The 72,089-nt window shown below is 41.8% G+C and overlaps 1 long non-coding RNA gene across 1 annotated transcript; it reads left to right on the top strand.

Moving 5' to 3' along the window:
* The first annotated feature begins 15,616 nt into the window (after nt 1-15,616).
* LOC306664432 lies at nt 15,617-49,760 on the top strand. Its single transcript, XR_013764708.1, has 3 exons — nt 15,617-15,884; nt 19,429-19,555; nt 48,606-49,760. It is a non-coding gene; the product is annotated as an uncharacterized lncRNA (long non-coding RNA).
* The last annotated feature ends 22,329 nt before the right edge of the window (nt 49,761-72,089 follow it).

Below are 72,089 nucleotides of genomic sequence, written 5' to 3'. Positions count from 1 at the left end.
CATAACATAATGAGAAATACATACATAAATTCGAAAATTTGTATTCCAACAAAATAGAAACTACCAAAGACATTGACCAATTTCTAGAAACATACGCTCCTCCCAAACTGAACCAGGAGGACATATACAATTTAAACAGATCAATATCAAGCAATGAAATAGAAGAAACCATGAAAAACCTACCATCCAAGAAAAGCCCAGGACCAGACAGATTCTCAGCCGAGCTCTACAAGACCTTCAAAGAAAAACTCATTCCAATACTTCTCAAAGTATCTCAGGAAATAGAAAAGGAGGGTACCCTATTAAACTCATTCTATGAAGCTAATATCACCCTCATACCCAAACCAGGAAAAGACACACCAAGGAAAGAAAATTTTAGACCAATATCCTTGATGAATATAGATGCAAAGATCCTGAACAAAATATTGGCAAACTGTATCCAAAAGCATATTAAGAAAATCGTGCACCACGATCAAGTGGGGTTCATCTCTGGAATGCAAGGATGGTTTAACATCCATAAATCAATAAACATAATCCATTATGTCAATAGACTTAAGGATAAGAATCATATGGTTATTTCAATTGATGCAGAGAAAGCATTTGACAAAATACAACACCCCTTCATGCTCAAAACACTAGAAAAAATAGGGATAGCAGGAACATACCTGAACATTGTAAAGGCTATTTATGGTAAGCCCATGGCCAACATCATTCTTAATGGAGAAAAACTGAAACCATTCCCTTTAAAAATGGGAACAAGACAGGAATGTCCTCTTTCACCACTTCTATTCAACATTGTCCTCGAAACTCTAGCCAGAACAATTAGAAAGACTAAAGAAATTAAAGGGATACGAATAGGAAAAGAGGAACTTAAGCTGTCACTATTTGCGGATGACATGATTCTCTATTTAGAGGATCCAAAAACCTCCTCCAGAAAACTTCTAGACCTCATCAATGAATTCAGCAAAATAGCAGGCTATAAAATCAACATGCATAAATCTAAAGCATATTTTTTGGGTGCTGGGGATTGAACTCAGGGCCTTGTGCATGCAAGGCAAGCACTCTACCGACTGAGCTATGTCCCCAGCCCCTCTAAAGCATTTTTATATGCAAGCAATGAAACATCTGAAAGGGAAGTGAGGAAAACAACTCCATTTGTAATAGCCTCAAAAAAAGTAAAATACTTGGGAATCAATCTAACCAAAGAGGTAAAAGATCTCTACAATGAAAACTACAAAACATTGAAGAAAGAAATTGAGGAAGACCTTAGAAGATGGAAAGATCTCCCATGCTCTTGGATAGGATAGGCAGAATTAATATTGTCAAAATGGCCATACTACCTAAAGTGCTATACAGATTCAATGCAAGTCCAATTAAAATCCCAATGATGTACCTTACAGAAATAGAGCAAGCAATCATGAAATTCATCTGGAAGATTAAGAAACCCAGAATAGCTAAAGCAATCATTAGTAGGAAGAATGAAACAGGGGATATCGCAATACCAGATCTTCAACTATACTACAAAGCAATAGTAACAAAAACGGCATGGTATTGGCACCAAAATAGACAGGTAGATCAATGGTACAGAATAGAGGACACAGACACAAACCCAAATAAATACAATTTTCTCAGACTAGACAAAGGTGCCGAAAATATGCAATGGAGAAAAGATAGCCTCTTCAACAAATAGTGCTGGGAAAACTGGAAATCCATATGCAACAGAATGAAACTAAACCCCTATCTCTCACCCTGCACAAAAATCAACTCAAAATGGATCAAGGACCTCAGAATCAGACCAGAGACCCTGCATCTTATAAAAGAAAAAGTAGGTCCAAATCTTCAACTTGTTGTCTTAGGATCAGACTTCCTCAACAGGACTCCCACAGCACAAGAAATAAAAGCAAGAATCCATAACTGGGATAGATTCAAACTAAAAACCTTTCTCTCAGCAAAGGAAACTATCAGCAACGTGAAGAGAGAGCCTACAGAGTGGGAGAAAATCTTTGCCACTAATACTTCAGATAGAGCACTAATTTCCAGAATATATAAAGAACTCAAAAAACTCTACACAAAGAATACAAATAACCCAATCAACAAATGGGCTAAGGATATGAACAGATGCTTCACAGAAGAAGATCTATAAGCAATCAACAAACATGAAAAAATGTTCAACATCTCTAGTAATAAGAGAAATGCAAATAAAAACTACCCTAAGATTCCATCTCACCCCAATTAGAATGGCAATTATCAAGAATACAAGCAACAGTAGGTGTTGGAGAGGATGTGGGGAAAAAGGTACACTCATACATTGCTGGTGGGGCTGCAAATTAGTGCAGCCACTCTGGAAAGCAGTGTGGAGATTCCTTAGAAAACTTGAAATGGATCCACCATTTGACCCAGCTATCCCACTCCTTGGCCTATACCCAAAGGACTTAAAATCAGCATACTACAGTGATGCAGCCACATCAATGTTCATAGCTGCTCAATTCACAATAGCCAGATTGTGGAACCAACCTAGATGTCCTTCAATTGATGAATGGATAAAGAAACTGTGGTATATATATACCATGGAATATTACTCAGCTATAAAGAATAATAGGCAAATGGATGAAATTGGAGAACATCATGCTAAGTGAGATAAGCCAATCTCAAAAAACCAAAGGGCAAATGATCTCGCTGATAAGCGGATGATGACACATATGGGGGGTGGGAGGGGGGCAAGCCTGGAGGATGGAGGGACTCTATAGAGGGAAAAGAGGGGTGGGAGGGGTGGGGGGGAAAGGAAAAAATAACAGAATGAATCAAACATCATTACCCTATGTAAATGTATGATTACGCAAATGGTATGCTGTTACTCCATGTACAAACAAACAAGATGTATCCCATTTGTTTACAATAAAAATAAATTAAAATAAAAAAATAAAATCTCTAAAAATCTCACGCATGGGTATGAATGGACATTGAATCCCAACAACACAGTCAAATAGGTAGAACAACCTTTCTTCTCAATTGATAATATTCCATGGGTAACATTTATCTCTTTATCTTGGATCTTGGATGAGTGAAAGCTTGACTGGTCCTTGCTTGTGTAAATTTGAGAAAAGAGGTTTAGACAAGTTTTATTTTGTTTCCCCCCTAAAATAGTTCTGCACCACACACGTTTGCTAAGCAGGTTTGAGGATGCTCAATGTAGAGAAAGACTGGATTATTTAAATAAAACTACTTATAGTAATTTATTTTTGATATGCCATGTACTACAATAAGAGTTCTACATATATATTTTTTCTAATTCTAACATTCATTCATTCATTCAAAATACATTCAAGTGCCAGGAATTTCATTTTACAGATAACCAGACTGGGTTTTAGAGAGGTTGAACAACATGTCAGGTGATATAGCTGCTGAAGTGGCCAAGTTGTGATTTATGATTAGGTTTCTTTGGCTCTGCTGCAGGCAAATCCTTTGTACCTTCCTTCTCTGAAAGCTTCGACAGTATTCGATTTCACCAGGTGTTTCCTATTAAAGATGAGGGTGGCCTGGAGGAGTTGCAAGGTGTGAGCACACACTCCAATCGCGGAAGGTGAGAACAGTCTGTTAAGGTCCATTCTGGTCATTGCACTTCCCAGGAACTTGAGGTGTGTTCTGTTTGTCTCCAGCAGGTGGCAGGCTTGTATCAGCAGCGCTTGCCTCCTACTTGAAAGAAACGCAAGTGGGGAAGAATGAATTATTGGCAGACCTTAGAAATTGGTCCCAATCTATAGCACCTGCAGCTGGTCCTTCTCAGGAATTTCCAATAATGAAATAATTGCATTTAAATGGACTTTTTACTTTTGAAAAGTGCTTGTAGATCTTTTATACACATTCATCCCAATTACAAATGTTGAGACATTTAGAAAGGATATTGTTGACATCTATAGTTATTGCCTCTATTTATCTATATAATTGCCATGAGGCCCCTAAAGTGGTGGCTATGAGTTATCTATCTTTGTGAACCTAGTGCTTGGTGTTTGTAACTGCTTACTTGGTGTTTGTAGAATGCATTAGTGAAAAACTAGTAAGATGATCTGGGTTTTAGCTTTGACTTGGTCATTTTCTATTTGGAAAGTTTTTGGTAAGTCATTTGTAGCTCAGTGGTAAGCAAGTGTTTGGCAGGTGACCCTGAGTTCAGTCCCCAGTCATTTGTTCTCTGAACCTCAGTTGTTTCCTCTCTAAGGTGATGAGTCCTGAGCTCACTTGTGAAAATGAAAGACATGAAAAAGACTACATATAATATTTGTTAGAAATAGTAATAATTTTCAAGCGACTGGGCCAAAGTTGAAAATGTGTTAGGGTTTCATGTTTCTTATGAGGGTTTATAATATAAAATTCTGGGGTCTTAGAATTTAGCCAGATTACACTGGTGACATCTCATCTCTGGTTTGTATTTCCTGTCTGCAGCTCAAGTATGTACTTTGGTACCCTCCATGGAGAATCACTGAGGTGGCAAAGTCATCTGCTTTTCACCAATCCCTACAGAGGTTTTCAGGAAGGCCCTTCCATAACCTGACTTTGGGCTGCTTTCTCACCTGGCCACCTCTGTCCACCCACCCATGTCTGTGCACGGAGTCAGCAGCAGCAGCAGGTTCGTCCTGGGAACCCAGTGCCCTGTGCATTTTCACTTCTCAGCTTGGGTGTGCTCTCTCTTTCCCCTGAAGTTCTTCTCCTTTGTCTCTTTACCCCTGTGTTAGTCAGCTTTTCATCGCTGTCGCAAATACTGGACAAAAACAACTGGAAGGAGGAAAGATTTACTTTGGGTCATAGTTTCAGAGATTTCTGCCTGTGGTTGGCTGGCTCCATTGCTTTGGGCCTGAGATGAGGCAGAACACCATGGCGAAGGGCTGGCAGAGGAAAGCTGATAAGCCAATGCCAGCTGGAAGGAGAGCATGTGGGGCCGGGGGAGCTGTGGCTAAGAAATGCCATTCCAGGGCATGCTCCTGGTGACCTTCCTCAGTCCTATGGTGCCTACATGCCCCGGTACCCACAGTTTCCACCTGCTCCCGCAGTCCATTCCACTATGAATGGATTAATTCACTGACCAGGCCAGATCCTCATGATCCAATCACGCCCCCAAAGCCTGCTCTCAATATCGTTGCACAGGGGACCAAGCTTCCAGCAATTGAAACCTTGGGGGACACTTCATATCTGAAGAATAACAACTCCTGAACTACATCCTTCATCTTTCATGAAGGCCTCCTCCAGCCCACGTTGAGCGCCCCCTTGACCTCCTTTACTCTTATAGGTCACTGACTATTTAAGGGCTTGGTCTTTGGTGTCAGCCAGTCTGAAATAAAATCCTGGCAAGTTATTTAGACTGTGTGTAAGTTTTCTTATCCCTAAAGTGAAAAATAATTATAGTCCCATAATGTTGTTTTTGGATTTAATGGAATTTTATATATATATATATACACACACACACACACACACACACACACACACACACACACACAAATATGTATATAGCATTTAGCACAGTTACTGGAAATCAAGACTCAATACATGATTGATTACTTGATACTTTTTTATTGCTTGTTGTGGATTGCAACTCATCTTTCTAGGTACACAACTTAATATATTCAGGGACTGAATATATGTAAAATTGGAGATTGAACTCAAGGCCTCATGCTTGCTAGGTAAGGGCTGTACCACTCATGTACTTCCCTGGTTCTCAGGGACCATGTTTTATGTTTCTTGTTATTCTTTCTTCTGCCCTGTATACTCCCTGAATATGATAGGTATATTGTCAATACTTTTATTGCTTGATCATTTTTACCATTTATCATTTTTATCATTTAAGAAATAAAACTGATCCTTGAGATAATCTTTAGCAAAGTCTCCTAGACACTAACTGAGGATGATATTGGCTTGTGCTGAGACACTATGAAGTTTTCTATCCTATAGACTGTGCTACATTCAAAATTCAAAGTGATATATATATCTTATTAAGACAAAGTATTTATTTTCTATAATTTGGGCATTATCTAAAGGATCAGGAAGAAACAAAAAGAAAAACATGACAAGTGATAGAATAATATTGATAAAGAATAGGACCTTTGCAAATTTCACCAACCAAGAGAATAAAAATAGCTGGAGTTGGACCTCCCAGACATCTCTCCCTCCACCCAGCGGTGGCGTTTTTGCGTTGTCGATGATGTAGAATGGTCGAGGGTCAGGACTCTGCTGCTTTTCTCCTTTGGTCTTCCTGATTCTCCAAAAGAGCTCCATTGCTTTCTTTCTCTCTGCCAGGGTTGACCGAGGTGTTGCCAAGCTCTTCCCAGCCCAAAATAAAGATGATTGTACCTGTGGTCCCAGGAGACAGAGCTCCGTATCTTAAGCCTTTGTGTGTGGGCTGGGAACCTGAGGGTTAAATATCACTTCTTTAGAGAGCTATCCTGGGGTCCCCCTGCTGGTCATGAGAATCAAGAGCAGAGAGCAGTTCTTGAGACCAAGGGACCCTGCATTTTGTATTTGAAAGTGATTCATGAAGAGGCAAGAAGATTCCTGTGAAGGGATTCTCATAAAGGGAAGTCATACTTAGGTTACGATATAAAATGGTGAGAGCAGATTCAGCCAGCAGTGGTGAAACACATCTCCCTCCAGAAAAAGGATTGACAATCGGATTCAGATCTCAATCCAAAATCTGAATTAATTTAATATAGGGCACTGAAAAAAAATTCTCCTTTGGGGAATCTCTAAAACATATAACTTTTGTTTTCAGAGCAAGGTCGGCAATTAGGTCTGCATAGGCTAGTTAACCCACCGGAAAGCATGTCTCTCACCCCAAATGCTGCCTTCTCCCAGCTTGCTTTAGTCTGGATTAATTCATGACTCAGACCACCCAGGTACCATAGCGAGAGATGCCATAGAAATGCCAAAATAAACAGGCATAGTGGTGCACGCCTGCAATCCCAGTTACTCAAGAGGTTGAGATGGGAGGATTTCAAGTTCAAAGTCAGCCTGGGTAACTCAGTGAGGGGTCTGTCTCAAAATAAAATAAAAAGGGTTCGGGATGTAGCATTTTATTAGTGGCATGAGCATTTTATTAGGGGCAGAGCATTTTATTAGTGTGCATGAGGTCCTGGGTTTGAGTTCCAGCACTGTGAAAGTGTGTGGGGAGAGAAATACCAAAATAAATGAATGGAATCAGATGCTCAAGCATGTTTAATAGAGAATTCTGATTATAGACGGTGTTTTGTGGCCCCAGGTTGCATGAAGTACCCTGGCTCCCTGTGGAGAGACTGAGGACCTGGCCCATGCCTGTTTTGCTGCTGTGGTTGATGCAACTAAAAGTGAACTCCATACACTACATAATGACAGTAGGAATACCTACTATCCTAAAGAAGAACTAAAGAATGAAACAAATACAAAAGAGATGAATGAAAAATAGATGGCACTGGGTAGAACATTCTGACAGCACAGAAAAAGAGGAAGTGGTCAGGGTGGTAAGGAAAGGGCAGCCTGCTGAAGGGGCTTGGCCATGCAGAGATGCAGTGCATGCCACAGCCAGTAGGGGGCAGAGGTGATCCACGTCCAGGAGAAGCCTACCGCTTAGTCCCAAACCTACAATCCTGCTAACAGGAAACCACCTGGAACACCTCTCTCTCTCCCTCCCTCTCTTTTGTGCTTCTCTCCAGGCAGAGCAGAATGGTAAAAACAAAGGAGGTAGCTGATCTCATGAGCTCTACCACAAAGGCGGGTTGTGACTTCAAAGCAGTGTGCTTATTTCATGTTTTCTTTTGCTTATTTTCTTCCCATCCCACTTGTTTCCAGCAAGAACCCTGGTGTAGAAGGGGAGTACAAGGCACTCATCTCTCTGGGTAAAGCGTGTGTGTACCCAAAATCAACGACTCTAGCTTACTTCTAGGATCCTTCTAGCGTTTAGAACTTTTTTTTTTTTGAAGGTAGTGTGTAAGAGGGTAGGTAGGTGCTCCTAATTGGTCTATGGGTATACACAAGCATCCGGCTGGAGGTGACTCATGAGAGCCAATTATATACATCTCTTCCTACCACCTAGTTAAGTGATGTCATGTTGGTAGCTTGACAAGGGCCATGGTGGGAGTATTAATGTCACAAAAATAGGCAAAGGTTGCAAATCAGGGCTTTCCCCCTCTATTAGTCAGCTTTCCATTTCTGTAATGAAATACTTGAGATAATCAAATTAAAAAGAGACAAGGTTTATTTTGGCTCCTGGTATTGGAGGTTTTAGTCCAGGGTTAATTTGTCCCATTAATTTGGAGCCTGTGATAAGGCAGCACATCATGGTGGTAACATATGATGAGGCAAACTGTCACTTCATAGTCAGTATGTGAAAGAAGAGGAACCTGCCTAGGGTCCCACTATCCCCTTTGAGGGTATGACCTCAAGACTGGGTCCCACCTCCTACACTACTTCCTAGTAGCAGAAATCTGGGGACTAAGATTTTAATACATGGGCCTTTGGGGGACTGTCCAGATCCAAACTAGAACGCTCCATAGAAAGCTGTCTATTAAACACCTATGAGCCCAGTCGTGATCCCATGCACTAGCTCCATCCATGCTCAGGCCAGAGTGAGTCTCACAAAGAGACGGGAACAGTATCTGATAACCAAATGACTTGCCAGTATGAACCTTTCCAGAAACTACAGTCAACAATCCCACAGGGATGTCTTTCCTATCAAAGATAAGCAAGAAATTAATAAAAATTTCCTACATGATTTTAACTATTGAATTGCAATGCTAAGTAGTCCATGAAGCCACCACCCTCTTTTCCATTCTGATTTTAGGCCTTGGGAAAAGTGTGGGCCTCCTTAGAAAGATCAGTTTTATGGTATCTAGAAAGCAAAAATTCAGAAAAAAAACAGTGGCCATTTTTCTCTTTGGTGGCATCTGAGGAACTGCTGTCCATGTCATATAACTGTTGCACTGCTCATAACTTTAAACTTGTAAGTTAGCTCTTAGAAAAAGTACTCTTTTGTAGTCATGGACTAACTTGCACCCTAGTTAGTCCCTCAGAATTGCTGGAAGACCCTCATTCAGCATCTGTGGATTGTGTTAGTAGCATTTTCTGCAAAGGAAATGTATTTAGACTCTTAGGTTACAATCTACATTTTAGATGTTTTGAAGTAGAAAATTGACCTGGAGGAGTCCTGCCTACACAATGGCCCGATGGGGGTGGGAGCAACAATTGGGCATCAGAGACAGATTAGAAGCAGGGGACAGGAGGACTGAGGACACAATTTGGTGTCATGAGGTGATATGAGCCAAGTTCCTCACTGTACAAGAAAAGAATAAATAATACAGAAAAGGAGATATCTAGAATGAACTCTTGATGTGGGATTAGATCTAGTTTTTGGTGTAAACTTAAGATTGTTTTCAATATGTAGAATTAGATTTAGAAATAAAATATTGACTTGTATGTGCATACATTGTATCTTCATATGTGTGCATACATATACAAACGCACACACAGACAAATACATATAGTTCCTAGCTCTGTCCCCAAGAGAGCTGGGGAGTAGTGAAATAGCAGTGGACCTACCTGGAGTGCATATTTTTGTTTTTAAATACAATTCCCTGCTGAAAAGAATCAGGAATTCTTGGAGAAAGGCTGATTTCACAGCTGCAACAGGAAAAACATAAGACAAGTTTTGAACATCTTGTGGTTTCAGAGGGAAAGCAAGCAATCAAAAAATCATGGCGATTGTGAAGGGGAACAGAAAGTAGCTCAAAGGGGGACTGAATAACAGGTAATTCATCACAGTATCAGATTATATACCATTGCTTAAAACAGATATCCATTTGTCTATCTTGCCATAATAAGTAAATTAACACATAAGTGGGAAGAGAAGACTTTTTCCTGTAGTAGAATTCCAGCTAATTAATATTGAAGGGATTGTGGATTTAGAAAAGAACTGTTCAAGACCCATAGTAATTATCTTAGGCAAAAATGTATCAACAGATTGTAAACCTAGTAGGGGAAAGTAAGACAAATTATGGGATTCTTACATGGTCCTAGAGTATCCCCTTAGAAAACACTTATTAATTTAGAAAAAAATCAGGGGTAATTGGGGAGGTATGGAGTTTCTTGTTGGTGTGATGGAAATGCACTGGAATTAAATTGTGGGAATGGATGAATAGCATTATTGATATATGCATGACCACTGTATTGTATGTTTTAAAATGGTCAGTCTTATGATATGTGAGCTTATCTTTGAAAAAAAATTAACAAAAAGAAGATATTGCCAACTCCAGGCCTGATGAAGTAAAAGCCAACAGGTGGAGTCAGCTGAACAAGGTCTCTTGGAGGAGCCCCTAGCACTGAGCACCTCTTTGAGGATGGCGCCGCCTGGCGGTTGCTGGTACCTCTGCGGGCTGGGATGAGGCTGGATCTGGGACTGGTGAAAGCGGGAGTCAACTACTGCTGCTGGGGCAATGCTGCTCCGGGAGACACCGGAAGTGGAGAGAACCGGAAGGAGGGCGGTCTTCCCTCCTCCCACCCTCCATCCCCACTCTACCTCTTGCTCCTATTGGCTGTATTCATGGGAAGCCCAGGAATGCCCTGGGGAGGCTTGGCATATCAAAGGCTGGGGAGAAAAAAGGTGAATTTGGAGCTGAGAGAGTAGATAAATAACCAACGCACAGGGAAAGCAGGGATAATAAACAGCCATACTTGGGGAGGGGTTGATTGTTCTCTCATATAATTTTGTTTTTCTCCAAAGAGTGATTTGTTTTATCTTAAACTAAATGTTGCTTAATTTTGGAAGAACTTTGTAAATGAATACTTTTCAAATCAGAATCAAAAATTTTACCATCCCTTTTTGTGTGCTAATTCTACTTTTGAAAAATATCTTTATCCCTTCTGCTCCCAGCCTTTAATAGAATGGAGGGGATTCTGCAGCCTAACACATCTGCATCCTACCTTGGTGCCTTTGCTCTGACCACTACATCCCAACTGAAGGCTGTTCCTTCCTCCTCTCTAGCTGAGTTCAATTCTCCTTCCATTATGAAGTCATCTCTGCCACATCAATCCATGGGAACCTTTTCTCTCCTGCTTCTGAATGTCTCTAGGACAAATTCCTCTGAGCTGTACTTGAGCACTCCTTCCCTTAAGTTATTGGTTCAATTTTCATATATGTATATCTTACCTCCACATATTATACGTGTTTCTTCACATGCCTGAGACTGTGTGAGGGCTCTGCCATTCACCTCAATTTCTGAGATCAACTTTTCTAGATTCTGTGTATGTGTGAGATCATGTGGTGCTCATCTTTCTGTGTCTGGCTTATTCCATTTAACATCATGATTTCCAGAGCTGTCACATTATTACAGAAGACAGTATCTCATCTTTTTTATGGCTGAATAGTATTCCTTAATGCATATGAGCAACATTTTCTTTATCTAGTCATGTGTCGATGAACTCTTAGGTTGTTTCCAACCTACGTGGTTATTGTGAATAGTCCTGCAATGAACATGGAGGTGAAAATGTCTCTTTGACATGCTGATTTCATTTCCTTTGGATATATACTCTGTGGTGGGATTGCCAGATCAGATGGAAGCACTGTTTTTAATTTTTAAAGGGTGGTCTACATATTTTTTCCATAAAGTCTATGCAACTTATATTCCCACCAACAGGGTGCAAGGATTCTCTTTTCTCCACATCATTTTCAAAACTTGTGATCTTTGTCAATTAGAGAATTGCTGTTTTCACTGAATGACATGATATCTCATTGTGGATTTGGATTTGCATTTCCCTGGTGATTAGCGATGTTGAACAGTTTTTTCAGACACTTGTTAGTCCTTGTATGTTTCCTTTTGATAAATGCCTATGGAGGTCTAGTGCCCATTTTTAAAAAATTGGGTTGTTTGTGCTATTAAGTTTTTCAGTTCCTCTATATTCTAGATACTAACCCCTTGTCAGAAGTGTAGTTTATCAATATTTTCTCCCTGTCCTTTATTTAAATCTCTGATGCCATTGACCATGGCATGTTAGGGTGCACCTTGGTGTCACCTCGCTGGGACCTCTATCTTCATTACCATCCATTATCATTTCCATCTCTTATTTTGATTTGTATAATTATTTTCTCTCTGGGACCCTCAAACTGTAAGGTTATCAATCTGTATGTTTTTAAGAAAGCAAGCAGCTGCTACGTACATGAAGTGGACTCCATTTAAGGCCCTGGGAGTAATGGAGACTGAGGCAGACTGAAATGGCTGGGCCCTACCAAAAAAAAAAAAAAATCAAATTTTGTAAAAGAACACTATGTGGGCCAAACCAAAGCCCTCACAGACCAAATGTGACCACAGGTGGCCAGTTTAAAACCTTAGAAGTCCTTATTTAAAGACCAGAAAATGTGGTCATTTCTATACTGACTGCAGAAGTTATCTTGATTTCTCTTTCCAAGGCTCTGACCTTGGATGGCAATGAAAACAATTCTAGAATCAAGTAGGTTTGGGAAAATAAACACTGACATTTTCAGCCCTCTGTGTAAAGGAACAGCTTTTAGTTTTCCCCCTCATTTCCTTCGTTTTTCCTAAGAACATATGTTATCATCTTGTGAAAATAGTAACCCACAGAACATTTGTAGGGAGATACTATTCTAGATGCCATGGAAAATGTAGCAGAATTCATCAACAAAGATGATGACTGGTGTAAATACACACACACACACACACACACACACACACACACACACACACACACACACACGCAGCCACCATCCAGAATCTTAAACTGTCGAGGACCAAATGTTGAGACGACTTCTGTCACTAAGATTGCCTGCCTTTACCGCCATATGCTTCCCCTACCACCATCGTGAATTGCTCCGCTGTTTAATCTCACCATTCTCTGTCTCCAGTCTAAATTTCAGACATTATCATCAAGTTCTGCATCTCATGATTGGGTGTAAAAAAACAACCCACATGCTTCCTTTACCCCATGGTTCCTTGGTAATGAACTTTTGGCATTTGTATTGATTTTTTCCTTTTCTGAATTCCTTTCTGAGTTTGAAAAATTCCTCATTTTATGAGTGTTGGAAAGATTTCTTCTTTACATAAGTGTGTATAGTTCATTCATTACTTATGCAACAAATTATTACTGAGTGCCTCACATGAGCTGGGTACATTCGATGCACTGGAGATACAACGAGGAGCAGAAGAGATGAGAATTCCTGGTCCCGTGGGAGGAACAGCCTAGTGATGAGGAGGGAAGGCAATAGAGCAGATAAGTAATAAAACATGCAGCTGTCAGCTCTTGATGCCTGTCAAGGAGAAGAGTGAACAGGGAAAGGTGACAGACTTGTGTGGGGGACAGAACAGCTGTGATGGTTGGTGTCCTGTGACAACTTGTTCAGGCTGTACTAGTGATTCAATCACACACTAACCTGGGTGTTGTAGTAAAGGTATTTTGTAGATGTGATGAACATCTACAATTAGTAGGCTTTAAGTAAAGCAGGCTATTCTTTATGATGAGGGTGAACCTCATCCAGTCAGATGAAGACCTTAAGAACAAAGACTGAAGTTTGACAGAGGAGGCATTCTGCCCTAAAACCGAAGAAATTCTTGTCTGTTTTGGTGTTCCAGCCTGCCCTACAGATTTCAGACTTGCCAGCTTCCACAATCACGTGAACAGATTCCTCCCCAAACAATCATATTATATATAGGTGTACACACACACACACACACACACACACACACACACACACACACACACACTGCTTGTTCTGTTTCTCTGGAGAGTCCTGAGTGATTCAGTGACAGTTTTGGATTCAGAGACTTTTGGACATCCAGCTTGTTAATTTCAAGCCTGCTCAAATGTCACATTCTCATAGAGGCCTATTCTGATCCTACTCTATCAAAAACGACAATTCGTCATCTCCCATTCCATATCCCTGATCCCCTGACCCCATTCTATGTTTTCCCATAGCAATGTCACTTTGCACATACTGCGTTACTATTTATTGGATTTTAGTTTTTATCTCCTTCCCCTACTATATAAATTTCATGATGGCAGGTGTCACAGGACAAGTTCCTGGGAACAAAACTCTGAGCTGAGATTTGTGTGCAGAAGGCTGATTGTGTGTGTGTGGTGTTGGGGGGACTCTCAGGGACAGCAGCCACGAGGGAGTGAGGACAGTATGAGGGGCAAGAAAGGAGCGGAGCCGTGATACGGTTGCAGTGGGGGTCTCGGCTTATCCCCAGGGAGCCTGGAAGCTGGCACAGTGCTTCGAGGTTGTCCTGAGGTTAGGGACACAAAGGGAGCTGGGCCTTGTATCCTGATCCTTGAATGCAGCCTGTCTGCAGGAAGGGCATTTCCTTGGGGACACAGCTTCTTTTGGGGTCAGCAAGTCCCAGGGAGGACTCAGCTGAGAGCCATCAGTCCGAGACACGCCTGGCAGTGGGGGAAGGGCAGCCTGGTCCTGAGCAGGGATGAAGGCCGTGCACTGGGCAGTGGTCACCTTTGTTTGATGACTGTGGTGAGTGACCAGTTCCCAGAGCAAGGCCAGGGTGGTCGGATGGACGGGTGCAAAAATGAATAAATGAATATATGAATGAATGAATTCTCTTTAGACAGGTTGGCATGCAGAGACTGAAAGTGGCCACTGTTCTCAGTGAATGTCAGGGCCACAGGAGTGTAGAGCTAGAAAACGGACCAATGTGATTGCAGAAGCAAGCCTTTAAGGTTTAAAGACAAATGGTGACGCACGGGATTGGATTCGGCACTGACTAATGGATATTTCAGCGAGTTTCTGAATCTTACACATAGATCCTGAGCCAGTGCAGGACCATAGAGCGCTAGTACAGGCCTGAGCGGGGCCCAGGGATAAAGAAGGCATCCTGCGAACACAAGGAACAACTGGCTTTCGTGACAGAACTTTTAACAAGCCTTTTCTCATATTTGTTGACTCAATGCAGGCCAGAGAATTCTTTGAAAGACAACATGGCTATAAATCAGCAAGTCCTGTGAACATGCATTCCAGGGTCTTGGAGGAAAAGCCTGCACACAAAAGCACCTCTCTGAGTCTTCAGGAATGCTGTGGTGAGTGGCCTTGGAGGTCTCGGGGTTAGACTCTGGGTCTGGGAATGGAAAGCATCCAGAAGAAAGGCGTAGGGGAGCTGAAGCAAGAGCGGTGCAGTCTGTTTCTAGTAACAACGTTGGGCATTCAGTCCCCCAGGACAGTGCCTAGCAGATACTAAGCACTCAGTGAATATCTGGTGAATGACAACTGAATCTTTGTCAGTTCCTAGTTTTGTGACTCACTGGCTGTGTGACCTCGAGACAGTCTCCGTGCTTCTCTGAGCCTTGACCACTGTCTGTAAAAATGTTGACTTGGAACACAAAAATGGAATCTTTGGGAATGAATGACCCGCGAGACCCTGAATTAAAAAAGAAAACATTCAAAGCCATGTCTGAAGCAGTGAGAGAAATGCAAAAAGCCTGCATGGCAGGCTTCCTGCACCAGTGTGAGCTCTGGCGATGGGCCAGGCCTGCTAAGGGAGGTGAGCAATTCCTGCACGGCTGCCATGCCCCCGTGGGATTTGCAGGGGAGTTTCAGGACGCTGTGCTGCAGGGGAAATGCCTCTCCCACAGCTGCCCTAAAACCAACAGCTTTCCCTCTGGGGCAGCCTGACACCTGACTGAGAAGGAAGAGAAATGGAAGCCGCAGCTTGTGTTCCACCTGGGGCAGACAGAATGACAGTCGGCTTCAGTCAATTGTCTGCTCACTTCCAGGGCTTGCCGTGGTGCGAGGACTGATGGGCTCCCACTCAGCGTAGGACCGTCAGGTTGTAGCTTGTCTTAGCATCTGCAAGGTTGGCGAGGGACTGAGCTTCTCTGGCTCTGTGCAATGGGAGTGACCACCATGGACAGCACAGGTAGGATCAAATAGGAGATTGTTTCCCTCCCTCCCGCTCTGCTTCCCTCCTTCACCCCTTCCCTCCTGTCCAGTCAGCCTAGCTAGCTGGAACAGGTCACCAGCAAGGCCTGCAGTCACAGGAGCTTGACCAGTGGGACCAGGGTCCTGGGCAGACTTGCATGCTGGGTGCTCAGGCCTTCTTGTCACAGAGCAACGGCGGTTTGCCACTGACCAGTATTGCTGTGGACAGATGCTATTTATTCAGCAAGGATGCCAAGCATTTTTAATCCCTGACTCATCCAGAAGAAGAATTTGGTAAAATGGGGAAGGGAGGGTGGGGAATTAATAGAAATAAAATAGAGTGAGAGGCAGGAATGTAATTCTGAGGGTCAGATTCTGCTGTCCTGGAGTGTGGAGGAAGGGGAGAGGAGGCGGGTTTTCCCTTGGAAGATCTGACATGAGGACCCCGTTTCTCCCTTCATAAACCTAAAGAAGAGGGGAGCTAGGTGGAGGACTGTCGGGCCCTCTCTGTCATGGAGTGTCACCTTATGCGGAACGAGGGGTCCCCGCTTCCCAGGCTGGGAGTCCTGCAGAGGGCCGACCTCAGGGACAGGGGTCTGCTGCAGGAGGCAGTTCTGTTTTTACCTAAATTCAAGTGCTGATATTCAAATGAGTTGAAATTTAGACACACACGATGGCCGGGCCCCAGTGCGCCTCCCCACGTCCCCAGGCGTTCTCTTGCCCACCTCTCCATTAGCAGCTGGACAGCAGCTCCTTCTTCTCGGCCTCAGACCTGGGCTACCTGGGCTTCCCCTGCAGCCTCAGCCCCTGTGAGCTGTGTCTGGCTGAGGGCACACTTGACTCCTTCGGGAGCAGGGGATGGCGTCCTCTCTGGTCCATTTGCTCGCTCTGCTTGGACTGCCAGCCTCCTAGCTCTTCTGCCTTCTTTTCCTCCTGCCCTTCCTTCCCCATCACAGCGTCCTGCCATTGTTTCCTCTCCCCTCTCCACAGAGCTGATGCCCGTCACTCACCTCCCTTCCTTCTTCCCTTCCCAAGATCCTTGCCTCTCCTCCAAGTCTCTCACTGTCTGTCTTGGGAATCCCCCCCTCCTGGAGTGCCGTAAGATGCTGTTAATGCCAGTTCATACTCCAGTAGGCCCAGCAAGTGGCCCTGGGCAAGTGGACGAGGCCATCGTCCTGAAAACTGAGTAAGTCTAGAGGGGCAAAAATTACACTAACTCTGCCCTGTCTGTGTGTCAAGGAATTTACATGCAATAGGTATTTAATTCTCTTCTGAGATGCTGCTTCCATTTTATGGATGAACAAATCAAAGCTCAGAGAAGCCGAGTGCCCAAGCTGAGGTGTCACTGGCAAGTGGCAGCACACGGTACCCTGGGTCTGCCTGCCTGCAGCCCACGCTCATCTCTACACTTTGCTCCTTGCTGACTCTGCAGTCATCGTTGCATCCACCCTGGCTAACACAATTCCATCTTCGTTCTCAGGAAAATCTGATGTGTCAGGTTGAAATGTAATCGTAGCTTTCCATACATTATAGTTGAAGAAGCAAAAATAAATGGGTCAAGATGGTTTGTAGGATGATCATGAGACACAAATTCTGATAATGTGACCTGAGTTGAAAGATGCTAAGTGTACGTGTGTGTGTTTGGGGAGGATTGGAGAGAGAGAGAGAGAGAGAGAGAGAGAGAGAGAGAGAGAGAGAGAGACCTGGATACTGGGGCAAGATGAGAAAGCAACTCAGGAAATTATTTCACTGAACAGGGAGACTCTGATCTGGGAGGAATCCTGTCACCCAGGATCAGGAAAATATTGAACTATTCTCAGCTTTTTTTTTTTTTTTTTAAATAAAGAAAAACTGCATATAATCAATCACTTTTAAGACACGTATAAATGAGTTGTCTTTAAACAGAAACATATAGAACAATGTTATGTGTTGATTGGCCGATGACAATGTTGTGATCCGAGACCCCCTGGAACCTGTCCCTGTCTTCCCCTAGAGACAGTGGTCTCCTATTCGTTAAGTCAACATTTGCAGTGACTCTAGAGGACAAGGCTGCCTGAAAATTAAGAATCAGTCACGTGTTCATATTCTTACCTGTTCACTGTTGCTGCTCCAGTTGGGCAGTACACTCTGGAGGGAAAGGAATCGAGTCTGCTAGCCTCGCCTCCACATACCTGAAATTCCTGGTACATATCGGGCGTCAATAAATGTGTGTCAGTTTTAAATAGATAAATAAATTGAAGTTAGGAAAAGAATCATGAAGCATCGACCACAGGACTCAGAGGAGTTTTGAGGAGGAACCAGTTATCATCAATGTGGATAAAGCAGAGGGGTTGGTAAAATAAGAAGGGCGAAGCGTGTGTCAGGTTGGCAGGTGGAGATAATTCATGATCCAAAAAGGATGGCTGAATCCATATTGGTGTCAGTGGAGGGAAGGGCCCTGAGAAGAAGTGATGAATGTAGGCTATGGCTTTGGGTGGTTTGGGTAAAAAGGAGAGGAAAGGGAATTGACAGAAGCTGAGAAGCATATGGTCAAGGGGTGGGTGTTTCTGGCCTAAAAGCTCTCTGATAATCACCAGCCAGGGGAAGCAGCCCAGAGGGAGGGAGAGGCTCAGAGTGTAGCAGAGAGACGTGGAAAGAAGTGCACTTTAGCACAAAGGTTCATTCTAAACAAGAACAGGGAGATTTCAACCTTACAAACGAGGGAAAAGGAAAAGAAAGATAAGTGAGGATTGAATATATTTATATTGAAGGAGGCAGGAAGTCGAAGCAGATCCTTCCTGACTAACTTGATTTTTCTTGGTGCATTGGGAGGCCAGAAGCCCTGAGGGCCTGTGAAGACTGAGCTGGTGCTGGGAAAGAGTAAAGTTCATACTGGACAAATCAAAAGACTGGTGGGCAGACTACACTGGACACCATGGTGATGTGGGGGTCTTAGTGGCCAGAGTTAAGAGCAGAGAAGGCAGGTTACAGTGGTGCTGGGCAGGTATAACGGAAGGACTGTGAGGTAAGGAAACAAGAATTTGAGAGAAGGGAACTTGTGTTCAACTGTGAAGGTCAGAACAGGAGCAGGGCAATGATTAGGAAAGGACTGGGGATCAGGGATTCGTGGTCTCCATGAGGTGGAAGGGTGGACATGGTGGGATAAGGCTGTAGGATGGGGGAGGTCAAAGTTACATGGGAGGAAGCTCCAGGTGACGAGGAAACCCAGAGGGTCGCCGTGCATGTGGGTGGGTGACCAAAGGTTATTAGACTCCCTGGAGTTAAGGAAATCCAGGGATTGCAGGGCTAATTATCCAGTTGGTCTTGCATTGAATTAGCTTGTCTGGCATTGATTTAATATAATTATTTTTGCACTGATTGTATTTTGCATTGAAAAAACTTCTTACCCGCCTTAGGCAGGAATAGTGAAGCAAAACACAAGCTCGTTTCAGTGAGGTTGTTAAGCAATATTAATCACACATATGCATGACAACCAGCTTTTCTTCTATATACCTCACAAAGGTATTATTATTAATTATTAATAACTACTAATTATTCCTTAGTTATTTGAGAAGAGAGTTTTTGCACATATGGAAGTACTGTGATATGAAGGAAAAATTTCTGGTCTCTGAGTTAATGTATTCAGACTTGTAAAAGTGGCTCTCTCATTGACTAGTCTTGTGACTCCAGGTAAGTTTAGCACTCTGGGCCCCACTTTTAACTGCAAAATTGGGAATTTTGATATTTAAAGTTACTTCCAATTCTGAAAACCAGTGCATGTTATTGTTCTTGATGGAGACCAGAAACAAAGTCTTGTGGGTCATGGGCCTCAGGAGGCCAACTTGAGGAGGGATGATTCAAGATGATTGAAGGCTGATGTTTATGGGGGGTTGCACTTCAAGACTAACCCTCCATTTGCACCCTGAACGTTGGCCTCCTCAATGAACTACAGGACTTTATCCTCTCAATTATTCCCTCCTCCTTGTGGCCCCTTCCTTGCAGCCTAAAAACATGCCCAATCTATCCCATCCAAAAAATAGCCTTTTCTTGACTTCTTTTCCCTTCAGACCCTCTATTTTTCATGTCCAATGACACCAGATTCCTTGACACACACACTGCCTTCAGATTACATTTCCCAATCCCGCTTCTCACTGTGCTAAGGTTCTGCTTCCTAGCGTACTGCACCTGCCCACTGAGGCTTGCCAGTGACTCCCAATGGTCCATTCCTGTGGCCTCTTGTCTCTTCTTGATCTCTTCTTCAGAAAGGAGATGCTGGCATTGAGGGCCACTCCCTCTTCAGATCTCTTCATCACTTTGCTTCAGAAGTACCTCCCTCTAGGCCTGGGGTTGTGGCTTAGTAGAGTGCTTGCCTGGCATGTGTGAGGCCCTGGATTCAATCCTTAGTACCACATATAAATAAATAAATAAATAAAATAAAGGCCCATTGAAAATTAAAAAATATGATAAAACAAAAAGAAAAGAAGTACCTTCTTGACATTCTCCTGCTCACCCCCTATTATGGTTTGGATGTGAGATGTCCCCTAAAAGCTCATGTGTGAGACAATGCAAGACGTTTCAGAGATGAAATGATTGGGTTATGAGAACCTTAACACAATCAGTGAATTTATCACCTGATGGGATTAACTGAGTGCTAACTGAAGGCAGTTCGGGTATGGCCAGAGGAGGTGGGGCTTGGGTGTGGCTTTGGGGTATATATTTGTATCTGGCCAGTGGAACTCTCCTTCTCTCTGCTTTCTGATCACCATGTGAGCTGCTTCCCTCTGTCACACTCTTCCACCAGGATAGTCTGCTTCGCCTTGAGCCTGGAGGAATGGAACCAGCCTTCTATGGACTAAGACCTCTGAAATCGTGAGCCCTCAAATAAACTTCTCTTCCCTAAAATTGTTCTGTCCAGATCTTGTAGTCACAGCAGTCAAAAAGCTGACTAAAGCACCCCGACATGTCCTCTGACTCCTGCACCGATGTGCAGTTGACCGGAAGGATCTGCCCTCAACTCTCTCACTTATCTCCTTCCACACCTTCTCCTGTGGCGTGCTCTTTCAGATGCATAGTTTTAACCATTACTTTCTTGCCAGGGATTTAGTTCTTTATCTTCAGCTTTGACTTGTGTGCCTTGTTCTAGTCTAAATTTCCAAGTGCCCATCAGATAGTTCTGCCAGCGTGTCAAATTCATTATGTACAAAACCAGAATGCAGTTTTCTTCCCGCTACTCTTTGTTCTGTATTTCTGTCCATTGGCTGATCAGACAGCTTCTCACTAATGGTATTTCTTCATCCTGGCAAATATCAGTTACTCCAAAACAATCATGGGAGCTTGGAAAACTTGATCTAGAAGGGACCTCAGAGGAGGCATCTCTTAGTGGGAAGCAGCGTGATTAAGACCAGGTTGTGATGTTTGGACTTGACCGGATCTGGGTTTGAATGTTGGCTTAGTGCTTGCTTATGGAGTGACCTTTGGAAAGTTATTTAATTCTCTGTTCCTAAACTTGACATCTATAAAACAAAGATAATGCTTTCCCAGGTCACTGTCAGCATCGGTTAGATGATGTGTATAACGTCTCTGTAGAGAGCCTAGCACTTATTAAATGCTCAATAAATGATATATATCAACAAAGATTCCACGCCTTATCTTTCCATATGGGAAACTAAGGACTAGAGAGATGAAATGATTAGGTAATAGTAATAAGCGTGGGGACTAGAAACCAGTCTGACTTCAAGTTCTGTGTGTCTTCCTAAATCTTTAAGGCATTTTATACATAAGCTAAGGGGGGATGATTGGGAATGGTAGTAAAACTGTCTTTGAAGTGGTTTATTTTTAGGTTGCAAGTTACAGGGGGGAAGGACCACATCTCTAACTTGCTGCCAACTCTTAGTTACTTATGCTAATTGAGACTGAGAAAACTTGGTTAAATGAAAGGTAAACATACTATTCAGATGTTACTTAAATGAGTTCCACTTTCCCCTCGATTATCATTTAACAGTTTGTTATAAGTACTACCTTTAACCTGGAAACAGCATGAAGTGTACCACCATGCTGGAATCACAGACTTCTAAGCAGTTTCCAACACAGAGCAGAAATAGTTCACCTTAAATGCAGTCTTCGAAGGGAATTTAGAAAAATGGACATGGAATGAGGATGTCGTGATACTTAAAAATAGACAAATGAAATTCCACGTTCTTTATCAATATGTGAGAAAGCTCCATGTTTGGGAGGAATTTGGTCCCTTCTTCCTAATGCTGTTTTTCATATTTACTTATCTTTTTAACTTCATTAAATCCAACAGGAAATAATTTCAGCATCACAGCTAATTTGTTTTGACATGTCTCGAGAGTGCTATTTTTTTTTTTTTTTAAATTGTGTCTGCTGCTTTCTATCAAACCATGCACCAATTGAAGGGGCATCTGTTATTGGAATGTCTTTTCAAAAATAACAGTGGAGTTTGAACGGCTGGAAGGTTTACAGTAAAGTTTTCTGTTTGGAGCCAACAGTTGCGATGGGATGCTTGGGTTTATTTTACTTTATTTTTTAAGTTGTTCCAGACTTTTCAGAAAGTCCTTATGTGTGTTCGTCTTTCTTCAGCTACGCGTCATTGATTAAATCTGGCTCCTGGAGGGTTCGAAGGGGACTCCCCACAAGAATTGCGAAGCAAACAACATGTTTTGGCTGTGTCTGAAACCCACAGGGCAAGGGCGCAAGCTGAGTTCCATGCATTTTAAAGGAAACACTTTGATCTATCACCAGTGGATTTCCAGTGGCCTCTGTTTTAAAAGGACATAAGTTAACTTGATCATCTGGCCAATGGTTAATTTTCTTTTGACATTCATGAATAGTTCAGGAGCCTCCAGCTGTGGAGATAAGGCTCCATGTACCATTTTTAACGACCTCACTACTACAGAGCATGTTGAAATGAAAGTGAAGGTTAGATCAAATTTTGGCAGACCTATGATTAATATTTGTTCATAAGCAACAAATGCAAAGATATTTTGAGGACAGAATGTGCCAACTTTCTGCCCCACTTTGAGGATCCAGGAACCAAGGGACTGAGACCTGAGGATGGTGATGAGATGGTCAGTGGGCTTGTCAGATTCTTTAGGCAAGGGCTGTGGGGCTTGCCATACTACTAAGTCACTACCCCTCCCTAGCGCCAACTCACAAATCCTCCAGGACAGATTTAGACAAACTATTTGAAGTGCTAAGTAACCACTTCTAGAGGTTATTAATTTCTCATTGGAGTTACCAGTTGCTAATTAACTATCCCTGAAGAGTAGATTTATAATTAAGATACTTTGAATGTTTAGCTGCTGTTAGATTCTAGATTGAAGGTAATTTGAACATCCCATGTTGTATTGTTCATGGCCACAGACAGCATCATTATTCTCCCAGTCTCTCAAGCTACCTCTCAGAGTCATGCTTGTCATGGTCAAATACCTTGCCCACCGACAGTTCTGACGGGTCTAACTGAGCAAACCTCTCTCCTATTTTGTTTCTCCTCTTATCTCCAGAGCCACTGGTTTAGTTTCAGTCTTTATCAGGAACTTCTTCTGAGTTACTGTAACAGCTTTCTAACAGCTCATCTTAGGCTTCTCTTCCAATAATTCATTCCCTTCTTGAGAAACAAGAATTCTCTTCCAATAATTCATTCCCTTCCTCAAAACAAGTCTGAGCCTGTCAACTCCCTGTGTAAAATCTTCTGAGGGCTCCCCATGGCCCAGGAGTGACATCCAACCACCTTGGCTGATCTTAAGCCACTTAGCCATGTGGCACCCTATGCTCCAATATTTATAAGCTCTTTACAAATTCCCAGACATTCTGACCTGGCTTCTTCTTCAGGTCACTGGAAGGTTCGTTCATTGCTGCTTTCGTTACCTGGCACCCTTAGCTCCTACGCGGAGGTCTCCTTTGTCTTGCCTGCTCTCTGTTCTGTCCTTTGTGTTCCTGCAGCGCTTTCCGTGCATACTCACGGATGTGGCTATCACGTTGTGAGAGGTGGGGGGCTCAGATACAATACAGGATGCCCAATGACCTTTGGATTTCAGATGAAAATGAACAGTTTTTCTTATACACAGCTCTCATGCAATATTTGGAATTTACTCATACTAAACAATCACTTGTCTCAATTTCAAATAGAGCTGAGCATCCTAATTTTGATTAGCTAACTCTGGTAAGGCTTGCGGTGCTGTCCTTCAGCTGATTACATGTTCCTTGCACTTCCCTATGAAAGGCTTGAAGACACTGAAACCCTGGTGAGTAACTAGACTCCAGGTCTAGCCCCGAGTTCCTATTAAGTAAATGTTTCTTGAATAGAAGAAAGAAGAAAAAAGGTAGCTAAAGTAAATGAATGTCACTGCTTGTCTTTTCCCATCTACTTGGGAAAATTAAAAAAATAACAGGACTACTTGGCAGGTGCAGTGATAGCTCCCCCCATGCCTAGCCATATTTTGGAAGTCAAAAATTTCCAAACTAAGGGTTGAAGAAGAAGAGGATATTTTCTTGAGAGGAACCGAAAAGTTATGTCTAACACGTAGAAGTAGTGATAGTAATGACAGTGAAATGATTTTCATGTTTGTGTTCTCTGTCAATATACCTTAAGTGCATCCTTATGGGGTCCTCGTGTGACCTTGGGAGGAAGGTACACATTGAAAAGGGGCTGGACGATTTCACTTCCCAGTGCTGTACCTCGGTAGCTCTGGTTCCAAACGCTATTCCACTTCCTAAAGACCCACAGGGAAGTTGATTACAAGAGAATTGTTCAAAGCCCCACCTTATAACCAGAAAATAATGCATGAAGTTGCCAGGTTTCTGCGTGAGATTTGGACCCAGTCCCATTTCCTCTTGGGAAGTTCTCTTTGACCATCGGGATTCTTAGACTTCCACTTTTGTCTCAGTCTTGTGGTCATAAAACTGCCTTCACCAAAAGTTTGTTTTAAGGGCTTATGACTCTGGGACATAAAGAAATGTTTGAAGAGGGAAAGAGAAATAAAAGCATGCGAGATTCTGTATGGGATGGAGTGTTTGGTACAGCTACCCTCCCCCCTTTCCTTTAGCTGAGCACATGGTGGGAGACCATTCAAAAAGCCAACAATTTGGGTAACAGCCCTTAAATTGACATTGTTTGGGTATGAATGGACCCAATTGGCTTTAAATGTTTTGTTCCCCACCTAATTCCTATTTTAGGCAGATTGGTTACTATAGAGACTAGAGCTGCCTACATTCTGGATGGTCAAGAGAGGACATGTTCACGCACGGCTAGAGCAGAGGTCTAAGGTCCAAGGTCCCGGTCTCAGCCCAACCCAGACTCACTGTGAACGTGTCCATAATTCATCGCCATGCTGCAATTCTTTGGTAACAAGATAGGAGTAAAAATATCTGTGCGGAACCCTTTGGGAGTGATATTTGTTTATTATTGGTGGTGAGTGAGAAGAAAGGACTGGGGAAGAGGGAGAGAGTGGTACTAAATTTTAAAAATATGTTGAACTCGGAAGGCTGTTGATGACCTGATAAGTAATCAGCTGGCAAATGGGAAGTGACTGCTTGTCACGGGGTCACCTCTGGGGTTGGAACCTGGGCAATCATGGCTTGGAGTATTGTTTTTAAAATGTGTGTGTGTGTGTGTGTGTGTGCGTGCATGTGCACTAAATCTTAAACTCCTAAAATTAAAACAAAGGCTGCGATTTATAAATGATGAAGAATGATTAATTTTAAAATTATTTGTTCCCACTCTTCAGAAAGAATCATTTTTTCCCTAGCACCCTTCTGCATATATTTTTCATTGTTAAGCAACATTTTGTGATGTAGATTTTCAGACAAAACGTTAAGATGCTCATAGTGTAAGAAGCCCCATATATACACTAAGTGGGTTCAACCATTATCAACACTCCATCATTTTTGCTCCATATCATTCATTTTTATTTTAATTTTTCTTTTCCTTTCTGGCTTATGTAATAGCAAATCCCAAAAGATATATTGTTTTACTTGTACATATTTCAGTATGTCTCTAACTGACAAAAAGCTTTTTCTATAACCACAATATATCATTATTCCAACAACAGAATCAACAGTTCCTTATTATGATTTAATACCTAATCCGTGCTAAATTTTCAGATTGTCTTAAAAACATCCTTTTTATAGTTGTTTACTTCCAACCAGGATTCCAATATGGCCCAAGCAATTACATTTGTTTGATATATCTGTTTAATATGTTTTAATCTATAACACTTACCCTTTCCTCTCCCTCCCATTTTATTTGGAAACATTTTAAACATTTTAAGAAAAGTTAGAAGACAAATGCAATGAACGTCCACCTATCTTTGTGTTTGACACATTTGCTTAACTCTATGTAAATATGGGAGAGGTGCTTATCACCATCATCATCATTATCATCATCATTATCATTTTTCAGAATCATCTGAGAGTTTGCAAGTTTGTTGTTGTCCTCATGACATCATATCTTTAAATATTTCAATGTGTTTCCCCTAAGAACCAGGTCGTTCAACTAGAAAGTCACATTATAAATACCACACAAGAAAATTCAACATTGTTTAAATAAGAATATGATCTATTATTCATTCTATATTCATATACTGCCAGTGCCTCAATAATATGGTTTATAGTTTTTTGAAAAAAATCAAGTACAAATATAGAATTAAATATTAATTTAATTTGGTTCTCATATTTATTTAGTTTTTATAGTATTTCCTTAAAGATGGTTCTTTTTTCTTTTATGATATTTGAGAGTTTTTTGAAGCATTGAGGCCAGTTCTTAGGCAGAATGATCCTCAGTTGTATTTACCTGGTTGTTTTTATTTTTCATTCTTAAAAGAACTAATGAAACAAATATAAGACTAGCATGTTTTATTATAATTAAGAGCAATGTTGCCGCATGTTAAGGCTCAGTTTTGTTCCTTCTCTTACAATCTTGCATTCCCTACTGGATTTTTTGTTTGTCTGTTTGTTTGCTTTGGAGGTGTTTGTTCTCAGCCTTTTTCTGTATTTTTTATATCTCCATGTAGAATAAGCCTAAAGTTTATTTATGGCCTTGAGGATGCTTCTGAAGGACTTATTTTATTTGTGGGTATGGTTATTCTTGAGATTCTCTGTTATTGCAATTCAGAGAACAGCAGAACTTGGGTTACAACCCACCGTTGTGGAAAAGGAAGGAATGGGGCTTCTGATGTTACTCTCTCTCTTTTGACACATAGCCTTGCTCTCCCGCCTGGAACCCTGGAGCTTCCCATATTGTGGGAACAGAAGGCACACGGGGTCCTTGCAGCCAGCATAACTGTTGTCTTTGCACATGCTCCCTGGCGCCTAATGTACACCCACCCGGCCAAGAGAACTGGCTTGCGTTGGTCCCTGGTAGCTACATATGGTTGTGTAGATGAACCACGGAGAAGCTTATTTTGAATTTTCCAGTCAGATGTCACACAGCCACTCAGGAGACATTGAATTAGGAAGCCTTGAAAGAGCATGCATGGAGGTTGGCAGCAGGGCACACCCTGGCAAGGCCTCCCTCTCCATGAGGGTCTTTGTGCCCCTGCCAGGAGTCTCTTTCAATGCCATGGGCATAGATGCTGTGGGACCCTCTCTACCCACATCAAGGAGACTATTTGGGCCTAGAAAAAGGAGTGCAGATGGCGCCTCAATCCCCTTGCCTGCTGAAAATCTGTTTGGTTCTGCCCCACAGAGCTGCACCTCACCTAACAGACCATTTAGTGGAAGAATACGGAAAGAGAGACAGTGGGGATAGGAAAACAGTGTTCCCTGGTAACAAACACAGTGTGAATGGGGTTGAAACACCAGGAGATTCCCACCTTCCCATCTCCTCTCTCTCAAGTATCATCACATTCTAGACTCTGACAAATAATTTTGCAGGAAGGGTAAGTTTGGCTCCCTAAAGGAAAGCTGGGAATTTGCCATGGGATCTAGAAGAACTATGTTATACTCCTCAGGGTGCTATGGGAGAAGTGGAAGAGAATCATAGGTGCAGGGTAGTAGTGACCTCCTGACGTGGTATGAAATAAGCATGGTATAATGATAATCGTAGCTGTCCTACAATGGTTACTGTATTTAATCATCCCAACCCAGTCTACAACAGAGACTGCAGTTCCCATTTAAAAGCTGAGAATTCTGAAGCTCAGAGGGGTTAAGGTTCTGGTCAACAATCATTCCAATGACCGGTGTTGGGCTAGGATTTGAACCTGGCTCTCTTCAACTTGAAAGCACATGCTTTTAACCCTCACTCCCCACTGCTTCTTGGGGAGCTTTGCTCTGCTTACCTGATGAGCATCACAGCATGAATTCTCTTTCATTTCTGTTCCTAATCCTTCCATCACCTCCAACAACACTATATCTGAGGATGCTTCATAGCCACAGGGCTTCCTCACAGTGCTGAGCACTCACTTGGCCTAGGAACGTAGGTAAAGGTAAAATGCAAGGAAATATATATCTCCATATAAAACTGGATAGTGTGTGTATGTGTGTTTGAATTCAGAATAGTGCCTAACACATGGTAAGGGTTAAGTAAATGGTAAAAACCTGTGAATATAAAATATGTTCATAGGTATGTAATATAGGTACATATCTAGCAGTAATGAGTCTAGATAACAGGATGGAGGAGGAGAAATGTGGAAGACAGCACTAAGGAGTTTTAGGATCCATGCTCACGTTTTAGCACAAATACCTTATTTCTAGAGCTGGATTTGCCAAGAGCTTCAATTGTGGGTAACTTGAAGGTAATATCCACATGGCATTAGTAAATGGAATTGAAAAGAAGGTCACATAAACAGACAGAAGGATGCTTCCAAGCATGTGGGGGCAGCCAGAAAGGCCAGGGCTGCCTCGGTTCCCAGCTTGGCCCCATGACTCACAGGCCAGCCGAGCCCCAGTTCTTGGCTTTTATGTGGGAGGAGGGAGCCAGAAGCTGGTCAGAGGTCTGGCCTGGTCAGAGACTAAACTGCTCAATGCTGAGGGAAAGGGATTCCTAGAGCTTGGAGCCTGGGAAGTTTGCTTAGATTTGCTTTATTATCAGTTAGGGACGGGATCTCCAGCCACTCTTCATTCTTCTTGGGCCTGTGTCATCCATCTCTGTTCCCATCTCTGCAGCCAAAGGATGAAAGCCATCGTGTCTTGGCTTCCCTTAGCAAGTTGGGGCAGTGATTTCCCACCATGAGCATCATCTGCATGTTACTGCTGGAGACACTGAGGTAATTTTAAATCTGTAGCAAAAGTAGCAGGGTAGAGTCTCTCCACTTTCTATGTCTTTTCCAAATACAGCATCACCGGTGCCAAAACATGAACTTGCAGTGGAAAGAGTCTCTGGACTCAGAGACTATTAGAAATGAGATTTTACATTTATAATCTGTGTGATCTTGGTCAGCATCTTTGAGCCTCAAGAGCCTCATTCACAGAATATAAAAATAATGTAACCTTCCAGACTCATGAGGATGAAATGACGTCACGAAGGCCAAAGTGCCTAGTCCCATTCTAGTCTGTTCTCTGTACCTATTCCTTCCTTTTTTCCCTTTTTCAATAGCTCATACTAACATGTTAGAAAAAGTTTTATCTGCTTTTTATTTCTTGTGAAAATTTTAGCATCTCTAGAATCTAAATAATTACTCAGAGTCTTGATAATGGTGTTTATGAGACCAGTGCCAAAGAATGGAACATTCCCATCCTATCCAGATACTTACAGCAGCTCAGAAAAGGGGCCAGCCCAGCCAGGTAGATCCAGGCAAGAAAGACCAACCGAAGCCAAGAGAAGCTAACAGAAGCCACGAAATCTCCCCACCAGGCAGATCCAAGGAGTCTGAAGTTAAAAGAGCAGGATTGGTTTCCCAGACACCTGTTTCTTTTAGGGGCCCATGATGCTGACTTTTGTCTCGAGGATCTGAATGCCCATTTGCTAGAGGGAACTCAGAAGAAATTTAATCACCTGTAATTCTAGCGTCTCAGGAGGCTGAGGCAGGAGGATTATGAGTTCAAAGCCAGTCTCAGCAAAAGTGAGACACTAAGCAACTCTGAGACCTTTGTCCTTAAATAAAATACAAAAAAGGGCTGGGGATGTGGCTCAGTGGTAGAGTGCCTCTGAGTTTAATCCCCAGCACCCACTCCCACCCCCGCCAAAAAAATAAATAAATAAAAAGGGATTTTAATCAATGGAGGCAGAAGCAAGTTAGTAGACAAACTAGCCCAAATGGATGCTCTCTACCAGAGTTCTACAATTGCCTGAATTGAATTCCCAACAGACAAGATTCCCAATGAGATGGTGGGAAGCCTTTTATATTTCGAGGGAATAGGAACCCAATGTAGGAAAATTATTAGAAAATGAAGGAAGGGAATACAATGCTGTGATTGTTAGTGTAGCCCCTGAGTTAATTTTTGCTTCTGTTCTAATCTTCTATATTTCCCTCAATGAACCTGTGTGTTTTTTTTTTTTTTTGCAAGAGGAGGATGACAATGGGTGGTAGAGCAAAGATGGGTAGAGAGGAGAAGTTAAGATGTGTTCCATATTGGAGATGGATGCTTGATGATGCAGATTGGGAGCGTCATGTTTTGAGAAAGTGACTGCTGTAAGATTACACAACTGTTTTCTGTCCCCTGCCCCTTGTGTGTGTCCAGTAAGCAGGCTTGGAGGAAATTCCACAGGTGGGGTATAAGGACTTTTTCAGCAAAGTACGGCCTTGAATAAGTATAAACACTCACGAGGGGCTGAGCAGAGACCCTCATCTGATTGCACAGTGTTGGTGTGAAGGCACAAAACTTTGGAATCAGTGAGCCCACTGGAATCCCAAAGCTTCCAACTACAAACCATGGCTTAGCCAAGATCCTTAGTTTCTCTGGGTTCTGATCTGTAAAATGTGAAAAATAATCCCTATTTCATAGGGTTGTTTGGAAGTTGAAATTACAGTGTTTCTATGAGATACTTTGTTTTATTCAAAGAACTAAACCCATTACTTCTGAACATCTTTCTTCACATTTCCGTCTCCCTCTTGACACCTCCAGTCACTCTTAACAAACACCCACTGAATATTTTGCGTCTCACAGCCTCCAGAACTCAAAGAAAGATTAGTCACATGGAGATATCTTGGTTTTGTGGGTGTTAGGGCTAGACCTTGCTCCAGTGTGGCATGGGTGAAGTTTGGCTTTGGCACACAGTAGCCTGCCTTACAAGTATGAACCGGTTTCTTCCTGGGGCAGTCACTGATCAAGGTTTTACTCAGTGCTGCTTTCCCCACTTGCTACTTCCTGGTTTTGTAATAGAAAATTTATTTTGTTCTTGGGAAGGGTAGCTCCTTCCCCTGATCTTAGGAGAATGAGTCAGAATTACTCTTAAGTCTGGCACAGGCACATCCTCTTGGTCAGTGATTGGTTTAAGGGAAATCAGCTGATCCAGTTCCAACCAATCAGATGCAAGGAGAAGCCTGTCGGAAACTATTGTTAATGATTTTCCTTTTCTGGCAAAAAGTGCAGATATGGCTTACTTGTTCTTTTTCCTCCCATTTTCCAAACAGAAGTGATTCCAGAAGTTTCAGCAGCCATAAGCAATAAGTACCAAGATAAAAAGCCAATAACAAAAGATGGAGTAGAGTGGTCAGATAGAAACTGGATTTTTGATGATACCATAGAGTACTGAACTGCTAGACTTCTTATTAGGTAAGATGAGTAAATGTCTCTATTGATTAAATCATTCTTTTATTTATTTATTTAACTTTTGGTACAGGGGATTGAACTCAGGGGTGTTTAACCACTGAGTCATATCCCCTTTTTAATATTTTATTTAGAGACAGGGCTTCATTGAATTGCTGAGGCTGGCTTTGAACTCACAATCCTCCTGCCTCAGCCTCCTGAGCCACTGGACTAAATCATTCTTAATTTGGGTTTTCTGTTACTTGCAACCCAAAGCATTCCTATTTGATATTCCTTCCTTTGGGATAATATTCCTTTCTGAAGTGTCATATTGTAACCTTCCTTAGAGCAAAACTGTTACCTTTGTATCCAGTTGACTGCCAAGAAGCCTCTGCTAAGATATTGCAGGAGATCGTTGTATTACCTGGATTTAAGGAAAAATTTCATGAAAGAGTATTTGCTTTTAAACAAAGGATTTCTGGGAGACATTTCCTAGAGATGAAGACACAAGACCATGATGGTGGGATGATGCACACTGGAATTAATACTTTGCAGAGGACCAGGAGTCTTAATTTCTGCCCCTTCAGTCCTAGCATGTAAATGACCACGTGGTCTACCTGTGTTCCCCTAAGCCTTCCTACTCAAAGTGTGGCCCACCATCAGTTTTGGTAGCTTGTATTCTACTTTAAAAAATGCAAAATCTTATGCAATAGTCCTGGCCTACTGAAACAGAACCTGCATGTTAGCAAAAATGTCCAAGTGACTCATATGAGCATTAAAGATTGAGAAGCACTGCTCCAGGGGATACAGCATTGCTAGAGTTAGAAAAAACTTGGTTTTCTAGTACCAGGTGAATAAGGTAAGTCACAATGTCACAAGGAAAAGTTCTCTTGTCATTTTATTTGGCTGTGGAGTTCTGGAGTAAACCAGATCTGTTCAGTAAATAAATGAATTTCATTCAGAGTCATCTGAACATAGAGATCAGAACCATGCAGCTCATTACTTGTTTCAAGATTGTATCTTGTTCCTGAAGGAGACATAAGACCAATGGAAGTTGAGAGACAGAGCAGAGGTGGAAAGAGTGTCAGCGTGATGTAAGGCAGATGAACCAGGCGCCTCACTGAGGTCCCTTAAAATCTCTCTCTCCTGCTGGTTCCTTCATGTGAGGAACTGCCTGCTTCCTTAGAGACTCAGAACCTCATTATTGGCAATACCAAGTGATCACGCATTGATCACCAATAAAAATAGGCATCAGTTTGCATGAGATTCAGGAATGTCAAAAAATGTTAATTTATATGAAGCATATAGTCATCACACAGACAAGAAAGCTTCCCTTTGCCTGTTCCAGAAGATGTTCTCCCTATAAAAAGCTGCATCAGAACTCGGTATAATCAGAGGTCATCTCACTGATTTATCAGGAGACATCTCTATCTGGGACCAGAGATCTTGATGATTCCTATCAGCAGTTCATTCCCTCGCTGTCCTCCCCAAGACAGACTTACGTGGGTGGCAAAATTAAAATAAGAATGCTTTTCGTGTATGGAATCGAGAGATTTAGATGAATGTGTATTAACAGCATGGGGGTGAGATAGCAAGGCTTGTCCATCTCACCACCAAGGTGGTCCTGATATGGGGAGAACTTAAGCCCAACAACAAAGACTCCCCATCCTTCCACCATCTAACCAATGTTCACCCTTTAGTTCTCTAGATTTCTATGGTGATGATTCATGCCTCTTACATTTTGTATGCTTTCATTTAAGTTACAAGGAATGTGTCTGGGCAACAAACTGTCTTTTTTCAAGTGATTTGTGTATTCTTCTTACAGCCTATTATGTACTGATCTTCCATTTAATTTAAAAGGCAATATAATTTTGCTCATTTCCAAGTACTTAGTAGGCCTCTCATGCTTATCCTCAAGTAGTGTATTATAGACAGCAAGGTTGAGTCTCAGTTCTGCTTACTGCTGTTAATGGATGCATGAGACATAGCGTCGCTGTTCCCAACCGTGGGCCTCCCTGGGAGTGTGCTCCAGGTGTGTCCAAGTGCTCAGTCCCCTCAAGCCCTGGGGCACGTGGGCTGGTCCTGAGTGGCAGGAGCCTTCAGGTCATTCCCTCTCCACAGCAGTGTGTGGTACAGTATTATCAATTTCATGTGTTTCCAAACATGAGAAAAGCTGGGACGCCCTAGGCTAGCCCTGGGAATCAGGTAGCACTGGCTGTATAAAGACAACCTCCGGCAGATCATCGTACTCTCTGAAGCTCAGTAACTGCGTCAGGTGGACCCAAACATACTGGAGCCATCAACTTTTATCCACTTGGTCTCTGAAAGCTTTGCCTTTGAACTTCAGGCAGTGCCGAGCCTTCAGGTGGGAGCTGAATGTTCCCAGGTGGGGGATTGCTGGACTGCAGATGTGGTCATAGCATGGACAGAAGCCAGACTCATCTTCCTTCCCAGTGCTTATTTGCCAGGGTTGGGAGGTCCCGAGAGGACAGTGACTGGTAGCAGTGTTTAAAAAGAACAAAAACAATGAGCCAGTCATCCACTCACGTGACAAAAAACCCAGGGAGAGATTCAACACATCTGGCAGCCGTGACCAGAGTAACTGACTGCTGCATCTCAAATTAGAACCAATAAAACGATTACTAACATTTTCTAATAAAATGTGCAGATTCTGTGAACTCCAGATTTTTAAACTCTGCCATTATTTCTGCCATCCTGATACTTTCTAAACTTCAGGAAAGCTAATAAGTTTTTCTGTTACCAAATAGAAATATGATCCAATATTCATCTCAGACATTTTTCTCTGGTAGAACATTTTGACTTCTCCTTGAGAACTCTTAACTACTTTCCTGGTCAAAGTCTACAGGGCTTGCTGGTGGAATTCTTAAGTCCTTTCTTAAGTCTTTTACTGTCAGAAAACTTTCTGGAAAGTTTCATTTTGGTGTCACTGCATTAGTTTGCTAGTGCTGCTTCAACAAAATACCTGCTGTGTGCTGGGTGCGTAAGCTGGGTGGTTTAAGCAACAGAAATTCATTTTCTCTTGATTCTGAAGACTTGAAGTCCAGGATCAAAGTGTTGGAAGGTTTCGTTTCCCCTAAAGCCTCACTCCCTGGCCTGTCACGGCTGCCTTCTCCCTGGGTCTCCACATGGTTTCTCCCCAGCATCCCAGGTCTGTGTCCTCATATCCTCTTCTTATAAGGACACAAGTCATATTGGAGTAGGGCCTAGCATAATGACCCCATTTTAACTTCATACCCCTTTAAAGACCCATCTCCAAATACAGTCACATGTTGAGATACTGGGAGTTGCAGCTTCAACCTTTAAATTTGGACAGGATTACAATTCAATCTACATCAGTTATCAATATAGCTGAAATGAATCTGTGACTGATTCAGTCCTTCACAGAAGGATATAGCAGATTCCTGGTTCTAATGACACTAATAGCTCACAGGATATTGGAACAGAATAGGCCCTAAGGAAGGTCATTTTGTCTTGTATTCTCATTTGACAAATTAAGAAACTAAGACCCGAAGATGTGATGTGACATGTCTAATTGTGCAACTTGCATTGTATGTGAGACATAAAGGTAATCTGAGAATGAGGCTTATGGTCAGAACTTCGTCAGCAACAGATAACTCTGCTTACATATTTCTGCACATAAAATCAGAATAAAAACATGGATATCCTCCTTGCTGCCAGGAGATATGATCTCAGAAGAAACCCTACTTTTGGTCCTGCACAGACCGTAGGATCTCTGTTGCAAATAGTCAACTCTGATGAGTTGACTCCTAGAGTCCTGGTGCTCCTGTCTGGCATGTTCCCTGGCTGCATCTTCAGCACTGATGGGGCTGTTGGGTGAGATGCCCTCTGCCTGCTCCAGGGTCAGCTGCAACTTCCTGAATCCTGGCTTCCTGGTCCTTGCCTAGAAGCCACAACAACCTCTCATACCTACAAAGATGGTGACAAGGTCAAGAATGCTGAGCCCACAGTCACGGTTTCTCTGCCACGTCTCCACAACCTGCTCATCAGCAGAAGTTGCATGGCCCCAGGGAGAGAGCTCCTGTCTTACCTCTGTCGTCCAGACCTTCCCCACGTGCATCCAGGGCCCTGGATACAAGAGAGGCTGGGGGATGGAGTTGTGCTCTGCAGCACAGGAAGGCACATGGAAAGAGGTAGATGAACAGGGTGCCAATCCACTGTATCTGGCAGTTATGACTTGGGCTTTATGGATTTTGAACCAGTAGGACAAGTCAGATGAAGACCCCTGGAAACACTGAAGAAAATCAGGTTTTGTAAATACAGTTTTGTTGGAGCATGGTTATGCTGATTTATTTACCTATTGTCTAGGGTTGCTTTTATGTTCCCGTAGCAGAGCTGAGTAAGTGTGACAAAGACCATGTAGCCTTCGAAGCTGAAAATACTTTTTTATCTGGCTCTTTGCAGAAAATGTTTGCTGACTCCTGAGCTAAAGCCTGAAGAGTTCAGCCTTCCTCGTAGCTATGGGAGCTGAGGGCCATGGAGATCTGAGTGCAAGTGACACATGCCACTTTTATGCCGAGCCCTTAACATTCTCCCACCCCTCTTCCTGCTTCCTCTAGACTTTCCAAACCTCCTCCATAGATGGTAGATTGTCAATATTTTGGACCATGTTTTGTGAGCCTTGGAATCATTACTTAACTCTGCCTTTGCATCATAAATGCAGCCATAGATAAGAGACAGAAGTGAGCATGGCTTTGTTACGATCAGACTTCAATTAAAGGACAGATGTAATGTGAGCTCTTGTCTGCTGACCTCCACCCTAAGAGATGGCTCAGGAACATAAGGAAGGAGCGTGGGTTCCTGAATGACCAAGGGCAGTAAAAACTGTCCTTGAACCTGGATCACTTACCTCCAGACTTGTTCATGAAGAAAGCAAGCAAATAGATATGTGGTTTATCTAAGCCACTGGGTCTCTGTTACTGCAGCATAGACTTACATGGTACTTCTTGGGCTGGTGAATGATGCCTGAACTAGGGAGATATTTCTAATATTTGCTTAACATCTTGATTCTAATATTTACCCTTGAATGTGCCCTGAATACCTACTGTGGGTCTGTCTTTGTGCAAAGCCTGGCGGGTGATGAAAAGATGATGAAGACATGTCCTCACATCCAAAGGACAACACATGTGTTAGGACTCTCTGGTGGATTATGATCAGGTATAAGGTCAGTCACTATCAAGTTATGACTTAAAGTTTTGAAGTCTGTGAATGATGCTGTGTCAGGGATCCTTAAGACCACCCTCAGGCTCAAGGATGAGCTAGAAGAACTCACCAGACTCAGAAACTGTTATAGTTATGCTTTCTACTGTAACTTTATACTGTATATATATATATATATATATATATATATAGTAACTATATATAGTTATGTTTTATTAAAGTGAAAGGGTACAGATTAATATCAGCTAAGGGGAAGGCACACTGGGCAAAGTGTAGGAGAAATCAAGGTCACATGGGGACACGTTTAGTCTCCCAGCCATGATGTATGACCACATATGCCAAGTGTTGCCAACCAGGCAAGTTCCCCAGCTTTGGTATTCATGGTTTTTATTGGGGGCCTATTACATAGGCATTAAACACCCACGTGACTAACCTCAGCTCCAGCTCCCTGGAGCAAAAACAGGTGTTTACCATAAACACATTCTTAGCATAAACTTATCTGGTTATACTGGTGCAACATGGCCAAAGGCCTCAGGCATAGCAAAACACTCTTATCATGCAGAATATCCCAGGGCCTGATGGGTTACTTTCCAGGCCAAGGGCCAGCGCTGAAGGCAAGCCATTCTTTGAAATGTGGAGGTTTGAGCAACTTAGGGATGTAGAATTAACCCTTTCCTCTACTTACATTTTTAATGTAAAGAAGAATAGATTGAGGGTTATCCCCCTCTTGCCTTTTGATATACTTTCTCAATTGGGATAGAAGGAAATTAAGTTACACTTTTATGCTAACACAAGAATGTATAGAGCATATGACTGTCGTCCATTGAAAAAGATTGATAACTGCCCATAAACTAGAAGGAATAAGATAGGTGCACATAACACACAAAGAAAGGAAGAGAAAGACACTATATGAACTTAAAGGAGGAATGCTGCTGGAGAGGTTAGGAAAGATTTCAGGAAGGATCCAGTTTGGAGATGGGCTGTAGATCTTGGTAAGACTGTGACAGAAAGAGTTAGATAGTGTATGAGGGATATTTGTGGCAGTGCAGGGTGACAATAATGCAAAGGTTCTGAGGCATGAAAGTTGGTGTGTGTGCAGGGGACAGTGAACAGTACCATCTGGCTCTCTGGGGAAAAGAAGTTGGAAAAATAGGTAAGAGAAATATTGTGGAAGGTGTTTGGTACTGGGCTTTAGGCTTTTAAAAAAATTCTTTTATTTGTTTAAATTAGTTATACATGACAGGAGAATACACTTGGATACATCATATATAGTGGGGTATAATTTCTCATTCTCCTGGTTATACATGATATAGAATACCACTGGTCACATAGTTATACATGCACATGGGGTAATAATATCTGCTTCATTCTACTATCCTTCCTGCCCCCATACACCATCCTCTTCCTTCACTCCCCTCTACCTAATACAAAGTAACTCTGTTCTTCCCTAGCTGCCTCCCATGCCCATTGTGAATTAGCATCCACATATCAGAGAAAACAGGTGACTTTTGGTTTTTGGAATTGGCTTATTTCACTTAGCATGATATTGTCCAGCTCCATCCATTAATTGTCAAATGCCATAATTTCATTCTTCTTTAAGGCTGCATAATATTTCATCATATAGATATATTTTCTTTATCCATTCATCTTTTGAAGAGCACCTAGGTTAGTTCCATAGTTTAGCTGTTGTGATTTGTGCATCATTGTAATATGCTGATTTTAAGCTCTTTGGGTATAACCAAAGAATGGGATAACTGGGCCAAATTGTGGTTCCATTCAAAGTTTTCTGAGGAATCTGGCCTTTGAAAATTTTATGCAATGTAATGATACATTTGGATCTATAGTTGAGGATTCTGCAAGAATTTGATGGACTGAAGTTTGAAATAGGACTTCCAGTAACTAAACTATTATAAGACAAAATTACTAAAGTCTGAGCTATGACTGTAGATGTAGATAGGAGAAGAGACTAGAAACAATTCAGTCACAGAATTGATGGGACTGAACTCTAAGAATCTGGTAAGCAGTAGCATGTCAGAGAGAACAGGAAAGAGTCTGGGAGCCACACACATCCCAAGGTTTAGAGTACAATGTCATCGGGATGATTATTCTGTCACTGTAGGAAATAGGGACCAGAGAAAACATTACTAGAGCTTATTCAAGGAGGGTTTGGGGTAGAGAAACCAATTATAGTTCCTTAGATTTGGAAATAGTGAGTATGAGATAAAGGTTCAAATAATGTCCATTAGGGTATTCAAAAACTGAGCCTGTAGCTTAGGAGAGGGTTATAGGTCTGAGAGCCCATGGCACTGGGTTCTATGAAAACGAACAACATTGTCAAGAAAGAACCTTAAGGAAAAAGAGAAGCTGGCTTGAGGAAGAACGTTAGGGCTGCCGTTCATCTAAATGACAGGTAAGGAGGAGGCATCCAAGAAAGTTCAAGAGAGATGCAAAGAAGAATCAGGCTGGAAGCTGGGGCGTGGTGGGAGGGAATGCCCAGCATGGCTGGCCTGGGAACTGGGGCAGGTGCGGTGGAGAGAGACTGTTGAGCTTGTTTGGCAGCAGACAAAGGCAGTGCCAGATGACTTTGAAAGGGGCACTGGCCAAATTCCAAAAATTAGGGAATAAGTGTGTTCTGGAAAAGTAGAGGAGCAGCTCTCTGTCCCATTCCTGGGAGAAGCAGGAATTCTTGTGGCCAGGTGTGGGTGGGTGAGTTGGAGGGGCATGGCTTTTGACACAGGAATAGGCAACCAAAAGCAAAATGCTGGGCTTTAAAGCAAGCTTAGGAGAGAAGTCCCCAGAGCTCCAGATGATGACTTTCTTTCACACACAACCTGGATAGCGACTTTGAGAAGACCCCCTTGAATGCCGCTAACACTGTGAATGCCCCTGAGAGACCACAGGGAAAATAATCCCACAATCAATGACTATCCGGGCACTCTTCACTCATCATGGAATTTGGCGGGCCCTTGGGTGCTGCGTTCCAGCCCAGGATCTCCACTGTTCAGATTAAAGAGCTGTTATGACTCTCTGTTTACTTTTGGAAAGATTAATGGCTCCCCCTCTTCATTTCTCAGGGACAGACTTTAGTCTGTCTAGAGTGACTCATTAAATGTATCAGTTCAACCGCTCTGGCTGCAGGACTGCAGATATAAAATCATCCGATTTTGACAAAAAACAGCTGCCGCCTTTCTCTCATTTTGAGTCCACAATTACATGTGGCTAGAGACAGATAAGGAAAGTGTGCATTAAGGGTTCCATGACAATCAGACACACAAGCCCCTCCAGCCCAGTCTACAGCCTTCCCAAGAACTTCCAGCTTGTCACCTTCTCCAGATGTCTCTCAATGAATTCATGTCATGTCAATGAACTCGATTCAACCAACTCTCACAAGCTACTCCCATGAATAATGTCGAACAAACAAGCGAACAAGACAGATTATTAATCCTCAAGAAGTTTATAATACACCCGCGATGAGTTAAAACCCACCAAGAATCCAGGGTCATTGTGATAAGTGCTATGACAGAGGAGTCTAAAGATAGAGAGCATAGGAAGCTGGACTCAGTCCTCCTGCAAGACTTTCTGGAGGAGGCAGGGTGGGTGGTGACCTTGAAGGACTTTGAATGTGTTTGCGTGTGCAGATGAGCACACATGCACGCATGACTTTACAGGGGTTCACTAGAGGGAAAGCGAAACATTCTGGGAAAGGAAACTTTGATAAGTAAACACACAGAGGCAGAGAATTAATTGCATTGCCTGGGTAGGTGTGGGACTCTCAGAACCCTCATGTTGACAAATGTTGATGTTTTAGATCCACCTGGGCAACTTGTGAAAAATTCATCTACCCAGGTCTTGCCCCTGGATTTACAAACTAGGCAGTTGGGACTTGAAAATGTTAATGATTAGCCAGGGTCATATTTCTCATGAATTAGCTGTAGAACCAGTTGGAGGACTTGTTTTCAGAGAAGAGAGAAGCACACGTTTTTTGGGTTTTTGTTGTTTTTTTCTCCTGGAAGGGAGCTGGGATGTAAGATATATAAAGGGAGTGATAAGAGAAAACCAGGAAAAGTAGGTTGGACCCAAATTATGGATAGACTGGATGAAAGACTAAGGAAGTTGGAAAGTTTCAGAAGAGGAGTGACATTGTCAAAGTAATCACTGACGTGATTTAAAAGTCAAAAATGATGGGCCAGCCTGTTTGCTGGAACTGGGACCATGGCTGGCTTACGAGTTCCATACCTCCTCAATCACGTTTCTCTTTAAGCCCACGGAGGCAGGGATGTTTTCTCCCTTACATAATGATTAAATATCTTTGAGAACCCGTACTTCACAAGCATCTTCAATACTGCTGCTTAAACCTGGGGAATGTAGAGTTGGTGCGGATGCTTGTCTGGCTTCTGATCCACAGCCTTTGCAGGCTGATGCCTACCCCCTGTCTTCGGGGCTCCACCTTTATGGTAGGAGTCACAACCCCATTTCCACCTGAGGATAAAGCAGAGTGTACATGGGTGAACAGCGCTTAACCATGGCCAGAAGAACCCCTCAGGAGCCTGGTGTGCAGACATCGGACCTCTCGGCAGCTTCCCTGCAGAGGGAGAGCCAGAGAATGTGCAGGACTGTGCTGCTTAGGAGGGCTGCAGGCCTGGGAGCCGGGGCCCTATTTAGCGCTACCTTGCTGATTGCAAGCAGCGGGGGAAGGGTGAGAAAGGCACTTGAAGGCTACTTTTAGCCCCGCAGTTATTTATAGGTGATGTTGGCTTTGGGAAGACAACTACTGTGGCCTGAATAGCTGCCCAGTGCCAACATAGGTCACTTGTACCCAGGTTGCCTGGGCCTTGTACTGCTTGCCTATGCCACAGGAAAATGCCCTCAGCCTTTGTCTCGGAATTTGTCCTCCTTCTTTTCGTCTTCTGGAGTTTAAAGTATAGTTCCAACAGAGATTAAACACAGACACCTTAAATGGAAGCCCTCCTTATAGGAGAAAGCTCAAGATTGTAATTAAAACGTTGGCAGTATCATTAGATGTCACAGAAACTATCAACTTGGAACAAAGAGGGGGCTAAAATGATGCAGAACGTGGAAAGCCTTTTTAAAGAATTAACCACACTGTGTATAAATTCATCTATATTTCGCGTGAAAGGCAGAAGGTCAGAGGTAGCATGCCTTCCCTTTATGCTGTGCTCAAACGTGGGGTTTCTCTACAGTAGATTGGCAGTCGTGTGTTATGTGGAATTTCCCCCCTTTGCTGGATGCTCAGCGTCCCTAGCACTTCCGCCTAAATGCCAGCAGCACTCTTCACTCATGAAACTAAAAATGTTCTAAGAAACATTTCTGCGTGTTCCCAACTGCCTGTGCCTAAGTTATTTGCTTTGATCAGCGTAAGAATTTTAAATGTTTGTAACATCTTCATTTTTAGGATGACAAATCGAGACTCAAAATGAATTTCTCACTTTTTTTTTTAACATGTCTCCTCAGGGGTGCTGCTGAGTGTCAGACCCCCATCTGCAGACTCTGCCTCAGCTCCATTTCTAAAAGAACATGTGGTCTTTCCATGGAGGCAGAGATTTGCGCTTCATTTCAATCACCTGAAATCATTTGCTCCCAAAGCTTTGTTGTCGTTAGTTATGTTTCTAGCTGTCTTCTAAGGAGAACAGGTTTCTGTCAAACGAAGATCTCTGTTTTGCTGAGGTCCTTGAGGGGAACTTCGAGATAGGAGCTATAGGAATTGGGCTGATCGATTTGACCCAGATAGAAGATGCTTCAGCTCCCAGACATCATAAGGAAGGCATGGGAAGAAGGAGAGATTCAGGAGAGTCTGGAGAAGCCTTGAATTAAATGACAAGGCACACCCACACGTGGTCGACAACACATCCCAAACTTTCAGGACAATCTATTACTCATCAGATACTTAGCGTGCAAATTGTTTTGTATAAAATATCAAAAGGCTGAGGATTATACCTGGGTTGAGAAAAGCTGATGCAGACAGTACATGTGGACCTGGGAGCCAGAGGCAGTATGCACTGTGAGAAAGGCCCTGGAGAAGTAACTGGCAGGATGCACGACAGGGGTGGGGTGTTCACAGGTCCTGAATGGATTCACTGGAACATCCGAGATGGCAAAAGTATCTTCAGCTCTATAATACTTTTCAGGAACTATAGCCAAGGGATCTAATATATGCTAGAAATCAATCAGCATGAAACTTTCCTAAGGCAAATCTGAAAATTTTTATTTTTATTTAAAAAAATTTATGAAATGTTTGAAGTGACTAGTGATTTACTTCTTAACCTGGTTAGAACTGTAAGAAGAGTTACATGAAGAGTTAAAATTGGTGAGTGTGGCATGATGCAGACCCAGACACAAATGCCTCGAAGCCCTATTCAGTCATAGACCCTAGTGCTGCCACTTCCGTAGCTGGGAGAAGCTTCTGGAAGGTCCTCCTCTGTAGTAAACATCAATGGTTTGGGGAGTTCAGATTTCACAAAAATGATAAAATGTCAGAGAATGACTGAATCCACATGTGGAATGAGGACAAAATCTTAAATATAATTATTATCCAATTATGATTACTATACACTGGGATTCTCATTCTCTAGTTTGTTTACCACATGAATTTGGTGAAACCTAGCTTGAATTCTTTTGGTCACATTCCTCTGTTCTTGTTTCAAGATGATCTGCTCGTGTTTGCTGTTTTGTTGTATTCAAGACATTATTATTACTTGGAAAATGTTCCTTGTCTGTGTGCGTACTAACTTTTATGTGAGAAACGGGAGATGGTTTCCCCTGGGTGCCTGCATAGCCAGGCAGCTGGGAGTCTCCCTGAGACCTGTGTCCAAGTGCTGCCCCCTAGGGGTTCTCTGTTGCACCACCCTGCAACCACAGGCAGGCTGCTCCTCTGCTCCAGGCCCATGGGCTCCTACAAAGGCAATCGATGTTTCACTCTGAGAGGGGGGAATTAAAGAAACACCATTAATAATACCAAATTTTGCTTCCTTCTTCTACCCTGATGCGTCATGGGAGGACTCTAAATGACTCCTTTGAGTTCCAATTATCTTGTCCAATCTCTTGACCCAAAGCAAGCTTTGACCTAGACACAGTCAGTGGTAGATGCTCATTTGAATAATAATAATAATAATGATGCAGGAGGGCATCATGTTTTAGAAGATGAACTTTATAGTCATGAAATCCTGAAAGAAATTCTTCAGAAGTCTGGGGTCCTCAGTGGACCTGCCCCTGATCCCTGAGTAGAGCCTGCATGTCACAGCCAACATGGAAGGAGGGAGCACTCTAACCAGCCTTCATTCTTCCCTCGATGACTCTGGATTTATGCAACCAATTTAGAATCTAATATTTTACAAAAAGAGGCCAAAGAGCAGAACTACAGTGTAAGTGGGCAATTCTAAGGATCCCAGGATTTAAAAGTATTCAGAAAATATCTTAGAAGTCTCAGTAACAGCATGCTCCAAGTGTAAAGCCCACCAAATAGTTCCTTTAAGTGCATAAGAAATATTTGCAGAAAGCAATAAGAGTTCTAAACTTCTAAGAAAAACCTTAAGCCGAAGTCTTCAGTTAAATCATCTATATTTGTAAATGACTGTTTTTGCTTCAAAATGTTGCATAAATTTGAAATTTGCACTGCATGGTGAGCTGCCCAAGTCAATTCTTTTGTCAAATATAAATTCATTCTGGTAAATATCAGTGGGCTCCAATCATCAGAAGTGAGGCAGAGTGGGAGAAGTGAGCAGTTCCTTTCCTCACAATCTTGCTGTAGTTGTGGAAGAAAGTTTTAGACAATATTCTGATGACACCCAAACATTTATTCACAAGAAATCTCAAAAATAGCCTTAAACTTGGTCTGTAGAGGGCAAGTCCCAGCCCTCACTTCTGTTTAGCATTCTGCCTAACAGACGTTACAGAATGGAATGTAAGTATATTCTGATGGCAGTTGTGCTGGGTCAGGCATGGGGTGTTCTGTGAAGTGGGGGAATGTGAGATCAACTTGATGGTATAGATGGCAGCTGGCACCTCTGGTATTAGAAAACTGGTCTTCCCAGAAGCTGTCCTTCATTCAGGATGGGGCACAGGCTCCTGTGACCCTGCTAACTACCCCCCTTTATTGAGCATTACTCATTTCAAAAATTGGAAACTACTTTTACTATCTCCCATGTTAATCAATATGTCTCCTGGCATAGATTTATAGAATTATACTTAAAATGTTAAGGCTTGAAGATGCTGATTCTGCTGGGTATGTGTTGGTTACTGCTTCTGGAGAGTCGATCCCCTAAGTAGGGTATTTAAAATGCTAGCTTAACAGCTCTAAAGGATAGATGAGAGTTAATTTGTATCTGCAACTGCATCACAGTGTTTCTGTGAAAGTATTTTAAAGTAAGATTAGCACACAGAGAATATAACAAAGAGCAGGGAAAAGGCTGTTGAGTGCTAAACAAAGTTGAAAGTGAGACGGGGTGATTTTCTGCTTTTGTCTTCAAGAACCTGAACCGTGCCTCAGGAGGTTCTGAGTCCCATGCAAGGACAGGTTAGCTTTCTGGAAATGGATTTATTTTATATGAAATAAAGTTTCATTGTACTGTTTCAAAAACTTTATGTTTTGAGGCCTAGAATCTCACTGGACCTGATCAGATAGCACCATTCAGAGCTTCCGGGATTCTAAAGAGAGTTTGAGGCAAGGGTCACAGAAGCAAGCCTGTCCTCCCCTCCACCTCTGTATCTCCACTTTCCTCTATTGTTGCCAAAAGGCAAGAAAAGCTCAAGTAGTAGAATATCTCAGGGCAAAGAAACATGTTTCAAGTATGTTATCAAAATTCCACTGATCAGCACAAAGATGGCAGACGACTAGTGAATCCCTATTGAGAAATAAGACCTCACCAGTATTTTTTCATTTTTTTTAACTTGCAAAACTCCAGCTCTGGCTGCCTCAGATCCTTTATAAAACAATGTATAATATAAACTACACACACACACACACACACACACACACACACACACAGAGAGAGAGAGAGAGAGAGAGAGAGAGAAATGGTAACTCCTCTTGACACTTTATTTACAAGATTTAAAACTAAAATGGGATATTTGAAATCTTAAAATAATTTCACATACAACCTTGACAGTTTTGAAATAACATCAAGTAACCTCAACTTTGATGTCAAATCTCTCCCATGGAACACAGTTCAGAGTCTCTCTCATTTTGAGTCTATTTTGAAGCAAGGTGGGTGAAGATACATATAATAAAGCAATAAGATAATATGAGAAAAATAAATAAACCTATACCTCAATTTCACAAACTATCTCAGCATTTAGTGTTTTTTAGAGTTTTTATTGGTGCATTATAGCTGTGCATGATGGTGGGACTTGTGGTTATATATTCATACAGGCACACAATATTACAATATAATTTGCCAATAGCATTTTCCAGTATCTCCCCTTTCCTCAGCACTCAGTTTTGCTTGACTTTCTTTCACTGACTTTGATCTCCCAGGAGTCATGTGGCTTCTGAGAAATGGCAGAAACAAATCGTGGTGCAAAAGCAGTCATTTGTGTTTTTGATGAGACAGAACTAAGATAGCAGCAGGCCCTGGTATTAGTTTACCTGCTGTTATGATACTTTTTCAAGGACTAGATTTTTTAAAGAAACAAAACAGACAGGCGGGATGCACAGAGATTATGTGCAGGGCAGGCCTATCTGCCAGTCTGCGTGGAGTAGACAGCATTGCCAGAACAATATAGGGAAGGTGCCAGAAAACCCCTCTGTCGTCACTACCCTGTCATGGCTGCCTGGGCTTCTACCGTTGAAGATTGTATTTGTTGGATTTAAGATAGTGATTTTCAAACTCCTTCAAGCTGCAATGCTGTTTCTTTTAGTAAACTATTATTCAGTTGTCTGATAAAATAAGTAAAAACAGAGAGGCTGTGGATGAACCAGGTGACCCATTGGATCAGCTGGCTCCTCCCTCTGAGGCACAGCTGCAAACCTGCCTGGGCTCAATGAGGCACATGGATAAAACCACTTCCCCATCTATGTGCACAAAAGGGTTACAGTAGTTAGCAGGTAGGGACCCTTCAGCCCTCAGTGGGTGGTCAGGGGTGCCCTGGTCAGTGGCCAAATCTCCTGGAGCCCACTGTGTTTCACTTTTATTTATGACAGCATGTGGTAAAATTATTATTATTTTCTGTGTGTGCTAGACATGGAAAAATGTGAGAGAGCACCAGGTTAAGGCATATTCCTCTGCTAGAAGTCATTAACCTAAATTATTACTAGTTATTAACACCTCAGCATGAATTTTTTCTAATGAAGCTTTTCCTGCCAATTATGTATGGAAAGGAGATGGATATTAAGCAGCCTTTGGTAGGGAGATGGTGGAAAGATGGGGCTACGTCAGCTCCCTAAGGAAGGGAAGACTTGAACAGGAGGCTACAGGAAGAGGCCAGCAGGATTTGGGATGACTAAAGGAACAATGCTGTGACAAGAGAGGAAGGACACTCCGAGGGCCCTGAGTGGAGGCCACTTCCCACTACCACCTCTCAGGCAGCAGCTTGTTCTCTATCAAGGTCATGCCCACAAGCACACATTTTTTTTTTCTGAAAGAGATTTTTCAGTGCAAGTGCTCATTTGAGAGACCCAGAGAAGTGTGGCTCGTTCACCTGGGAGAAGACAGGCTTGAGTTTTGAAAGGGTCCATGAGTAATCCCAAGTGGGGACCCATCACAGAGGGAGACAGGCCCTGACAGGCTCCGACTGCAGAGACAAAGCTGCCTCCCACCTCCTCCCGCCCGAGAACTCTTCCTCTGTTTCCCAACTCCTCGTTCCCATCGTTCTGACTCACAAGTGTCAGCCACTGGAGCTCTCCCCGTCTCCCAGCCCTGGAGATCTCATTGTGAGGGTTTTCTTCTCATCCCCGTCCACGTCGGGTTGGGCAGGAGTCCAGACACGATCCACTTTTCCAAAGGCGCCCCCTGACGTGCAGCTTCCTGGCAGGCACCTTCTCCAGGCAAAAGTGATTTGCCTCTGAGGACCGATGCGCCAGACGGACAGGCTGAGGTTGATGGTTTTCCACCAAGGGGTTTCACGAAGCCTTGCCAATTCCCTTTTTGCCATTGGCCAATTCTCTTTCACTGGCTCTCTCTCTGCCTGTCATCTGCTTTGTCAGCCAAATCCCTTTTCATTTTTCTCAGCTTCATCTTGGACTCAGGCCTAGTCAAGCCTGTCAAGAAGATTCCTGACACATGAAGTTTTATGTGTCTTCCACCACCACCCGAGAGGCATGGCTCTTTCTTCACCTCTGCTATACATTTTAGAGAAGCCCATTCTCATGTCTTTGGTATGGTATATTTGACCAAAACATCAGATGAATAATAGCCACAGAGTTATTTTCAGACAAGCATTTAAATCAAAAGATACTATGAATCATTGGAAATAGTATCCTTAGAAGAGAATTGGAGGTGTGTGTGTGGGGTGGGGGTGGAAACAGGGGAAAAAAATAAAATAGCGACTGTCCTTGAAACTGAAAATCTTTAGGGAGAGTCAAAAATTACACCAAAAACGGTACACTTGTTTTGGAATTGGGATGCCCTGATTGTTGTCTAAATCCAAGTTCTTCTTGTGAATATTCTGGGCCTGTTCCAAACTTACTTGCCATTTTTCTCTCCATTTTGATGAGAAATTGCCTCTCATTATTTCTCAGCACGACCCCTCCACGTCAGTTAAGTTAGTGCTGGCCTTGGCCTGCTCACAGCTTCTCTATCCACCCCAGAAACATGACCAGATGCATTTCTCTTCCCATGGAATGAGCCTGAGGTCGATTTGGGTTTTTCTTTGCCTAAACTAACATTTATTGAAGCTTACTAGGGGTCAAACACTTTTCATACTTATCTTGTTTAATTCTCAGGACCAGCCCATGATGTAGGTATCATCTTTATCCACTGGAGGATAATATTGGACGAGGAGAATGAAGCTGATAAAGTGGAAGCCACTTGCTCCAGGACACACAGACAGAACAGAATTCTAAATCAAGCGGGTCTGACTACAAGGCCCAAGCTCTGAACCACTGCACAACCACCTTCCCCTTCTCTGTTGAACGAGTTTAGTGTTTAATGAGATAATGTCTAAACTAATGTGCAATTTGGGCGTGGAGCTACCCACCGCCCAGCTGGCTATGGGATATACAACTCTCAAGCCTACTCCTATCCAGATCAGTGGAACTGTCCGTCTCTTAGCCGTGTCCCTCCAGGCAGGGTTTCTAGCCCTTACCCAGATGCCAGGCCACTGGTGCTTTCATGGAAGCATGAAGCTGAAGAGGTTCTCTCCGGGGTGGCCAAGTGTGCTTCCTGGATGTGGTGTGGCTCAGGCTGTTTCAGATCCTCTGTGATGTTATGACAGAACTCCCCTGGGCCACATCAGTGCTTCAGGAGGAAAGGAAGCTGTCTCACCCCCACACTTTGGTGCTGCTCCCAGTTCAGACGGTTCCACATAAAGAATGGCCAATCCCAGTGACACCCCCTCAGATTCACTCACATGGTCATAGGTCTTGCTGCCCCGTTGAGAACGGGTCCCGTCTGCTCCATTGTTACCACAGGTGACTTGGTTTTCAGGGGTTCTCAGTGGGTTGTGGCTGTGATCACCACCCACCCTTACTTCACCTCAACTGGATTTTAGTAAATGAATCTCAGGGGTGAGGTATTGAGACTTCTATTCCTCCCCTCACAGAAGATCTCCAGGGGGTGGTCAAGCAAATTTTTACCCTATCACCCCCAGAAAAATTTAAGCAATGCTTTAAAAAATATGCTTCATTTCATCACCCATAATCACAGAACTGTCAGGGAAAGCCTATTACCTTACTGTTCCTCTGCCTATTCCATTTAATTTTTAGTCCCCCAAAACAATGTAGAGGCTTCATATTTGTGAGTCTCCTGTTGCTGGAAATCTTCTGCCAAACTCAATAACTGGTGCCCATACACTGGGATCCTAAAATAATCTCTCTGACTCTTTTTAAAAAATTTTTCTTAATAATTTTGGGAACAATGATGAATTTATTTTTTATTTTTTGGGGTACTGGGGATCGAACTCAGGGGCACTCAGCCACTGAGCCATATCCCCAGCCCTATTTTGTATTTTATTTAGAGACAGTGTCTCACTGAGTTGCTTAGCACCTCACTTTTGCTGAGGCTGGCTTTGAACTCGCAATCCTCCTGCCTTAGCCTCCCTGGCTGCTGGGATTGCAGGTGTGTGCCACCGCACCCAACCAATGATGAGTTTATTATTTGAGGCTGTTTGGATTCTTCAAATAAGAGATGTCAAAGTCAGGATCCTGTGAAAGTTGTAATTATTTTTTCCTCAACCACCCTGTATAGCCTGTCTGCACCAGACCAGACTGTATTTCTAATGCAGCTGAGTCATATTTCCAATTCTTCTGTATTCCTTGCATCCCCAAGGGATGCAGAGAGTATAAACTGGAGACTAGGGTGATCCTGGGAAGGTCCAGAGGCTTTGAAAGGAGCTGGCTAGCAGGGCATTGGGAATGATTCTCTTCCCTTCTTTGCTCTCCTTTCATCTGGCTCCAGTTGGACTCAGAGCCAGTCGGCTCCAGTCTCCTGGTCCAAGGGTTGCTTCCGCCTGGGCATGTGGGGTGTCAGGCAGAGCAAGGAGCAGGCAGAATTTCTCTCTACTCTCTCAGTTCATTTTTCTCTAACCATACCCACCATGACTGGCTTCGCATTTCCAAGGCTAGAAGTATGAGAATCTTCTTTCTTCCCATGTTCTAAACACAGTGAACGGTCATGAGGAGACACAGATAATAGGTTACCATTTGTTAAGTGACTTCTATTGCCAGGCACTTTACATACAGTGTCTTATCTCATCCTCACAAAAACTTTGCAGAGAAAATTTTATTTCATTTCCATTTTTTTAAGAAATTAAGGATGAAAAAGGTGCACCTAGTAAATAATTTTCCTAGCAAATGATGGAGCAAGAATTTGAATTCGAAGTCATTGTTCTCCCTAATATGCCAATGGCCTAGGGCCAGGACAATGGTCTTCCCTTGGAGGAATTATCTGAGGCAAATTAGTCTGTTTTTCTATTCAGTCATTCTTATTTTCAATCAAAAATTATTTTAAAAAAGATAAACCTTGGCATTACATATGACTATTATGCCACTTAGCAATTGATATTATTTTTAAAACAAGATCAGTCACTTAACTTTTCAATGTAGTTAATGCATTCATATTCTTTCGGAATGGTTTTATCTTGCACTTGAGCAAAACATGAATTTCTAACTCATTCTCAAATTTTTGGTTTGGGATCTCCTCTGCCATTTTGTCTATAGTACTAGAAAGTTCTACAGCATTGGCATTTATCACCCTTTCAATATCTCTCCAGCTGTTCTCTTCCAGTGGTTAAAGCACAGTCCAAAGCCAACCTGTAGGATCTGCCTCTGTGAGGGCAAATGGCCTCATGGGATTATTGTTAGGATTACACGAGTTGCTAGATTCAAGGCATTTAGCACAGTGAGCCCTCAATGGATTTTAGCTACTATCCTTAGTAAAATTTTCAGCTCTCCTAGAAAGAGAAAATGTATCTGTGTCTGCTTCTGACGTTGCTGCTCAGTTGCAGGGAGAAGACAAACTATGCCTCAACCTCCTGAGATAGCCATGCCAGATCTGGCAGGACAGTTGAAAATAGAGCCATCGCAGGCAGAGGACAGAATTAGTGTGGATGCTAGCAAAGTATTGTAATAAGACAGAGCTCCAAGGAAAATATGACCCTCATGTGCCATCTCTATCTTGTATAATAAGTTAGTTGCTTCTTCTTCCTCTTTTTTTTTCTTTTTTCTAATTCTACGCTCTACATCTTTTTTTTTTTTTTTTTTTGTAGTTGTTGTTTGGGATATATGTGACAGAAGGGTGTATTTTGACGTATTATACATACATGGAGTGCAACCCATTACAATTTTGATCCAATTCTTGTGGTTGAACATGTGGCGTTACACTGATCCTGTATCATGTATGAGCACAGGAAAGTTATGTCCGATTCATTTTACTGTCTTTCCCATTCCTATCCCCCTCTGTTCCCTTTATGGCCCTTTGTCTAATCCAGTGAACTTCTCTACCTCCCCTCCCTGCCTTACCTTGTTATGGGATAGCATCCACATATCAGAGAGAATATTTGACCTTTGGATTTTTTGGAACTGGCTTATTTCACTTAACATGATATTCTCCAGTTCTATCAATTTACCAGCAAATACCATAATTTCATTTTTCTTTATAGCTGAGTAATATTCCATTGTGTATATATACCAAGTTTTCTGAGGAATCTCTATACTGCTTTCCAGAGTGGTTGCCCCAATTTTCAGTCTCACCAGCAATGTATGAGTGAACCTTTTCCCCACATCCTTGCCAACATTTATGGTTGCTTGTATTCTTGATAATTGCCATTCTGACTGGAGGGAGATGGAATCTCAGTGTAGTTTTAATTTGTATTTATTTAATTGCTAGATATGTTGGTCATTTTTTGTGTATTTTTTGACCATCCACATTTCTTCTTCTGTGAGGTGTCTGCCCATTTAATGATTGGGTTGTTTGTTTTTTTGGTGTTAAGTTTTTTTAAGTTCTTTATATATCCTGGAGATTAATCCTTATCTGAGGTGCAATAAATGAGGTGGCATCAAACTAAAAAGCTTCTTCACAGCAAAGGAAATAATCAAGAACATGAACAGAGAGCCCACAGAATGAGAGAAAATCTTTACCACCTGCACCTCAGCTAGAGCACTAATCACTAGGTTACACAAAGTTATCTTCTTCTTGTAGTAAACAACCCAAGTACCATCTTTCTCTAGAGAAAAGAAACATTCCTAACTTTAACAGCATGATTCCAACCCTTGGTTCGAACTACATTTTACAAAGGAAGAAAATAAATAAAAATATTATCAATATTATCAGTGGTGATCTCTGGAGAGTGTAACTACTATAGATAATTATTTTTTGTCTAATTATGGACCATAATTTCCAAACCCTTTAATACATATACTTTACTTTTACAACATAAAAAGTAATAAGAAAGTTATAGGGATTGGATAACTTGGCATCCAAAGTTACTTTTAGCATCTCTATTCCTTAGCAATATTGTTTTGATGACAGGACTGTTGTTTTCTATTCTTTTCTTTTTTATACAATAATGGATTTGCAAATTTTAATGCTTGGCTTAATAAACCTAATTTCAGGAGTAAAATCAGCAATCTTTACTTATGTTCTGAGAATGTACTTCAGTTCATTGTATAGTCATTTGGATGAGATGAAAGTGGGAGAAGTTGGACAAGTTCTAGGGAAAACAGTGTTTAATACAAATAAGAACTGAAAAGTAACACTACCATCCTCAACCCTAGCCTGGGCAACCTGATGTCACCTTGTTGGAATTGCAACTACACACGGTGACTTGATCAGAACTTCATCTTGTTTGGTGACATTTTACTCAATGCTTGGTCATTTTTAACAACATTGCTTTTTATTTAAAAAAATTTCTACCTAATATTTTAAGTACTCCTCAATCTGCAGAACCATTCCAAGACTAGCCAAAGTTGTAGACTGAGCAATGAACTGGAAAGACTTTGGAAGCTTCGGGATCAAGTGGAAAATGGAGGGAAGATTTTAAAACAATGGTACCTTCCATTGCTTTTAGTGTTTTCTCCCACCTATTCACAATTTAAAATATTTCTCAGAAAACTACATGAAATGAGTGAATGATTCAAGAGTGCTCTTCCAGAGGAGAAAGTCCATTCTCTGTTTATCCAAATCATTATTTAATGATAAATAGGGGAGATGAGAGAACTTATTATTGCTTATGGTGCCAGCCAAGGAATAATGACAGCCAACGTTTCTGCAGTGCCGGTGATGATCGAAGCACATTATGCTTAACTCAATCATTTGATTCTTACAGCAGCCAATGAGACAGAGTCCTGTTATCTTTATGTTAAAAGGGAGGTAATTAAGATCCAGGGAGGTTAAGGAAGTTTTCAAATGGTCATTACGTGGCAGAAATAGGACTTGAACCCTAAGCAGGCTGACTCTAGAGTGTGTGTTCTTAACTCTTAGGCTACATTGTTTCAAACTGATTAATAGAAGTAGAAGAAAGGGGTAGTGTGGACTAGTAGATAGGTCAGGGATCTGCCACACCCACAGCAGCTTCCCCAGCATTGCCAGAAAGAGCCTTAAATACCGCAGTGGGTCGGATCCCTCCCCATACATGCCTGTGCTACAAACTCTGGAACCTATAAATGTGAACTGATTGGAAAAAGGTTCTTTGCAGATGTAACTAATTTAAGGATCTTGAATGAGGAGATGGATTAGGTAGGTGGACTATTAATCCAACGACAGGTGTCCTTCTCAGAAAAAGGCAGAAAGGTATTTGAGACAAAAGAGAATGTGTAGAGAGGAGGAGGAGGCAACGAGATCTTAGAAGCAGAGAGGCTGCAGTGATATTGCCCCAAAAAGGAAATGGTGACTTCCACCTGGAAGGGGCAAAGAACTGTGCCCTTTGACCTCCCCAGAAATAGAGTAGTCCTGCTGGATTTCAGATTTGGACCTCCCGAACTGTGAGAGAATATAATCTGTGACTTTAAGGCACTTGGTGTGTGATCACTTACTACTTCAACCTCAGGAAACTAACATACAAATACCATATATTGGTAGAATACTTTTCAATTTTCAGAATGCTCTGGCATACTTGACTTTATCTGCAACCTGTAATGGTTTAGTTTGAGTGCCCAAATCTACCATGAAATGTGGGACTGTGGGACCTTGTGCCAGTCACTGACCTCTTTGGCTTCTATCCTTCCATCTGTGAACTGAGGCAAATGCCTGCCTTAGGTTCCTCACTGAGGTGTTGTAAGGACCAAATGTAAATACATATGACTGTATTTTCCATATTCTGCTTTCTATACTGAATGTATTTTCTATACTGTAATTTCCCTTTTAAAGTTGTGTGACCCTGAGATATTTTTATTTTTTATCTTTTGGCGACGGCTGAATGATTGCCTAGATGAGGAGTTTGGAGGGAGCATGGGCTTGCTCCTGCTACCTCCTTCACCAGGATGGTGTCAAGGCTGAGGGTGATGCCTGGGAATGGGGAGACCAAGCATCGTTGGGCGGCCAGGCCAGGGAGGAAAACTTCACAAGACCAAGCTCTGCCATGGGTTCAGTCATCTCCTGAGCTGAGGCTTGCTGTTCCAAGGCTGACTTCTCAAGAGAAATCTGGTCTAAGAGCACAGAAGCGAAAGTTCTGTCTCCCATTAGTCCTTGTTCTCTGTAAGATCAGAAGCCAGGGACCACCCCTGGAGGTGTGAAGAGAAGTTCATTTTCCTGTTGACCTTGCAATTCTGTGCTTTGGGGTGATGGTGGTTCTGAAAGGTTAATTAGTGCCAATCTAAGTGATGATTTTGTGAAGCTGAAACCCTTCCATTAGAAAATGGGCTGAGGCCATGGATGCCACTCAAGTAGGGGACAAAAAGGCAAAAAATTCAATGCCTGGCTGACTCTAGCACAATTAGTGTGTTCCACAGACCATGCTCTAGTGCACCATGGGAACCCAAGCAAGATGGAAAATGGGAGCTCCCTGGTTAAATGCCACCCTAAACCTGGGAATGGAGGCATAAACGATGACAAGGAAGAGGAAACGCAAGGGCAGTGGGGATAGGAACGTGGGCTGAAGGACTCGGCATGCTCTGTGGCAGACAGAATAAACCCAGGCAGAAGAAAATGGCTGAACAAAGCCAAAGGCACTCTTGCGCTTAGGCTCAGTGGAGAGCAATTGCCTGATGTGTGATGAATGATGCCATTTTCATTCTATCCAACTTGTCTACCATATACTGTATGTGTTTAGGGAATAATGACAAGGAAAAAAGTCAGTGTATGTTCAATACAGGTCCCATTTCTTTTTTCCCAAACATTTTTGGTCCATACTTGGTTGAATCCAACTGTAAGCCAGAGCAAGAGACAGGTCACATTGAGGATTTTAGATTTTATTGTTAAGTACAATAGCAGCCAGGGGAGTTACACATTCAGATTCATCTTTTTAAAAAGCATTTATGCTTAAGCATATAGAATGATTTAGATGGGACCTAAAGAAAAGAGAACAGACACGGAAGCCCTGGGTATGATGGGTGGATGATCATACATATATATATAACTAAATATGTGGACCACTGTTTGCCTTCTCCTTGTTAGTGCTAAGAGTTAGGGAGAACCATGCTTTATTTCTTGCAGCAAACCCAGTGTCCCAACCCTAGATATTCTGAGATTATAATCTGGGTGGTTTGAGGTTTGGGCATTGTTTATTATTTTAAGTTCCTTGAATGATTTTAATGTGCAACTAGGTCAAGAACTGTTTATCCAATCTATCCTCATTTAGGAAAAAAGAATATGAAGTCCAAGAGAGGTACCCTGACCTGGTCAAGGTTTTGTAGCTGGCTATTAGTGTGTTGAGAAAGGGATTCATTTATTTCAGAGGCTGATCTCTGTTTCACTTAATGTCCCTTCACTTCACTTGGAGAAGATTTGTAACTGATAAAGGCTTCTTTCAGATTTTTCTATTCTCGCAGGATGAGTAACTCATACCTGTTAGTCAGGGGCTTTCCCCACCTTCCCACCTGAGGTCCTGTGGGTTCCAGGAACTCCTTGTCCAACCTCTGAGTCCAAGTTAGGTGCAAGAAGCAATGCTGCCCAGAGGTTAAAAGTCTAGACTCTGAAAATAGACCTATCAGGTTTGAATTCTGACTTGTTAATTAGATGACTGTTATGGTTTCGATATGAGGTGTCCCCACCAGCTCATGTGTGAGACAATGCAGGAAAGTCTGGAGGTGAAATGATTGGGTTACAAGAATCTTAACATAATCAGTGTATTAATTCCCTGATAGGGATTAACTGGGTGGTAACCGTAGGCAGGTAGGGCATGACTGGAGAAGGTGGGTCATTGGGGGCATGCCTTTGGGGTATATATTTTTTCCCTGCAGAGTGGAGCTCTCTGCTTTCTAGTGCCATGTTGCCAGCTGCTTTCCCCTGCCACATCCTTCCACCATGATGTTCAGCCTCACCTGGAGTCCTGAGCAATGGAGCCAGATGTCTATGGACTCTGAGACTGTGAGCCCCCAAATAAACTTTTCCTCCTTTAAAATTATTTTTGTCAGGCTTTTTGGTCACAGCAATGAAAAAACTGATTAAAACAATGACCTCAGGGGAAGCTTCAGTTTTTCTTTATCTGTAAGAAGAGGGAACTGTACTACATGCCTCAAATATCTGTGAAGGTGAAATGAACCAACTGTGCACTTAGCACAAAGCTTGGCCCATAGGGAGAGAGCAATTACTGTTAGCTTTTAAAATGATGCAGAAGCCCTTGGAAACAGATTACCAAGTTAGAAACCACCCCACCCTTCCTTCCCTCCCTCCCTCCCTCCCTCCCTCCCTCCCTCCCTCCCTCCCTCCCTCCCTCCCTCCCTCCCTTCCTTCCTTCCTTCCTTCCTTCCTTCCTTCCTTCCTTCCTTCCTTCCTTCCTCTTTGTATTGTTCTTTTTTCCTTTCTTAATGCAGGTATAAGTACAAAAAGGGAGCTGTGTCCCAGAAAGTCTAGCAATTACTAAAGCACAGTCCTCATTACTGTCAACTCTAAATGTCACTCAGACATTTCTAGGTAGTGCAATTTCATCCTGCAAAGTGAAAGCATTTCATGGTGCTCAATCATTAAGTAGCTTTTAAAAACAACTCTCTTTCGGGGTTTCTCCTTCCCTTGGGCATTTGTACTATGACTCTGTAAAAGTACCTATTTCCTCAAATCTGGTTTCAGCAGACTTCCCAGAACTTGTTTGAGCAGATCACTCATTTTTCTAAGGCAGCACTGAATTGGGATACCAATTGGATTTGAGCCTTACAGTAGCTCTGGGAACCATGAAATGTATGATGTGGAACTTAGGCCATGGATATTGATTTGATTATTTGTTTGTTTTTTATTATCTGCACAAGTGAACAAAAAGATGAATTTGAGACCCACCCCAAAATGGTCATTGAGGTGAGTTAATAGTCTTACATCACTGAAACTGTCCATGTTTATGTCTTTAACAAATTCATATTAGAAATATTAGTTCATTTGTAGAACCCTGAACTAAGCAGAAACAGAAAAATCAGAGAATTTTCGAGATGTGACTTGAAGATGACCTCATCCAATCCCCCTGAGGAGCATCACTCACTTAATATTTTGTTAATGTAACATTTTCCTATCCACAAGGAAATCACTCTAACGTTATAACTGTCCATCAAATGGTGACAAGAGGATTTGGGGGAGCAAAACAGCTTCAGATTCCAAATTGGGAGGGCAGTAAATGTTGTGAGGTGGCAAGCCAGGGAAAGGCTAGGAAGGGCACTCTGGGGTGACCCACAGTCAATAAGACTTACCATCCTATTCAGTGATAGTAAGAAAAGAACTGTTCATGTACACAACAGAGATCCACGTTAAAATAATTACGTTGAGACAATGACACATACAGAAGAGTGTATACTGCATTCCATTTATGACAATTCTAGAAAATGGAAATGAATCTATAGTGACAGTATATCAGTAGCTGTCTGAAGTTGCCCAACTGCACTTGCCAGTTCCCCAAGACAGTAACTTGGCATCCCCTAAGCTCCCCTTCTCACAACCCTCCCTTCTCCCACTGACTCCGTGGCCAGGACCTGTAGATTCTACCTTTCTAAGTAGCTCATGATCACCTCTCTGTCTTTTCTGGTGGTCACGCTCTTAGGGCAGATCTTCATACCCCCTATCTATCTGCTTTTCTTAGTAGCCCCCAACTGGTCTCCTTTCCTCTCTCTCCTGCCTGTTCTAACTTATTTTCCATACCATTGTTAGAGTAATCATTAAATGCTGTCCACTTCTAATACAAAATATATATAATATTTAAAAGGCACTTTTAAATGTGCATAGGATTACAAACACCTAGGTGTCTGTCACTCAAAATTTAAACTATTTACATCTTGGAAAGTTTCCTTCACATTGACAAGAGAAAATTTATATTGAAATCATCTCCAATCTTTTCCCCATCTTCTTTCCTATGACCCCAGTTTCTAACAAGGCCATATATTTGTGTCTATCTATTCAGTTCATGTTTTGATACTTTGACTGAATACATGTGTTTTGGGGTTAATAATGAAATATATCAAGGTTTTCTTCTGAGGCTCTTCTTTCTCCTGGCTCTCGGTGACAGCCAGCAATCCTTGACGTTCCTGGATCGCCTTCCTTTTCTGTCTCTGTCTTTGCATGGCCTTTGCCTCAGTTCATTTCTCTGTGTTCTCACATGACTTTCTCCTTCCTGGGTGTCTCTCTTCTTCCTATAAGGACATGGGACATATTGGAATAAGGGTCTACCTTACTTCAGGATGACCTTGTCCTAACTAAGTGCATCCTCAACATACTCCTTCCTGATCCAGGTCGTATCTGGAGTGCCCGGGGTTAAAATTTTAGCAAATATTTTGGGGGAAGATAATTCATCTCACAACAGGGCAATTTCATGAAATGTCCTAGAGATTCTGTACCTGAGGGGCACAAAGGGCTACTGCTTGCATAACATAAGGGACTCAGAGAGAAACAGGACAGAGACAGCTACAATGGGTCAGACTGACCCACAGACACAGCGGGAACAAGGTTTTGTGAGTATTGTGTATGAACCTGCCAGTGGGTCCTGGCTGAGGATTTTTTCAAAATAAGGTCACCCTGGTGGAGGGACTCTGGCAGCACGAAGCTAAAGGTGAATGCTGGACTCCTCAGTATTCAGGTAGGAACTGCAAATGACCATCAGAATGGGGATATTTCTGGCTAAATTAAGAACGTAGGGAGGGATCCCCAGTAATCTAAAGCTCCAGAGAATCCATGAAAATGCCCCAGGAGAGAGACAACTTTAACCCTCTGTTGAACCCAAGAGTGCAGTGCCACCTGGTGAGGATAGAATTGCCCTACCTTTGACTTCTCTCTGCCATGCCCCTTCCAATCCCCGCTGGGCCCCAAACAGTAGCTCGTAAATGGGAGAAGAGGTGGGAAGAGGAGAGGACCCAAGTCAATGACACCACTGCTGCCAGAGGAGGCTGCCACTAACCAGGCTTAGCAGGATGAGTGCAGAGAAGTTCCCCTTTCTGTGGATTTTAAAGCTTTGAAAGCGTCTGGAACCAGACATTCCAATTTCCCAGTGGAGACTATGATTGGGAACTTAGTGTGACTTTGCTTGTCCTTTGCCTAGGAATGAGCAGAGGAATGAAATGATGTTCAGACCTTACGTCCTTCATGGGAAGGAGGAAATCACCCACCTGGTCTTGTGTATTTGGAAGAGCCATGGGCAGGGGAAAATAAAGTTGCCTATGATCACCTCCCATAAGACATGCAGTCCGCACACCAGTCACATGTTATTTTCATCTCCCTCCATCCCTAAATCTTTCTTCCTTCAGTCATAGAGTTACTTACACTTCCTTGAACCAATCCCAGTTTGATTCCTCCAGGCATTTGCACGTGATGATCTCCCTGCCTGTAATGACCTCCTTCTTCTTTCCCTTTCTCCATCTGGCAAATTTCTCTATCTCTTTCTAAACAGTGTCTCTCAAACATCATCTTCTCTGAGTACCACTCCTTTAACCTCCTTCCCTTCTGGATTTATATACATCCTCCTATACAATAAATTGTGTTATACAATTGCAATTGCTTTTGTGTTTGCATCCACTATTCTGTGATATCCTTGAGACTGGGAAGCATTTTTTTTTTTTTAAATATTCTTGGTGCTTATTGCAATGCCTACAACATTAGTAGGCATTCAATAAAAATCTCCCAACAGTGAAGTGGGTGATGGGAGTAGAGAACAGATCAGGAGCCAATTCACAGGAATCTCCCAGGCAAGTCCCAAGTTTCTGGAGGAGAGTAAGAGATCTCTGGAAGCTGTGGAGTTGCCTGCAAAGAGCATCAAGCTCATAGGGAGCCTCAGAAGGTGAAGGTATCTCAGACCACACAGGCAAGGCACGCCCAGAAGCACCGTCTTTGAATTGTGTAAGGTGGTTCCGGCCATAAAGGGCTCAGAGGTGACCATGGACTTTTCGATTATTTATTTTTAAAGTACTTTGGAAATTGGGTGGGAGGCATGGAGAGCGAGTATTTTGTAGCCTTGTCAAGATTTTTGTTGACTTGATCCTGAGTGTGTATGACATGAAATGACTGGATGATGAAAGGATATTTTTCTCAGGTCTCCAGACACTCTGGTCTATGTAATTCAATTAAAGACAATTTAATTAAATATATTGAACTTACTAGGTACTATGCTTGGCACACTACTTAGAGAGGAAAGAACTCTGAGTCCTGAAGGAATAATAAAGAACTCTGACAGAAACTTGATATAGGAAATTCATTCACCTAAAATACTCTAGGACAGGCAAAAAAAAAGATGCAAAAATCTGTGCATAAGGAATGTGTGTGCGCGTGTGAACACACACACACACACACACACACACACACACACACACAAGCAGTTTATACCAGCATTTCATCACAGCCTCTCATGAATAACTGCTACTTTCTTGACTCTTCTGCCCTATAAATTATTCTGCTCATAGTGTTTATAACAAAATGTAGCAGTAATAAAACATGATGAAAGATACATGGATATATAGTTAAAAGTGGTTGTACAAAAGATCGTTTATGTTGCATGGCAGGTCATTTTTCATATTAAAAGGGATTCAATTTATCTGCATAAAATATAATCTTGTTCACTGCTTTTCCTGTGGGGTAAAGACTATTTGAAATGCATTACCTTCCTCTAACCCTTTCAGATTTAATTTCTAGTCTGCATATTGTTGATCCTACCTAAAGGTGAGCAATTTCCCCCACTCCTCCATTTCTCTTTTCTCCTTCTTCTCTTTCTCCCTCCATCCCTACCTCTCCTCCTCCATCTTTTTCCAGTACTAGGTATGGAACCCAGAGGCACTCTACCACTGAGCAGCATCTCTAGTCCTTTTTTTTTTTTTTTTTTGAGACAGGGTCTCTGCATTTGCAAGATATCCAGAAGATATCCAGGTTGACCTCAAACTTGCAATGCTTCAGCCTCCCAGGTAGCTGGGATTACAGGTATGCGCCACCACACTTGGCTGCTCTAATACTAACTGGGGGAAATCCTGGCTCCTGGAAAGTCCACCATCCTAAATATTTTAGGAAAAATCATAGAGTCTTTGTTTTGGACCTTGACATGAAACAGAGAACAGCGTTCTTGGGATCTGAGGAAGCAGAAGCAGAGATCCTTAAGCAAGATTTCCATTTCTTCCCATCATGGAAGAGTATGGAATAGGAAGAGTCTCACACTGGACTTCGTTGCTATTTTCTGGGCCTTCCTTTTTTCAGGCTAAATCCTAATGGGGAAGAATTATGTTTGTCTGCATCTACACCACCAACTTCTCCCATTTCTATCCACCCCATCCTTTTCCTATCTGAAGATTCTTTCCAGTTTTGTTTTGTTTGTTTATTTTAAGGTCTTTGACAGGGGAAGTCAGAACTCACTTGTCATAGACTTAAGCTTTACAACGAACACCACCATTATCATTACTGATATCATCTTTATAATAATTAGAATTATAATGCAGAGTAGTCTCTATCTTTAGATATGTCTGAAAAATTTTACACACATCTCATTGAATAACACTGTGACTTTAGGAGCAGGCAATAATATTGTTTTCTTTTTATCCACAAGGAAGCTGGGGACATAGGAGGTTGAAGGGACTTGCTTGAGCTCTCAGAGTGCACAAGTGGCAGAGCCAGGAATGAAACCCAAAGCTCAGGGACACCAGCCCTCGCTCTTCGTCACTTTACCATCTGCACAGACCCAGCTGTAAGGGTCCTCGTGGCTCATTACTTTTCACTTTGGGAACTTTTGGGGTCAGAATTTCATGGGTACCCAGAAGCAAAACATATCCTACACATCCAAACTAAGGTCGTCTTAAGCAAAATACAACTAAGGTGGTAGACCTATGTTTTGTTTAAGTAAGCCATTTAAAATAAAATATAGACCATTCTAGCCCTCCTTAAGGGTGACTTGTAAAGAGTTGATCTTTAGTCACTGTAATTCTCTATGTTCTGTTCCTCAGAGCTGCTTTTTCACTAAGTATTTGGAAGTACTAAATTGCAGAGGGGGAAAAAAGATCAATGCTATTTTAAGAGTAAATGGTACAAATTGATTTTTTAGTTTCATTCCAGTTTTATTTTTGAACATTACTTACACCAAAATATTAGTTGTATTCTTGACAATAAGAGAGACATTACAAATTCTCATACTCCCTGAAACAGACTTTTCTGAAAGAAACTTTGGTGATATAAAGCCAATTTGAATCCATTTGTGATGACAGAAAACACGCATATATTTAACGTAAATGTATAATACTTGTATCATGAAAATCACAGGACATTGCTAGTCATAGAGGGAGACCTAAAAAAAATAGAGAGACATATTGGAAGCGTCAATATGGTGAAGATGCCAAGTGATCTATATTGGGGTCGAAAAACTATGGTCTGTGGGTCAAATGCAGTCCACTACCCGTTTGTGAATAAAGTTTTATTGGACGCAGCCATACCTGTTCATTTACCCATCATCTATGGCTGCCTGTCCCCTTAAAACTTCAAACACTTTCTATCTGATCCTTTAGAGAAAAGTTTGCCAAGTTCAGGTCTATTCATTAACATAATCTCAATCAAAATTCGTGTGATTTTGTATGCAGCTGGTGTGTATGTGTAGAAACTGAGGAGCCGATGGTGAATTTTCATGGAAAAGACGGTACAGAGGTTGAACATCTTGAAAGAGAGCAGTTTCAGGGAACTAATCCTGTGTGACTTTAAGGTTAACTTGGATTCCTGATGGCCCCTGCCATCCAGCGGGCATTTTTTTCTAAACTTCAAGTCTCCTCCTTCTTTTTCTGATCGGTGAGGAAGGCCCTTCTTGGAGGATCCATTTCTTTGATGAGTGTGATGGGGTGAGGGAGGTGAAGGATCTTCTTTTCACAGCTCCTGTGATATAATGCAGTTCTGATGAAAGTCTGAGTGTGATGGAAAGGGAAGACTTGCCTTGCTCCGCAAGGTTTGTGCAGATGAGCACCCCAGGGCCAATGGCTTTTGTGTGGCTCCTAGGTCAACTAGTGTCTGACTTGACTGTCTCCCTTCCCTCAGGATTCTTCCACTTCGACTTCCTCTGCTACAACCATAGGTGGCCCCACTGCTTCTCCTTCCCCTCTAGGACCCAAGTGAGGGCAAACCCAAGTCCCCTTCTTTTCTTTGTCTCTTCTGCCTCTACTACCACCCAGGATCCTCTGTGCAGTTAAGTCCTCTGGCCTCAGAACAAGCCAGTTACCTGTTGAACTTTCTTATTTTCTTTTGGCTGAAAGCCTTCCTAAAAATTATGGAAAACCAAACTCAGAATAATCAAGGAAAATATACAACACATAATTGACTGACTTACAAAGTCCAACTTTTTGATGTGGTAATACCAAGATTGTTTATAAAGTACTTACTTTCTGTTTGACCCTTGCTTTTCCTCTGACCTGAGCCATCTCTGGGTAATTTCTCAATGCTTAGAAACTGACTAGATCTTTCTGGACTTCTCTGGATATTTCACCTACTCTGTAGACTGGCACCTAATTCCTTAAAAGCCAATCTTTTCACAATTCAATTTCTAGATCTCCTCCAGGCCTACCTTACTGAAAGACTGTTGGAGAGACAAGCCTAGTTCAAAATAACTTAAAGCCCAGTGGTGGGTGATACTTTTTCACTTCCAGTAATTACCTAGACTTGTCAGCATGGTACAGGAGTAAAGATGAAATGATTCTGAAATTAGGCTTCCTGGTTCAAGCCCTAGCTCCATCTTTGCTAGTTTGGATGTGAGGTGTCCCCTAAAAGCTCATGTGTGAGATAATGCAAGAAGTTTTAGAGGAGAAATGATTGGGTTGTGAGAGTCTTAACCCCATCAGTGAATTAATCCCCTGATAGGGATTAACTGAGTGGAAACTGAAGTGGGAGGGTGTGGCTGGAGGAGGTGGGAATTGGGCATGGCTTTGGGGTATATGTTTTGTATCTGGAGAGTGGAGTCTCTCTGCTTCCTGCTTCCTGAGCTGCTTCCCTCTGCCACACTCTCTTGCCATGATGTTCTACCTCACCTCGAGGCCTGAGGAATGGAGCTGGCCTTCTATGGACTAAGACCTCTGAAACTGTGAGCCCTCAAATAAACCTTTCTTCTTCTATAGTTGTTCTAGTCAGGTCCTTTAGTCACAGCAATGAAAAAACTGACTAAAACAGCTAGCTCTGTAATTTTTGGCAAGTTGCTTAATCCATTAAGTCTCAAGTTTTCAATTCTGCAAATATTTTTCAACAAAATTGACACAGGTGCATTAAAATAGTTTGAAAATCATGATCTAGAGCTTTATCCTTTATTATCATTAAGAACAAAAATAAAGCTTGTCCTATAAATAGGTCACTGGGTTAACATAGCATCATTGATACTATATAATATATATATTATAGTACTATATATTATATATACTATATATATTATAGTATTATATATAGTACTATTATATATATAATATATATATAATGCTCCTATATATATATTATAGTACTATATATTATATATACTATATATACATTATAGTACTATATATATTATATATATATATATAGTACCCTGTAAATAGAACAGTGGTTAAACATGATATCCTTTTATACATTATACATTATACATAATACAATATACAGAGAAATGACTTTCACAACCTATTCAACAATTATTTTTGGTGGAAAGAAGCAAAACACTTCAAAGAGTACATTGCTTTTCTGACTCTATCTTGTGGGTTTCACATGATGTGGCTTGTTTTGACATCCTTGCTGTTCTTGTCATTTGAAAATAATATGGCTTCTTTTTGTTAAGTTGAACATTTAGAATTAACTTTCATAGCAAAGTCTATGCTACTTTTATGATGAATTTAAAAATATTTTCAAATGCTCTAATCATTTTCCCTTTACTTATCTCAAAAGAATAAACCTCTAAAAACATAATAAGCCTGTATATTGTTTTATATTTAAGTTTTTGTAGGTGTTCCACATCTGGGACAATGGAACAAAATGGATTAATCCGTCCATGCCTGTTTCTTCATCACAAAAAAAAAATAGTATCAATAATGGTACTCTTCTCATAATTTTTACCTTGTAAGGTCACATCGAATAGCCACTGTGCTGAGAAATTATACTTAGAAATCATGACGTATTTGCCACTGTTCTGATTGTTTTTGATTCTTTGCAGGCCTGGATCGTCAGTTCTGCCACATCTGAATTAACACTGAATAGGAGAGAAGGCAGGTCACTTTTGGTAAGACACAACTATCTAGGGAGAGAGGTATATCCCTAGAGGAAGTAGAAAATAATTCCAATTAGGTGAGCAGCACAGTGAGCAGAGAAAATGTAGCCACATTATTAGTGGTATTCTCTTCAGAGATGGGGAGGAGCACTCCAGCAATGCTCCTTTGACCCATATCTAACTCCAGTCTCCAAAGAGTGGAATTGAGACCTTTTTTCTTGCCTTCCCATGCTGAAGAGGAAACAAAACCCTTGGAAACTGTGACCTAGGTGTTTCACAGATTTTCTTTTTTTAAGTGGATCTTGTTATTCCCTTTAATCAAGTTTGTGCTTCTTCTCTAACTTCCAACTAATGCATTTTCTTCTGCACTATGTTCCAGAGCTGATGTGACATACACCAAGGGTCTGACTTATGGTGACTGATAAGAAGATGGTTGCTGCTCTCTTCTGCATTTTTAGCATCCCATTTGGCACTGGGACTAATCCCAAACACCACATCACTTTAATTTCTGATCCTGTAAATAAATAAATAAACACACACATACACTATTTTTAAATTTTTATTTTATTATGTTCCCATGGACTTCACCATTGTTGGAAAAGCAATTCTCCCCTCTGAGAACAAGGGGGTCATAAAATTATTTTCTGCACTATTTTCCCTATTTGCTCTTCATGCATGTCTTTCTGATTTAGAAATTATTCAAGTTTCCAAACAAGGAAATGATTTTAAACAAGAATATTTGACATATTCTAGTGCAGTAATATTTCCATCCAGGGTGAATGTTAAAAATAGGAGTTTTAAGAATCTAAAACTTAGGAAGGTGCAGACAGAAAAACTGACCTGCAGGAGGGGGAAAGAGAAAGTGCCATAATTTCTATTCAACATATGGCCACTCTGGCTTTGCAAAAAGCCGTGGGATTTTACATCAACCATAAATCTAGAAGGCAGCCTGACGGGGCGAGTATCTGACCGTGTGGCTGTGAGCATGGACATCTATTTAATTTGTCCTGTCTTTGCTGTTAGCATGCTTTATCCCAGAATAGGCTTGTTCTCTAGCAGTAAAGCTGCTTAATGAAAACAGTCTGGATATGGAACCCTACAACCATTTGTGATCTTATAAAAAAAAAAAAAGTGGGCATAAAATGTCAGCATTATTTCTGTTTTAATTTCATCAGCATAGACAAATATATGTATTTTTAATTTTTGAAATTTTACTGCCAAAAGATCAAATGGATTCACCAAATATTATTGGCACATAAAAAGAAGAAATTGTCAACGATCTATATTAATCACTCAGCTAATGGTTGTGACAAATAATCCCCAAGTTCAGAGGCTCTGAAACAGATTGGTTTCTTTCTCTCCTCACAATCTAGTTCTGGCCTCTGGGAGGGGTAGGGTCTGGTGGGAAGGGCAGGTCTTCTCCACAAGGTCAGTGGGCCTCCCTACTTCCTGAGGTCCTACCTGCCAACTTCCTGGATGATTTCCCCTTACCCTGGAGTGCTCCTGGGTCTTCTGCATGTGGCTTTCAGAAAGGAGGGAAGAGGAGGAGGCTGGCTGTGCAGCCCATGGTTTCCACCCACAGTCTTTTAGCCTAACTGCAAAGGACTCTGGGCAATATAATTAAGCCATGTGCCCAGAAAGTAGAAGAAACAGGTTGAATGACCGTCTCTCCAGTCTCTGCCATATAATTCAAATGAAAGTTCTCATGTTAACAGGAAGCGAGCTGAATGTTTCCCCTGGATGATTTTCCTTTTGGACTGCATCATGCTTTAAAAAAATCAAATTAATTTTAAAAAATTGAATATGGGAAGATTTTACCACCAATAAAAGAAAACCAGGTGCTTTTGTTTTTTCTCAAAAACTCTGCAAGACCGAATATATCTTCTGGGTCTATATTTCTGTTTGACATGAAATGGTCAAATCATGTAGGAGCTGTCACTTAGCTTAAAGGTATAATCTGCAATTAACCCTGCAGCCTGATCCATTCCTGAACTGCCTGACCCCTGAAGGCCCCTACAATTGCGTTCGCATTCTCTGCTCTCCATGATGATCTGCCATACAGATTACCATGCAGATAAGATATTACTGATTATCATTAATATCTGATAATAAACCAATTTCATATCTTGTCATTAAAATGTTAATAGCAGCAATGAACTGTGGTGGATTGCTTTTAGACGATAGACTAGTTCATAGTGAAAATTGCTAACCAACTTGACCTAAAACACTCTTTTTCCAGAGAAGTCAAGGCCAATGTCCAATTATGAATGAAATGAAATATTTTACTTTTTGTTCAGTCATAATTCATACTCTGAAATGGAATGGTGCTCAATCAGAAGCATATTCATGTGAAAACTGTTTCTCTTTCTGGGATTAATAATGCTTGCTAGATTGGTAATTTTAAAAACCTTTTTATGGACAAAGAGTCCTCCACAGAATGTAGGTCTCAAGCAAAGAGAATAGCTCTTAGGTTGGTAGCAGAACAGTTAATGGGAATATAATCTACTTCATTACTGTAGATCATTGGCTCTTTGGGGCAGTAGGGTAGTTAGCTTTGGCACGGCTATTAAAAAAATCACCTTAAATAAAATATAGATTCCAATATAGTCCCCTTGTGAATCTTTTACTTGAACTTCAAATTGTTCCACAATTGGAATTTGTAAAAGCAAGTTATATTGAAAGGGGAGCTGGTGGGTGGGCTTTAAAGGGCTAGTATAACTACTTCACTCCTTTGGAAAACCTTGTCTACAAATACCAAAGAGTACCGTGTTAGAGGTTTGTATTCTATTCTAAAAAGAAGGAAATAGATGGTCAAATTTACAATTAAACAAACTGTTTGCAAACCTCTTAAAACTGTAGAGAGGTGGAAAGAAGAAATATAAACACACTTAAGGTTAATTAACACAGAATGAAAGTACAGCATTGTATTGAGAGATTTACCTTTTTTTTTTCTTTTTTCTTAAGTGAGCACAATTTGAAGTATTATATTTTAAAAATCACCTGAGGGTATTTTAATGTTTCTGGTTAAAAAAAAAATTACTTATGCTCACAATGGCAGCTTTTCTTGCACTTTTCAATTCACGTGTTTGGATTTTTATACAAATTACATAAAATCTGTGAAGAGAAGTTTTAAGTGCATTTGTAAAATAGGCCAACAGAACTAACTTTGTTTTTCATTGTTATTCTGGATTTGGACGAGGGGAATATGCTGCTAATGTAATTCTCAGGTGAGTCAGACTTGAATAGCAATAAAATTAATCCTGATGGATGTGGAGACACAAGCATAGAGAGATCTCTTGTGAGAGAAAACAAGTGGGATGTTCTTCCAAAATCACCTGGGGGAGGGGTAGAGAGATTGTCCCTGGGGAAAAAAAGAAGTCATTGACTGACGTGGACTTAGCAAGGTGGGCTGAAGACTGCCAATGTTCTGTCTTACCCTGTTGTAGATCTTCACCCAATGCTAGGAAAGGAGAATTATCATTTCACTGTCAACATGGGGAAACCTAGGCTCAAATGCATTGACCAACTTTCCTGAGGTCCACAAACTAAATCTTTGGGAATGCAGGGATTAAAACACAATGAGAAAAATAAAGAGTGAACAAATAGAAAAGGTACACAGAGAGAGACCCATTGAAAGGAAATGCATGAGGAGCCTGGGTTTTATGTGATTCACTGACTGGTTGACTGAGAGGAAGTTTCAAAAGGCCTATGGTGTAGTAGGCAGCAGGTCTCCCCCCAACTCCCAGAGACTGAGCCTAACAGAAGTGTGGGCCTAACTGGATGCACTCTGGTCCCGGAGAGACACACGCTGGACAGATTCCAATAAAGCAATAAATTCACTGAAAGGAGCAGAGATTCATCTGTTGGAAAGATGCATAATCCAAGTGCTCTAGACCTCTTGAACAGGGAGGAGGGTACCAGGGATGGCAACTCTTCCAAGTGTGCGTCCACAGCGAAGGAGTGATAAGCCGTAGCGGGGGTTCGCCCAGGACTTGAAAGTGATGAAATGTGAACAAGAAACCTCTAAACTGATAGCAGAAAAAGGTTTTGGAAGAGTTACAGGGCAACTCCTTGAGGGTTCAAAGTTTCTGCCTCCCCCAGACACATTCATTTGCTGGGAGCTCCTGCATCTTCTGAAGCAGGTGGCACGGGGCAGTCCGGCCCTCAGGGAATGTTGATCCCGGGGAGCATCATGGCCGGAAGATCCAAATGGGCAAGGTGACTCATTCTGTTTCCTGTCTCCGTCATTTCCATGAGTCATACACTTTCATCTAGTCCAAACTATGAGAAAGTAACATCAAAAAGCCTGTCTGAGATGTTGTTATCAAATATTTTCTGAAAAGGAAAAATCCCCTCTCATAGGAGTCTTACGGAAAGTGTTTATTTAGCCTTTTGATTTTGTTGCCATTTCTTCTGGTTATCAACGTTGAAAGAGGAGAAGGGAGGCTCTGAGCAAGACAAGAAAGGCTAGGATGGCTCAGTCTTGCCGTTCCAAGCAGATCGAAGTCACACTTAAGAGAAAAGGACAAATGGTCAAGCTCTTTTCTAACAAGGAAGGACTCTTCCCTGAGTAAGTTAGGAGTTCTTGTCAACTGAGTACTTTCCAACTCTGTGTTGAAAAAGAGCATGGTGCCTATATAGATGGCTGGAAGACAGGAGAAGTTGGGGGTGACTTAAGAGACTGGTGTCAGATGGGTCTGAAGTAGAACCCTGAGTCTGTCTCTGATTAGCTGTATGACTTTAAGCAAGATCCTCGAGTGCTCTGATACTTAGCTTTTATATTTATGAAAGAACAGTTGAGATAAAAATACCAGTATGGATAATGCTAACATGGCTGTCATTGATTGAGCATCTACTGTATACCAGACATTGAGCTATGGATTTACATATATCAGCTCATCTCATCTTCTCAACCATCCTAGCTATAGGATCTATTATTGTCCTTCTTTTACAGGACAGGAAACTGAGACATAGAGAGTCCAAAAAATGTGTCCACGAGGAGAACTGAAGCAGCATGCATGACTCTGCCTCCTCAGGTTGTCAGGAGCTTGCAAAGCAGCAGATGGGATTAATTCCCAGACAAATAGACAACAGTATACAGTTCTTTTTTTTTTTTTTTAATTGGAGGCAAAAAAGGATGAATTTCTTTTCACCTGCCCCAATTGTCAGCTTCTTTTTTAAATAAATAAATGATTCTCTCATCAACACCCTACGTGAGAGTAATTCACAGCTTCACTTTGTTAGCTCCAGTTATCCAAAATTCATAGAGATTATCTGTGAAAGAACTGTGAGCAACACCTGAAACCCAGCTAGCACATATTCTATTCAGTAAATTGCTCTACTCTTTCTTTCAATCAACTAAAATAAAAACACGGAAGCCATGGAAGTTTACTTTCGGTGAACATATTTACAGATCCAGGAGCGTACTTCAGAGCAAAACATCATGTCTTCTCTACACATGTGCTCTGCAGATGTGCACATCTGCATGTATATGTGCATATGTGCACACTCATGCACACTCACCCACAAGTCTACTTAGAGGTTCAAGACCATTTAGAAGATGATGCTGAGTAAAACTTAATTACCCAATGGTGTTCCTCTTGGTAAGTGTATGAGACTGTTGGGTCTGCCATAATAAACTTAACCAACAGATTTTTTTTTTCATTTATGGAAACTGCAAAATCCAAGATCAAATTGACAACCTATTTGGTTTCTGGTGAGGGCTCTCTTCATGACTTGCAGACTGCCCCTTTCTCAGTGTCTCACTGTGTTGTCACTTGACCTTTCCGTCCGTGGTAAGGGTATGCAGAGGGTGAGATCTCTCTCTCTCTCTCTCTCTCTCTCTCTCTCTCTCTCTCTCTCTCAGGTCACCAGTGCTATTTGATTAGGGCCCTACTCTTATGACTTCTTTAACTTTAATTACCTCCTGAAAAGCTCTATCTCCACACAGCCACACTAGGGACTTGGTTTCCAACAAACTAAT

This window comes from Sciurus vulgaris, assembly GCF_902686455.1.
Source record: "Sciurus vulgaris genome assembly, chromosome: 6".
NCBI lineage: Eukaryota > Metazoa > Chordata > Mammalia > Rodentia > Sciuridae > Sciurus > Sciurus vulgaris.
This window is presented reverse-complemented; position numbering and strand designations above follow the sequence as displayed.